The following is a 58,114-nucleotide window of genomic DNA, read 5'->3' as shown; positions in this document are numbered from 1 at the left end:
TTTTCAATTTTTTCAACATGCTATACTATGACCGTTTTTCACTTTTTTCCACTGGCTACACTATGACTGTTTTCGACAGGCTATACTATGACCGTTTTTCAATTTTTTCGACAGGTTACACTATGACTGTTTTCGACATGCTATACCATTACCATTTTTCACTTTTTTCGACATGCTATACTATTACCTTTTTTCAATTTTTTCGACAGGCTATACTATGACTATTTTTGACAGGCTATACTATGACTGTTTTTGACATAATATACTTTGACTGTTTTTTGACTGTTTTTGACATGCGACACTATGACCGTTTTTCACTTTTTTCGAAAGGCTATACTATGACTGTTTTTGACAGGCTATACTGTGACATTTTTTGACATAATATACTATGACTGTTTTTTGACTTTTTTCGACATGCTATACTATGACCGTTTTTCACTTTTTTCGACAAGCTATACTATGACCTTTTTTCACTTTTTTCGACAGGCTATACTATGACCGTTTTTGACTTTTTTCGACAGGCTAAACTATGACTGTTTTCGACAGGCTATACTATGACTGTTTTTGACATAATATACTATGACTGTTTTTTTTTCGACAAAAAACTGAAAAACGGTCATAGTATACTATGACCGTTTTTCACTTTTTTCGACAGGCGATACTATGACTGTTTTCAACAGGCTATACTGTGACTGTTTTCAACATAATATAATATGACTTTTTTTTTACTTTTTTGGACAAGCTATACTACGACCTTTTTTCAATTTTTTCAACATGCTATACTATGACCGTTTTTCACTTTTTTCCACTGGCTACACTATGACTGTTTTCGACAGGCTATACTTTGACTGTTTTTGACATAATATAATATGACTTTTTTTTTACTTTTTTCGACATGCTCTACTATGACCTTTTTTCACTTTTTTCGACAGGCTACACTATGACTGTTTTCGACAGGCTATACTATGACTGTTTTTGACATAATATACTATGACTGTTTTTTGACTTTTTTCGACATGCAATACTATGACCGTTTTTCACTTTTTTCGACAGGCTATACTATGACCGTTTTTGACTTTTTTCGACAGGCTAAACTATGACTGTTTTCGACAGGCTATACTATGACTGTTTTCAACATAATATACTATGACTGTTTTTTGACTTTTTTCGACATGCTATACTATGACCGTTTTTCACTTTTTTCGACAGGCTATACTATGACTCTTTTCGACAGGCTATACTATGACCGTTTTTCAATTTTTTCGACAGGTTACACTATGACTGTTTTCGACATGCTATACCATTACCATTTTTCACTTTTTTCGACATGCTATACTATTACCTTTTTTCAATTTTTTCGACAGACTATACTATGACTATTTTTGACAGGCTATACTATGACTGTTTTTGACATGCGACACTATGACCGTTTTTCACTTTTTTCGAAAGGCTATACTATGACTGTTTTCGACAGGCTATACTGTGACATTTTTTGACATAATATACTATGACTGTTTTTTGACTTTTTTCGACATGCTATACTATGACCGTTTTTCACTTTTTTCGACAAGCTATACTATGACCTTTTTTCACTTTTTTCGACAGGCTATACTATGACCGTTTTTGACTTTTTTCGACAGGCTAAACTATGACTGTTTTCGACAGGCTATACTATGACTGTTTTTAACATAATATACTATGACTGTTTATTGACTTTTTTCGACATGCTATACTATGACCGTTTTTCACTTTTTTCGACAGGCTACACTATGACTGTTTTTGACATAATATACTATGACTGTTTTTTGACTTTTTTCGACATGCTATACTATGACCTTTTTTCACTTTTTTCGACAGGCTACACTATGACTGTTTTCGACAGGCTATACTATGACCGTTTTTCAATTTTTCCGACAGGCTACACTATGACTGTTTTCGACATGCTATACTATTACCATTTTTCACTTTTTTCGACATGCTATACTATTACCGTTTTTCAATTTTTTCGATAGGCTATACTATGACTATTTTGACAGGCTATACTATGACTGTTTTTGACATAATATACTTTGACTGTTTTTTGACTTTTTTCGACAGGCTATACTATGACCGTTTTTGACTTTTTTCGACAGGCTAAACTATGACTGTTTTCGACAGGCTACACTATGACTGTTTTCGACATGCTATACTATTACCATTTTTCACTTTTTTCGACATGCTATACTATTACCGTTTTTCACTTTTTTCGAAAGGCTATACTATGACTGTTTTCGACAGGCTATACTATGACATTTTTTGACATAATATACTATGACTGTTTTTTGACTTTTTTCGACATGCTATACTATGACCGTTTTTCACTTTTTTCGACATGCTATACTATTACCGTTTTTCAATTTTTTCGACAGGCTATACTATTACCGTTTTTCAATTTTTTCGACAGGCTACACTATGACTGTTTTCGACAGGCTATACTATGACTGTTTTCGACATAATATACGATGACTGTTTTTTCACTTTTTTCGACAGGCTATACTATGACTGTTTTCGACAGGCTATACTATGACTGTTTTTGACATAATATACTATGACTGTTTTTGACTTTTTTCGACATGCTACACTATGACCGTTTTTCACTTTTTTTGACATGCTATACTATGACCGTTTTTCACTTTTTTCGACAGGCTATACTATGACCTTTTTTCACTTTTTTCTACAGGCTATACTATGACCGTTTTTCACTTTTTTCGACAGGCGATACTATGACTGTTTTTGACAGGCTATACTGTGACTGTTTTCAACATAATATAATATTACTTTTTTTTGACTTTTTTCGACATGCTATACTATGACCGTTTTTCAATTTTTTCGACAGGCTATACTATGACCGTTTTTGACAGGCTATACTATGACTGTTTTTGACATAATATACTGTGACTGTTTTTTGACTCTTTTCGACATGCTATACTGTGACCGTTTCTCATTTTTTTCGACATGCTATACTATGACCGTTTTTCAATTCTTTCGACATGCTATACTATGACTGTTTTTCACTTTTTTCGACAGGCTACACTATGACTGTTTTCGACAGGCTATACTATGACTGTTTTCGACATAATATACTATGACTGTTTTTTGACTTTTTTCGACATGCTATACTATGACCGTTTTTCACTTTTTTCGACAGGCTATACTATGACTGTTTTTGACAGGCTATACTATGACTGTTTTTGACATAATATACTATGACTGTTTTTTTTTCGACAAAAAACTGAAAAACGGTCATAGTATACTATGACCGTTTTTCACTTTTTTCGACAGGCGATACTATGACTGTTTTCGACAGGCTATACTGTGACTGTTTTCAACATAATATAATATGACTTTTTTTTTACTTTTTTGGACAAGCTATACTACGACCTTTTTTCAATTTTTTCAACATGCTATACTATGACCGTTTTTCACTTTTTTCCACTGGCTACACTATGACTGTTTTCGACAGGCTATACTTTGACTGTTTTTGACATAATATAATATGACTTTTTTTTTACTTTTTTCGACATGCTCTACTATGACCTTTTTTCACTTTTTTCGACAGGCTACACTATGACTGTTTTTGACATAATATACTATGACTGTTTTTTGACTTTTTTCGACATGCAATACTATGACCGTTTTTCACCTTTTTTCGACAGGCTAAACTATGACTGTTTTCGACAGGCTATACTATGACTGTTTTCGACATGCTATACTATTACCATTTTTCACTTTTTTCGACATGCTATACTATTACCGTTTTTCAATTTTTTCGATAGGCTATACTATGACTATTTTGACAGGCTATACTATGACTGTTTTTGACATAATATACTTTGACTGTCTTTTGACTTTTTTCGACATGCTATACTATGACCGTTTTTCACTTTTTTCGAAAGGCTATACTATGACTGTTTTCGACAGGCTATACTATGACATTTTTTGACATAATATACTATGACTGTTTTTTGACTTTTTTTGACATGCTACACTATGACCGTTTTTCACTTTTTTCGACAGGCTATACTATGACCTTTTTTCACTTTTTTCTACAGGCTATACTATGACCGTTTTTCACTTTTTTCGACAGGCGATACTATGACTGTTTTTGACAGGCTATACTGTGACTGTTTTCAACATAATATAATATTACTTTTTTTTAACTTTTTTCGACATGCTATACTACGATCGTTTTTCAATTTTTTCAACGTGCTATACTATGACCGTTTTTCACTTTTTTCCACTGGCTACAGTATGACTGTTTTCGACAGGCTATACTTTTACTGTTTTTGACATAATATAATATGACTGTTTTTTGACTTTTTTCGACATGCTATACTATGACCGTTTTTCACTTTTTCGACAGGCTATACTATGACCGTTTTTGACAGGTTATACTATGACTGTTTTTGACATAATATACTGTGACTGTTTTTTGACTTTTTCCGACAGGCTACACTATGACTGTTTTCGACATGCTATACTATTACCATTTTTCACTTTTTTCGACAGGCTACACTATGACTGTTTTCGACATGCTATACTATGACTGTTTTCGACATAATATACTATGACTGTTTTTTGACTCTTTTCGACATGCTATACTGTGACCGTTTCTCATTTTTTTCGACATGCTATACTATGACCGTTTTTCAATTCTTTCGACATGCTATACTATGACCGTTTTTCACTTTTTTCGACAGGCTACACTATGACTGTTTTCGACAGGCTATACTATGACTGTTTTCGACATAATATACTATGACTGTTTTTTGACTTTTTTCGACATGCTATACTATGACCGTTTTTCACTTTTTTCGACAGGCTATACTATGACTGTTTTTGACAGGCTATACTATGACTGTTTTTGACATAATATACTATGACTGTTTTTTTTTCGACAAAAAACTGAAAAACGGTCATAGTATACTATGACCGTTTTTCACTTTTTTCGACAGGCGATACTATGACTGTTTTCAACAGGCTATACTGTGACTGTTTTCAACATAATATAATATGACTTTTTTTTTACTTTTTTGGACAAGCTATACTACGACCTTTTTTCAATTTTTTCAACATGCTATACTATGACCGTTTTTCACTTTTTTCCACTGGCTACACTATGACTGTTTTCGACAGGCTATACTATGACCGTTTTTCAATTTTTTCGACAGGTTACACTATGACTGTTTTCGACATGCTATACCATTACCATTTTTCACTTTTTTCGACATGCTATACTATTACCTTTTTTCAATTTTTTCGACAGGCTATACTATGACTATTTTTGACAGGCTATACTATGACTGTTTTTGACATAATATACTTTGACTGTTTTTTGACTGTTTTTGACATGCGACACTATGACCGTTTTTCACTTTTTTCGAAAGGCTATACTATGACTGTTTTCGACAGGCTATACTGTGACATTTTTTGACATAATATACTATGACTGTTTTTTGACTTTTTTCGACATGCTATACTATGACCGTTTTTCACTTTTTTCGACAAGCTATACTATGACCTTTTTTCACTTTTTTCGACAGGCTATACTATGACCGTTTTTGACTTTTTTCGACAGGCTAAACTATGACTGTTTTCGACAGGCTATACTATGACTGTTTTTGACATAATATACTATGACTGTTTTTTTTTCGACAAAAAACTGAAAAACGGTCATAGTATACTATGACCGTTTTTCACTTTTTTCGACAGGCGATACTATGACTGTTTTCAACAGGCTATACTGTGACTGTTTTCAACATAATATAATATGACTTTTTTTTTACTTTTTTGGACAAGCTATACTACGACCTTTTTTCAATTTTTTCAACATGCTATACTATGACCGTTTTTCACTTTTTTCCACTGGCTACACTATGACTGTTTTCGACAGGCTATACTTTGACTGTTTTTGACATAATATAATATGACTTTTTTTTTACTTTTTTCGACATGCTCTACTATGACCTTTTTTCACTTTTTTCGACAGGCTACACTATGACTGTTTTCGACAGGCTATACTATGACTGTTTTTGACATAATATACTATGACTGTTTTTTGACTTTTTTCGACATGCAATACTATGACCGTTTTTCACTTTTTTCGACAGGCTATACTATGACCGTTTTTGACTTTTTTCGACAGGCTAAACTATGACTGTTTTCGACAGGCTATACTATGACTGTTTTCAACATAATATACTATGACTGTTTTTTGACTTTTTTCGACATGCTATACTATGACCGTTTTTCACTTTTTTCGACAGGCTATACTATGACTCTTTTCGACAGGCTATACTATGACCGTTTTTCAATTTTTTCGACAGGTTACACTATGACTGTTTTCGACATGCTATACCATTACCATTTTTCACTTTTTTCGACATGCTATACTATTACCTTTTTTCAATTTTTTCGACAGACTATACTATGACTATTTTTGACAGGCTATACTATGACTGTTTTTGACATGCGACACTATGACCGTTTTTCACTTTTTTCGAAAGGCTATACTATGACTGTTTTCGACAGGCTATACTGTGACATTTTTTGACATAATATACTATGACTGTTTTTTGACTTTTTTCGACATGCTATACTATGACCGTTTTTCACTTTTTTCGACAAGCTATACTATGACCTTTTTTCACTTTTTTCGACAGGCTATACTATGACCGTTTTTGACTTTTTTCGACAGGCTAAACTATGACTGTTTTTGACAGGCTATACTATGACTGTTTTTAACATAATATACTATGACTGTTTTTTGACTTTTTTCGACATGCTATACTATGACCGTTTTTCACTTTTTTCGACAGGCTACACTATGACTGTTTTTGACATAATATACTATGACTGTTTTTTGACTTTTTTCGACATGCTATACTATGACCTTTTTTCACTTTTTTCGACAGGCTACACTATGACTGTTTTCGACAGGCTATACTATGACCGTTTTTCAATTTTTCCGACAGGCTACACTATGACTGTTTTCGACATGCTATACTATTACCATTTTTCACTTTTTTCGACATGCTATACTATTACCGTTTTCCAATTTTTTCGATAGGCTATACTATGACTATTTTGACAGGCTATACTATGACTGTTTTTGACATAATATACTTTGACTGTTTTTTGACTTTTTTCGACAGGCTATACTATGACCGTTTTTGACTTTTTTCGACAGGCTAAACTATGACTGTTTTCGACAGGCTACACTATGACTGTTTTCGACATGCTATACTATTACCATTTTTCACTTTTTTCGACATGCTATACTATTACCGTTTTTCACTTTTTTCGAAAGGCTATACTATGACTGTTTTCGACAGGCTATACTATGACATTTTTTGACATAATATACTATGACTGTTTTTTGACTTTTTTCGACATGCTATACTATGACCGTTTTTCACTTTTTTCGACATGCTATACTATTACCGTTTTTCAATTTTTTCGACAGGCTATACTATTACCGTTTTTCAATTTTTTCGACAGGCTACACTATGACTGTTTTCGACAGGCTATACTATGACTGTTTTCGACATAATATACGATGACTGTTTTTTCACTTTTTTCGACAGGCTATACTATGACTGTTTTCGACAGGCTATACTATGACTGTTTTTGACATAATATACTATGACTGTTTTTGACTTTTTTCGACATGCTACACTATGACCGTTTTTCACTTTTTTTGACATGCTATACTATGACCGTTTTTCACTTTTTTCGACAGGCTATACTATGACCTTTTTTCACTTTTTTCTACAGGCTATACTATGACCGTTTTTCACTTTTTTCGACAGGCGATACTATGACTGTTTTTGACAGGCTATACTGTGACTGTTTTCAACATAATATAATATTACTTTTTTTTGACTTTTTTCGACATGCTATACTATGACCGTTTTTCAATTTTTTCGACAGGCTATACTATGACCGTTTTTGACAGGCTATACTATGACTGTTTTTGATATAATATACTGTGACTGTTTTTTGACTCTTTTCGACATGCTATACTGTGACCGTTTCTCATTTTTTTCGACATGCTATACTATGACCGTTTTTCAATTCTTTCGACATGCTATACTATGACTGTTTTTCACTTTTTTCGACAGGCTACACTATGACTGTTTTCGACAGGCTATACTATGACTGTTTTCGACATAATATACTATGACTGTTTTTTGACTTTTTTCGACATGCTATACTATGACCGTTTTTCACTTTTTTCGACAGGCTATACTATGACTGTTTTTGACAGGCTATACTATGACTGTTTTTGACATAATATACTATGACTGTTTTTTTTTCGACAAAAAACTGAAAAACGGTCATAGTATACTATGACCGTTTTTCACTTTTTTCGACAGGCGATACTATGACTGTTTTCGACAGGCTATACTGTGACTGTTTTCAACATAATATAATATGACTTTTTTTTTACTTTTTTGGACAAGCTATACTACGACCTTTTTTCAATTTTTTCAACATGCTATACTATGACCGTTTTTCACTTTTTTCCACTGGCTACACTATGACTGTTTTCGACAGGCTATACTTTGACTGTTTTTGACATAATATAATATGACTTTTTTTTTACTTTTTTCGACATGCTCTACTATGACCTTTTTTCACTTTTTTCGACAGGCTACACTATGACTGTTTTTGACATAATATACTATGACTTTTTTTTGACTTTTTTCAACATGCAATACTATGACCGTTTTTCACCTTTTTTCGACAGGCTAAACTATGACTGTTTTCGACAGGCTATACTATGACTGTTTTCAACATAATATACTATGACTGTTTTTTGACTTTTTTCGACATGCTATACTATGACCGTTTTTCACTTTTTTCGACAGGCTATACTATGACTGTTTTCGACAGGCTATACTATGACCGTTTTTCAATTTTTTCGACAGGTTACACTATGACTGTTTTCGACATGCTATACCATCACCATTTTTCACTTTTTTCGACATGCTATACTATTACCGTTTTTCAATTTTTTCGACAGGCTATACTATGACTATTTTTGACAGGCTATACTATGACTGTTTTTGACATAATATACTTTGACTGTTTTTTGACTGTTTTTGACATGCGACACTATGACCGTTTTTCACTTTTTTCGAAAGGCTATACTATGACTGTTTTCGACAGGCTATACTGTGACATTTTTTGACATAATATACTATGACTGTTTTTTGACTTTTTTCGACATGCTATACTATGACCGTTTTTCACTTTTTTCGACAAGCTATACTATGACCTTTTTTCACTTTTTTCGACAGGCTATACTATGACTGTTTTCGACAAGCTATACTATGACAGTTTTCGACATAATATACTATTACCATTTTTCACTTTTTTCGACATGCTATACTATTACCGTTTTTGACAGGCTATACTGTGACTGTTTTCAACATAATATAATATGACTGTTTTTTGACTTTTTTCGACATGCTATACTATGACCGTTTTTCAATTTTTTCGACATGCTACACTATGACCGTTTTTTCACTTTTTTCGACAGGCTACACTATGACTGTTTTCGACAGGCTATACTATGACTGTTTTCGACATAATATACTATGACTGTTTTTTCACTCTTTTCGACATGCTATACTATGACCGTTTTTCACTTTTTTCGACAGGCTACACTATGACTGTTTTCGACAGGCTATACTATGACTGTTTTCGACATAGTATACGATGACTGTTTTTTCACTTTTTTCGACATGCTATACTATGACCGTTTTTCACTTTTTTCGACAGGCTATACTATGACTGTTTTCGACAAGCTATACTATGACTGTTTTTGACATAATATACTGTGACTGTTTTTGACTTTTTTCGACATGCTATACTATGACCGTTTTTCACTTTTTTCACATGCTATACTATGACCGTTTTTCACTTTTTTTGACAGGCTATACTATGACCGTTTTTCACTTTTTTCTACAGGCTATACTATGACCGTTTTTCACTTTTTTCGACAGGCGATACTATGACTGTTTTCGGCAGGCTATACTATGACTGTTTTCATCATAATATAATATTACTTTTTTTTTACATTTTTCGACATGCTATACTACGACCGTTTTTCAATTTTTTCAACATGCTATACTATGACCGTTTTTCACTTTTTTCCACTGGCTACACTATGACTGTTTTTCACTTTTTTCCCCTGGCTACACTATGACTGTTTTCGACAGGCTACACTATGACTGTTTTCGACAGGCTATACTATGACTGTTTTCGACATAGTATACGATGACTGTTTTTTCACTTTTTTCGACATGCTATACTATGACCGTTTTTCACTTTTTTCGACAGGCTATACTATGACCGTTTTTGACTTTTTTCGACAGGCTAAACTATGACTGTTTTCGACAGGCTATACTATGACTGTTTTTAACATAATATACTATGACTGTTTTTTGACTTTTTTCGACATGCTATACTATGACCGTTTTTCACTTTTTTCCACTGGCTACACTATGACTGTTTTCGACAGGCTATACTTTGACTGTTTTTGACATAATATAATATGACTTTTTTTTTACTTTTTTCGACATGCTCTACTATGACCTTTTTTCACTTTTTTCGACAGGCTACACTATGACTGTTTTCGACAGGCTATACTATGACTGTTTTTGACATAATATACTATGACTGTTTTTTGACTTTTTTCGACATGCAATACTATGACCGTTTTTCACTTTTTTCGACAGGCTATACTATGACCGTTTTTGACTTTTTTCGACAGGCTAAACTATGACTGTTTTCGACAGGCTATACTATGACTGTTTTCAACATAATATACTATGACTGTTTTTTGACTTTTTTCGACATGCTATACTATGACCGTTTTTCACTTTTTTCGACAGGCTATACTATGACTCTTTTCGACAGGCTATACTATGACCGTTTTTCAATTTTTTCGACAGGTTACACTATGACTGTTTTCGACATGCTATACCATTACCATTTTTCACTTTTTTCGACATGCTATACTATTACCTTTTTTCAATTTTTTCGACAGACTATACTATGACTATTTTTGACAGGCTATACTATGACTGTTTTTGACATGCGACACTATGACCGTTTTTCACTTTTTTCGAAAGGCTATACTATGACTGTTTTCGACAGGCTATACTGTGACATTTTTTGACATAATATACTATGACTGTTTTTTGACTTTTTTCGACATGCTATACTATGACCGTTTTTCACTTTTTTCGACAAGCTATACTATGACCTTTTTTCACTTTTTTCGACAGGCTATACTATGACCGTTTTTGACTTTTTTCGACAGGCTAAACTATGACTGTTTTCGACAGGCTATACTATGACTGTTTTTAACATAATATACTATGACTGTTTTTTGACTTTTTTCGACATGCTATACTATGACCGTTTTTCACTTTTTTCGACAGGCTACACTATGACTGTTTTTGACATAATATACTATGACTGTTTTTTGACTTTTTTCGACATGCTATACTATGACCTTTTTTCACTTTTTTCGACAGGCTACACTATGACTGTTTTCGACAGGCTATACTATGACCGTTTTTCAATTTTTCCGACAGGCTACACTATGACTGTTTTCGACATGCTATACTATTACCATTTTTCACTTTTTTCGACATGCTATACTATTACCGTTTTCCAATTTTTTCGATAGGCTATACTATGACTATTTTGACAGGCTATACTATGACTGTTTTTGACATAATATACTTTGACTGTTTTTTGACTTTTTTCGACAGGCTATACTATGACCGTTTTTGACTTTTTTCGACAGGCTAAACTATGACTGTTTTCGACAGGCTACACTATGACTGTTTTCGACATGCTATACTATTACCATTTTTCACTTTTTTCGACATGCTATACTATTACCGTTTTTCACTTTTTTCGAAAGGCTATACTATGACTGTTTTCGACAGGCTATACTATGACATTTTTTGACATAATATACTATGACTGTTTTTTGACTTTTTTCGACATGCTATACTATGACCGTTTTTCACTTTTTTCGACATGCTATACTATTACCGTTTTTCAATTTTTTCGACAGGCTATACTATTACCGTTTTTCAATTTTTTCGACAGGCTACACTATGACTGTTTTCGACAGGCTATACTATGACTGTTTTCGACATAATATACGATGACTGTTTTTTCACTTTTTTCGACAGGCTATACTATGACTGTTTTCGACAGGCTATACTATGACTGTTTTTGACATAATATACTATGACTGTTTTTGACTTTTTTCGACATGCTACACTATGACCGTTTTTCACTTTTTTTGACATGCTATACTATGACCGTTTTTCACTTTTTTCGACAGGCTATACTATGACCTTTTTTCACTTTTTTCTACAGGCTATACTATGACCGTTTTTCACTTTTTTCGACAGGCGATACTATGACTGTTTTTGACAGGCTATACTGTGACTGTTTTCAACATAATATAATATTACTTTTTTTTGACTTTTTTCGACATGCTATACTATGACCGTTTTTCAATTTTTTCGACAGGCTATACTATGACCGTTTTTGACAGGCTATACTATGACTGTTTTTGATATAATATACTGTGACTGTTTTTTGACTCTTTTCGACATGCTATACTGTGACCGTTTCTCATTTTTTTCGACATGCTATACTATGACCGTTTTTCAATTCTTTCGACATGCTATACTATGACTGTTTTTCACTTTTTTCGACAGGCTACACTATGACTGTTTTCGACAGGCTATACTATGACTGTTTTCGACATAATATACTATGACTGTTTTTTGACTTTTTTCGACATGCTATACTATGACCGTTTTTCACTTTTTTCGACAGGCTATACTATGACTGTTTTTGACAGGCTATACTATGACTGTTTTTGACATAATATACTATGACTGTTTTTTTTTCGACAAAAAACTGAAAAACGGTCATAGTATACTATGACCGTTTTTCACTTTTTTCGACAGGCGATACTATGACTGTTTTCGACAGGCTATACTGTGACTGTTTTCAACATAATATAATATGACTTTTTTTTTACTTTTTTGGACAAGCTATACTACGACCTTTTTTCAATTTTTTCAACATGCTATACTATGACCGTTTTTCACTTTTTTCCACTGGCTACACTATGACTGTTTTCGACAGGCTATACTTTGACTGTTTTTGACATAATATAATATGACTTTTTTTTTACTTTTTTCGACATGCTCTACTATGACCTTTTTTCACTTTTTTCGACAGGCTACACTATGACTGTTTTTGACATAATATACTATGACTTTTTTTTGACTTTTTTCAACATGCAATACTATGACCGTTTTTCACCTTTTTTCGACAGGCTAAACTATGACTGTTTTCGACAGGCTATACTATGACTGTTTTCAACATAATATACTATGACTGTTTTTTGACTTTTTTCGACATGCTATACTATGACCGTTTTTCACTTTTTTCGACAGGCTATACTATGACTGTTTTCGACAGGCTATACTATGACCGTTTTTCAATTTTTTCGACAGGTTACACTATGACTGTTTTCGACATGCTATACCATCACCATTTTTCACTTTTTTCGACATGCTATACTATTACCGTTTTTCAATTTTTTCGACAGGCTATACTATGACTATTTTTGACAGGCTATACTATGACTGTTTTTGACATAATATACTTTGACTGTTTTTTGACTGTTTTTGACATGCGACACTATGACCGTTTTTCACTTTTTTCGAAAGGCTATACTATGACTGTTTTCGACAGGCTATACTGTGACATTTTTTGACATAATATACTATGACTGTTTTTTGACTTTTTTCGACATGCTATACTATGACCGTTTTTCACTTTTTTCGACAAGCTATACTATGACCTTTTTTCACTTTTTTCGACAGGCTATACTATGACTGTTTTCGACAAGCTATACTATGACAGTTTTCGACATAATATACTATTACCATTTTTCACTTTTTTCGACATGCTATACTATTACCGTTTTTGACAGGCTATACTGTGACTGTTTTCAACATAATATAATATGACTGTTTTTTGACTTTTTTCGACATGCTATACTATGACCGTTTTTCAATTTTTTCGACATGCTACACTATGACCGTTTTTTCACTTTTTTCGACAGGCTACACTATGACTGTTTTCGACAGGCTATACTATGACTGTTTTCGACATAATATACTATGACTGTTTTTTCACTCTTTTCGACATGCTATACTATGACCGTTTTTCACTTTTTTCGACAGGCTACACTATGACTGTTTTCGACAGGCTATACTATGACTGTTTTCGACATAGTATACGATGACTGTTTTTTCACTTTTTTCGACATGCTATACTATGACCGTTTTTCACTTTTTTCGACAGGCTATACTATGACTGTTTTCGACAAGCTATACTATGACTGTTTTTGACATAATATACTGTGACTGTTTTTGACTTTTTTCGACATGCTATACTATGACCGTTTTTCACTTTTTTCACATGCTATACTATGACCGTTTTTCACTTTTTTCGACAGGCGATACTATGACTGTTTTCGGCAGGCTATACTATGACTGTTTTCATCATAATATAATATTACTTTTTTTTTACATTTTTCGACATGCTATACTACGACCGTTTTTCAATTTTTTCAACATGCTATACTATGACCGTTTTTCACTTTTTTCCACTGGCTACACTATGACTGTTTTTCACTTTTTTCCCCTGGCTACACTATGACTGTTTTCGACAGGCTACACTATGACTGTTTTCGACAGGCTATACTATGACTGTTTTCGACATAGTATACGATGACTGTTTTTTCACTTTTTTCGACATGCTATACTATGACCGTTTTTCACTTTTTTCGACAGGCTATACTATGACCGTTTTTGACTTTTTTCGACAGGCTAAACTATGACTGTTTTCGACAGGCTATACTATGACTGTTTTTAACATAATATACTATGACTGTTTTTTGACTTTTTTCGACATGCTATACTATGACCGTTTTTCACTTTTTTCGACAGGCTATACTATGACTGTTTTCGACAGGCTATACTATGACCGTTTTTCACTTTTTTCGACATGCTATACTATTACCGTTTTTCAATTTTTTCGACAGGCTATACTATGACTGTTTTTGACATAATATACTTTGACTGTTTTTTGACTGTTTTTGACATGCGACACTATGACCGTTTTTCACTTTTTTCGAAAGGCTATACTATGACTGTTTTCGACAGGCTATACTGTGACATTTTTTGACATAATATACTATGACTGTTTTTTGACTTTTTTCGACATGCTATACTATGACCGTTTTTCACTTTTTTCGACAAGCTATACTATGACAGTTTTCGACATAATATACTATTACCATTTTTCACTTTTTTCGACATGCTATACTATTACCGTTTTTGACAGGCTATACTGTGACTGTTTTCAACATAATATAATATGACTGTTTTTTGACTTTTTTCGACATGCTATACTATGACCGTTTTTCAATTTTTTCGACATGCTACACTATGACCGTTTTTTCACTTTTTTCGACAGGCTACACTATGACTGTTTTCGACAGGCTATACTATGACTGTTTTCGACATAATATACTATGACTGTTTTTTCACTTTTTTTGACATGCTATACTATGACCGTTTTTCACTTTTTTCGACAGGCTACACTATGACTGTTTTCGACAGGCTATACTATGACTGTTTTCGACATAGTATACGATGACTGTTTTTTCACTTTTTTCGACATGCTATACTATGACCGTTTTCGACAAGCTATACTATGACTGTTTTTGACATAATATACTGTGACTGTTTTTGACTTTTTTCGACATGCTATACTATGACCGTTTTTCACTTTTTTGACATGCTATACTATGACAGTTTTTCACTTTTTTTGACAGGCTATACTATGACCGTTTTTCACTTTTTTCGACAGGCTACACTATGACTGTTTTCGACAGGCTATACTATGACTGTTTTCGACATAGTATACGATGACTGTTTTTTCACTTTTTTCGACATGCTATACTATGACCGTTTTTCACTTTTTTCGAGAGGCTATACTATGACTGTTTTCGACAAGCTATACTATGACTGTTTTTGACATAATATACTGTGACTGTTTTTGACTTTTTTCGACATGCTATACTATGACCGTTTTTCACTTTTTTCACATGCTATACTATGACCGTTTTTCACTTTTTTTGACAGGCTATACTATGACCTTTTTTCACTTTTTTCTACAGGCTATACTATGACCGTTTTTCACTTTTTTCGACAGGCGATACTATGACTGTTTTCGGCAGGCTATACTATGACTGTTTTCATCATAATATAATATTACTTTTTTTTTACATTTTTCGACATGCTATACTACGATCGTTTTTCAATTTTTTCAACATGCTATACTATGACCGTTTTTCACTTTTTTCCACTGGCTACACTATGACTGTTTTTCACTTTTTTCCCCTGGCTACACTATGACTGTTTTCGACAGGCTACACTATGACTGTTTTCGACAGGCTATACTATGACTGTTTTCGACATAGTATACGATGACTGTTTTTTCACTTTTTTCGACATGCTATACTATGACCGTTTTTCACTTTTTTCGACAGGCTATACTATGACCGTTTTTGACTTTTTTCGACAGGCTAAACTATGACTGTTTTCGACAGGCTATACTATGACTGTTTTTAACATAATATACTATGACTGTTTTTTGACTTTTTTCGACATGCTATACTATGACCGTTTTTCACTTTTTTCGACAGGCTATACTATGACTGTTTTCGACAGGCTATACTATGACCGTTTTTCACTTTTTTCGACATGCTATACTATTACCGTTTTTCAATTTTTTCGACAGGCTATACTATGACTGTTTTTGACATAATATACTTTGACTGTTTTTTGACTGTTTTTGACATGCGACACTATGACCGTTTTTCACTTTTTTCGAAAGGCTATACTATGACTGTTTTCGACAGGCTATACTGTGACATTTTTTGACATAATATACTATGACTGTTTTTTGACTTTTTTCGACATGCTATACTATGACCGTTTTTCACTTTTTTCGACAAGCTATACTATGACCTTTTTTCACTTTTTTCGACAGGCTATACTATGACTGTTTTCGACAAGCTATACTATGACAGTTTTCGACATAATATACTATTACCATTTTTCACTTTTTTCGACATGCTATACTATTACCGTTTTTGACAGGCTATACTGTGACTGTTTTCAACATAATATAATATGACTGTTTTTTGACTTTTTTCGACATGCTATACTATGACCGTTTTTCAATTTTTTCGACATGCTACACTATGACCGTTTTTTCACTTTTTTCGACAGGCTACACTATGACTGTTTTCGACAGGCTATACTATGACTGTTTTCGACATAATATACTATGACTGTTTTTTCACTTTTTTCGACATGCTATACTATGACCGTTTTTCACTTTTTTCGACAGGCTACACTATGACTGTTTTCGACAGGCTATACTATGACTGTTTTCGACATAGTATACGATGACTGTTTTTTCACTTTTTTCGACATGCTATACTATGACCGTTTTTCACTTTTTTCGACAGGCTATACTATGACTGTTTTCGACAAGCTATACTATGACTGTTTTTGACATAATATACTGTGACTGTTTTTGACTTTTTTCGACATGCTATACTATGACCGTTTTTCACTTTTTTGACATGCTATACTATGACAGTTTTTCACTTTTTTTGACAGGCTATACTATGACCGTTTTTCACTTTTTTCTACAAGCTATACTATGACCGTTTTTCACTTTTTTCGACAGGCGATACTATGACTGTTTTCGGCAGGCTATACTATGACTGTTTTCATCATAATATAATATTACTTTTTTTTTACATTTTTCGACATGCTACACTACGACCGTTTTTCAATTTTTTCAACATGCTATACTATGACCGTTTTTCACTTTTTTCCACTGGCTACACTATGACTGTTTTTCACTTTTTTCCACTGGCTACACTATGACTGTTTTCGACAGGCTACACTATGACTGTTTTCGACAGGCTATACTATGACTGTTTTCGACATAGTATACGATGACTGTTTTTTCACTTTTTTCGACATGCTATACTATGACCGTTTTTCACTTTTTTCGACATGCTATACTATGACCGTTTTTCACTTTTTTCGACAGGCTATACTATGACCGTTTTTGACTTTTTTCGACAGGCTAAACTATGACTGTTTTCGACAGGCTATACTATGACTGTTTTTAACATAATATACTATGACTGTTTTTTGACTTTTTTCGACATGCTATACTATGACCGTTTTTCACTTTTTTCGACAGGCTATACTATGACTGTTTTCGACAGGCTATACTATGACCGTTTTTCCCTTTTTTCGACAGGCTATACTATGTCTGTTTTCGACAGGCTATACTATGACCGTTTTTCAATATTTTCGACATGCTATACTATGACCGTTTTTCACTTTTTCGACAGGCTACACTATGACTGTTTTTGACAGGCTATACTATGACTGTTTTCGACATAATATACTATGACTGTTTTTTGACTTTTTTCGACATGCTATACTATGAACCTTTTTCACTTTTTTCAACAGGCTATACTATGACTGTTTTTGACATAATATACTATGACTGTTTTTTGACTTTTTTCAACATGCTCTACTATGACCGTTTTTCACTTTTTCGACAGGCTATACTATGACTGTTTTTGACATAATATATTATTATTATTTTTTGACTTTTTTTGACATGCTATACAATGACCGTTTTTCATTTTTTTCGACATCTTTACTATGACTGTTTTAGACATGCTATACTATGACTGTTTTCAACATAATATACTATGACTGTTTTTGACATTTGTAGACATGCTATACTATGACCGTTTTTCACTTTTTTCGACGGGCTAAACTATGACTGTTTTAGTCAGGCTATACTATGACTGTTTTTGACATAATATACTATGACTGTTTTTTGACTTTTTTCGACATGCTATACTATGACCGTTTTTCAATTTTTTCGACATGCTACACTATGACCGTTTTTCACTTTTTTTGACTGGCTATACTATGACTGTTTTAGACAGGCTATACTATGACTGTTTTCGACATAATATACTATGACTGTTTTTTGACTTTTTTCGACATGCTATACTATGACCTTTTTTTTACTTTTTTGACAGGCTATACTATGACTGTTTTAGACAGGCTATACTGACTGTTTTCGAGATAATATACTATGACTGTTTTTTGACTTTTTTTTACATGCTATACTATGACCGTTTTTAAATTTTTTCGACATGCTATACTATGACTGTTTTTCACTTTTTTCGACAGGCTATACTATGACTCTTTTAGACAGGCTATACTATGACCGTTATTCACTTTTTTTTACATGCTATACTATGATCGTTTTTCAATTTTTTTGACAGGCTATACTATGACTGTTTACAACATAATATACTATGACCTTTTTTCACTTTTTTCGACAGACTATACTATGACTGTTTACAACATAATATACTATGACCGTTTTTCACTTTTTTCGACAGGCTATACTATGACTGTTTTAGACATACTATACTATGACTGTTTTCTACATGCTATACTATAACTTTTTATAGACATACTATGCCAGTGGTTTTAAACTGGTTTCCGTGGCTAAGTGGAGAGCAGGCCTGCCTTTCAATCAGATGGTCATCGCTTCAATCCCCATCTCCTCCTCTTTTTGTCTAATGTCAATGTGTCCTTCATCAAGACACTTAACCCCAAAATACTATAACTATGACTCTTTATAGACATATCATAGTATGACTGTTTTTTTAATTTTTCGACATGCTATACTATGATTGTTTTTCACTTTTTTCGACAGGCTATACTATGACTGCTTTTGACAGGCTATACTATAAATGTTTTTGACATGCTATATTATGACTGTTTTTTTACTTTTTTCGACATGCTTTACTATGACCATTTTTCACTTTTTTTCGACAGGCTATACTTTGAATGTTTTCGACATTCTATACTATGACTGTTTTTTCCTTTTTTGACATGCTATACCATGACTGTTTTTTCCTTTTTTTTGACATGCTATAAAGTGTGATAGTATAGCGTGTCAAAAAAAGTTGTTGTACAGTATGTCGAAAAAAGTCATTAAAAAGTAATTGTATAGCATGTCGAAAAGTCATTAAAAAGTCTTATTATAGCATGTCAAAAAAAGTAATTAAAGTCATAGTTTTGTATTAAATAGTCATAGTATAACATGTCTAAAAAAGTCATAGTATAGCATGTTGAAAAAAGTCATTAAAAAGTCATTGTATAACATGTCAAAAAAAGTCATAGTATAACATGTTAAAAAAATTCATAGTATAGCATGTCGAAAAATGTCATTGAAGTCATAGTAAAGCATGTCGAAAAAAGTCATAGTACATTATGTCAAAAAAAGTCATTAAAAAGTCATAGTATAGCTTGTCAAAAAAACTCATAGTTAAGCATTTCAAAAAAAGTCATGGTATAGCGTGTCGAAAAAAGTCATGAAAAAGTCATAGTATAGCATGTCGAAAAAAGTCATTAAAAAGTCATAGTATAGCATGTCGAAAAAAGTCATTAAAAAGTCATAGTATTGTATGTCAAAAAAGTCATTAAAAAGTCATTGTTTAGTATGTCCAAAAAAGTCATTAAAAAGTCATAGTATAGTATGTCCAAAAAACTAATAGTATAGCATGTCCAAAAAAGTCATAGTATAGCATGTCGAAAAAAAGTCATAGTATAGCATGTCGAAAAAAGTCATAGTATAGCATGTCCAAAAAAGTCATAGTATAGTATGTCCAAAAAAGTCATTAAAAAGTCATAGTATAGTATGTCAAAAAAGTCATAGTATAGTATGTTGAAAGTCATTAAAAAGTCATAGTATAGTATTTCAAAAAAAGTCATACTATAGTATGTTGAAAAAAGCCATAGTATAGCTTGTCGAAAAATGTCATAGTATAGCATGTCGAAAAAAGTCATAGTATAGCATGTCCAAAAAAGTCATAGTATAGTATGTCCAAAAAAGTCATTAAAAAGTCATAGTATAGTATGTCAAAAAAGTCATAGTATAGTATGTTCAAAAAAGTCATTAAAAAGTCATAGTATAGTATGTCAAAAAAAGTCATACTATAGTATGTCGAAAAAAGCCATAGTATAGCTTGTCGATAAATGTCATAGTTTTGCATGTCGAAAAAAGTCATAGTATAGCATGTCGAAAAGTCATAGTACAGTATGTCGTAAAAAGTCATTAAAAAGTCATAGTATAGTATTTCAAAAAAAGTCATAGTATAGTCTGTCGAAAAAAGCCATAGTATAGCATGTCGAAAAGTCATAGTACAGTATGTCAAAAAAAGTCATTAAAAAGTCATAGTACAGTATGTCAAAAAAAGTCATTAAAAAGTCATAGTATAGTATGTCAAAAAAGTCATACTATAGTATGTTGAAAAAAGTCATTAAAAAGTCATAGTATAGCATGTCGAAAAAAGTCATAGTATGGCCTGTCGAAAACAATCATAGTATAGCGTGTCAAAAAAAGTAAAAAAAACAGTCATAGTATAGCATGTCGAAAAAATTGAAAAACGGTCATAACATAGCATGTCAAAAAAAGTCAAAAAACAGTCATAGTATATTATGTCAAAAACAGTCAGAGTATAGCCTGTCGAAAAAAGTGAAAAACAGTCATAGTATAGCATGTCGAAAAAAGTGAAAAACGGTCATAGTATTGCCTCTCGAAAAAAATGAAAAACAGTCATAGTATATTATGTCTAAAACAGTCATAGTATAGCTTATCAAAAAGTCATAGTATAGCATGTTGAAAAAAGTAATTAAAAAGTCATAGTATAGTGTGTCCCAAATTGTGACTCAGCCAGAAAACAGATCATGGGATTTTCTTTTGAAAGCACGTATGCTTGACGTGGAACGAGATATTTCCTCATAACGATAGATTTTTTGTTTTACCAATACCCTTTCATAAAGGCAGCTGATGTTTGTTTGTTTTTCAGCTAACTGCCACGGTTTACGTCATGATTTACGTCATGAAAGTTGGTCAAGATTTCATCGATATAGGAAGTGGCTTTGAAAGCAGGCCAGGCAGGATCGTCTACATTCTTTCTGACCTTCATGCATCAGTGAGTCACACTCTGAGCACAAGGTGGTCATGCCTCACCCAGACCTGACTCCTGTTGTTTTTTTAAAAAAAAAAAATCCTCCCTCTACTACTACTATTAGGGGTTGAGCTCTTACCTGTCACAACTGAGCCAAGTAAGGTGATAAAAAAGAGCTAGACAAATAAGCAGGAAACCATTTTTATTGCAAAGAAAGTGACATTAATTCAACATGGCACAAACGCAATGTACATACTCATAATTTAATTACTACTAATATAAATATGTATAATATATACTATTTTTAAGAAAGTTACATTAATAATTGAGTGTTTATTTTCTAACCACTGTACTTTTATTATTCAAACTCAACAAGTTTTTTCAGCTCAGACTTCAACAGCTCTTCGTCCTCTTCCCCCTCGTCTACCTCCACCTCTATCCCGTCTATGGTTTTCTGCAGCTGTTCCTTGATGCGGTTCAGTTCCAGCAGCCCGTCCTGCAGGTCTTTGCAAACTTCTCGAATCTTGGCCGCAAACTCCGTCTTGGCTCCCTTTTTGAGCTCCTTGGCATCTTTTGCCAGGAAGAAGACATCGAGAGCCAGGAAGAGACCGGACATCACTCCGGTGGTGAGGCTCATCACCTGGACGGCTCTAGCAGCGTCCCCCGCAACACTGAGGACCTGAACGGTGCTGATCAGGCTCTCCGTGTTGATCACCAAAGCCTTGCCGGCCCGGCCGCCCTCCTTCATTACATGTTTGACGTTCTGGTTGAGGTGCTTCTTGGAGATGTTCTCAACGTACGCTTCAAAGTTCCACTCATCAAGCATCTCCATCCCTTCCTGTCGGGTAGATAAGAGATTTTCCATCAAATTTAAACCCCATGTGTTCAATCCAGTCCTATATATTTGTTTGTTTATAAAAAACTGCAGAATGACGGTATTTGTTCACCAACCAAACCACTTAATGGCATGGTGGAAAAAGTAGGCGCCCAAATTAAATTACTGACTCCAAAAATAGACCTTTTATTTCCCGATGTTATTGTAACTCTGTCATAGTTATCTATGCACGATTTTCACACTGAAAGCAAAAAGAACATGGGTAAAATGATCAAGAAGTTATGTTTTAACAGTATATTTGCAGCATGTAACTTCTCACCTGCAAAAACTCCAGGCACTCCTTGATGTCCTTCATCTCCTCCTCGTAGTCTTGGATGATCTTCTCCACCTTCTTGCGGTCCGTCTTCGAATGGACCATGTCGGTGATGTTGGCTGAGGCGGAAGCCACCCCGCCTGCAGTTGCTACACCAATGCCTACAGCTGTGACGATGAGCGACGCTCCCGCAGTGAAGGGCGCCAAAATGAGACCGGTGATGGTAGTGATGGACCCCGCAACACTGGCAACCCCGCCGCCGACGCTGCCCTTGACGGTTTTCTTATGGAAAATGTCCGCTGCATCGGCCAAATCCATCAGCTCCAGGATTCGCTGCTGGAGTAAGGCGCCACGCTGGTTGAAAAAGCGAACAAAAAGACGCGCTGCCATATAGACACGATCGGCTGCTTGTTCCACCACTCTGAGACAAGGAAACAGGGTTACAGGAGAAACAGATTGTTTTCTGTTAATATTGACCAGTGCTACTCTTAAGCCTAACAAATAATACATTCTGCAAGTAAATTGGTAACTTTAATAAATGCGGTACTTACTCTTCAGGTTCATCGTTCTGCCTGTCCTCATTCCACTCATCCCAGCCTAACACACAGGAAAGAAATAATTATAGTGTGTATAAATGTAATTAATAAGCAGTATCACCAAAAAATAAACAAAACATTGTCAATATCAAGCATACCGTCTACTGTTCTCCACCACCCTATGAGGCCTTCCTCATCCTGGAAGTAAACAATTTGAAACTCATTGGAATAATTCAGTATGTGGAAAGCATGTGATGTAATATTATAAGACACAAAAAATTAGCTTACGTCTAGAGGGTCCAGGACCGTTCCTTCACTGGACACCGGCACTTCAGCCATCTCTAGTGTCTGAACTTCCACCATTTCCTAAAACAGGAAAGTACAGCACACGGATTGCGTTGAGAGCTGTTAAATAGTGATTACACACAATCGTAAACTCCTGTCTTGCTGCTACACAGTGGTTGGAATTTCTCAAAAAGCTGAAAACAATGGTCCCAATGAGGATATGCCAAGATGTATAAAGTAGCATCTCTTTTACAAGAGACTCTCTTCGCTCGGCAGGCTCTTAGTATGCACTCTCTGCAGAGACAACTTACACACCACACAGAGGCACATAGCATAAACCTACGGGACATGAATCAAAGCCTACGGGACATTATAGTACACTCATAAGCCTATGGGACATGAATCTAAACGTACGGGACATGACAAATACACTTGCTTGCTTACTTTGCTTGATTGTTGAATAAACCTGTAAAAGAAATCTTACTTGCTTGATAAACCTCTAAAGGAAATAAAAGCACTCCGATATACCCACACAAGGGATATAGAGAAATCAACCTGTCTCTGAGTACATCTTTGTGAACCCCCGGTTGACACAGCGTTAAGACGAGGCACCTTCCTGTGACGTGAAGGTGAGTGTGTATTATTCCTCCCTCAGGAAAGTCCTTTCTGCTACCGGCATGACAGAGTTCCTCCTTTATGTTTGAGTTCTGTTTTCTCGTACACACTGATACACATCCAAATATACACAACTGATAACTGATACCTACATGTTGCATTGTTTTACTCATGTTTGTTGAATAAAGAAATTGCTCGTTTGTCTTCCTGTTTTGTTTTAGCCACTGAGCCTTTCTGTGACATATGACATATAAAATAGCCAAGGTATAATGTGTCAAAAAAAGTCATTAATAAGTCATAGTATAGCATGTCAAAATAAGTCATAGTATAGCATGTTGAAAAAAGTCATAGTATAGTATGATGAAAAAGTCATAGTATAGTGCGTCAAAAAAAGTCATAGTACAGTATGTCGTAAAAAGTCATTAAAAAGTCACAGTATAGCATGTCGAAAAAAGTCATAGTATAGTATGTTGAAAAAATTCATAGTATAGTATGTTGAAAAAAAGTCATAAAAAAGTCATAGTATAGTATGTCGAAAAAAGTCATTAAAAAGTCATAGTATAGTATGTCGAAAAAAGTCTTATGTCAAAATCACAAAAAACGTGACATTTGTTTGCATGGTCTTTGGATTATTGTTTTCCTCTTTGAAGTCAGTTGGGTTTTCTTTTCTACTTTAAAGAGCCGCATTGGGTGAAGCTCTGATACTACACAGTACAAATAAATTGATTTGCATCCCATTCATATACACAAAATTGTGTTTGAGCCACTAGTATATTTAATAATGTCAGTAAAGTTTTAAGTGAAAAACAAAAATATTGTGGCACAGTAAAACTACACTATCGACTGCAACAGATATAGCAGGAAGGCTACAGTAAGCCTACACAGAACGATACAGCAGATGTGCCGTGTGTCTTCTTCCTTAAATTGTATTATGGCAAGCTGCCTACATTCCTTTATGTCTTGGCATCATTGAAGCTCAGCGTTGCTGGAGGCATTGAGCGCTTCTATGTTCTTGCCAACAGAAAACATTGTTCCCCTGAGAAAGGTGCAATGTCATGGTGGGGTTAAAATCGGCCAAATATAATTCTGAAAGAAATTTTAAGATAGAATTTTAAAGACTTTTTAATCCAAATAAAAGGGACAATGCATATTACATTTATCAAAAATATTTAACCTATCCATTGGTCCTTTTTGTGACAGCACTGAAGCTGTATTGTGTCTACTTTTGTGGTTTTATCTCATTTTATTTGCTTTCGTACCTTATGTAAAGGAGTGAATTGTGCGTTTGAAAGGTGCGTTACACATGAAGCTGCCTCGCGTACTCACCTGGGGCGGTGCTTGAGTGTCAGATGATGAGTCCTGTGGAGCAAAAAAAAAAAAAAAAAAAATCACTAAAAAGATTGGAGGCAAAAACAAAAAAAACTGCGCTATCACTCCATCACACTATGATGGAGAAAACATTCCATCAACAGCTAAATGTATCTTTAGAAAATATCTTTGAAAATGTGGAATGGACCAGTTCATTTGGCAGCGTAATGTGTTTACTAGTACCTTTGTTCCAGACCCAAACAGTGCCGTGGGAAGAATCCTCCTTATTCTGAAAGTCTAGAGAAGAAAGAGTACAACAAAAAGAAGAATCGTGAAACTTTACAGCCCGCTACAGCAAAGTGCACAAACTACATGAGCCATAATTCCCCCTGACCTAAATCCCGGTTTAACATACCATAGTTCTTTTCTTCGGGGCCTGCGTCGGCTGGCTTTTCACCTCGCAGCCGTCGTCGGCGTCCGTATACCAAATAGTCTGCGGAGAAGTTGAGAAAACAGTTCTTTAACTGAGGAGGCTAAAGACACATGATGGTGCCTCGCATTGAATACAGCACATGAATAAGATCATAATTAAGCTCTTATGTAGCTGCAAACTGACGCGTTAAGCACGGAGCCCGTGATGACCTCTTTGCTAACAGCTGGATTGTGTCGTTTTTTTCACGCTTACAGGGCTTTAAGATTCATTCGCTGTTGCGATGATTTTGTAGGGACTCAAAGATCACCACAGTTATAGTCAAACGTCTTCATCATTCCAGAAATGATGAGATTTGATGCGTTTAGGTTTGTCTTTCTAAAGATCTTGTCTGGCTCATGTCTGACACTGATAAACAACCTCCATAAAAACCAAGCCAGTGTTGTTTTCTCGTGGTTAGTTTGCACGTCACCCTGCATCTCCTTTGGCAGGTGCTTTAGGTTTTTCTGGCTAGACTGCAAGTTTTCACTATTGCTTCCTTGTAAAACCACAAAACATTTTAAAAATGAGTTCAAGACCGTGAGCTGAACTTAATGCCTTACGTGTCTTTCTATGGCGCTGTCATCCGCACTGTCGGAGCCGGAGGACTGCTCACTGTGAATCAATCGGTTTTCCTGATAAAAAAATAAATACATATTTGATTGACATGTATTGTTGCTGGTATCTTATAGCTATGATACACTGGGCAATTATGAACACTATATAGAGGAGTGAAAGTGAAACATCAAAAATGGATTCGAGAATCTTCATCAACATGGTCTGTGACTAATGCACAAGTAATCTGGGTCACCTCTGACCTCTGAAAAACACTTGAGTTGCAATTTACCTGGCTCACGAATGAGGAAGCTGTGATGGGAACCGCCGAGTCTGTCTGGCATTCCTCGCCTGGTTTCTGTGGGTAAAACAAAACCAACCAGCTGGTGTTCGTCTACGGGAAATGAGTCTGGTACGGACTACTTGGAATGCTGCAGGAAAGATTTTTGTACTTCCTGTTTCTTCGTCTTTAAATCATTTTTAAAAATCTTTTTAATGAGTGTTTGGTTAGATATCTGGAATAAGGTCTGTGGTTAACGCAGGCTTACGAGGCCTCCAAAAAGACGACGTCTCTGCAGCAGCCAATGAAAAACAACCTCACAAAGCTGGTAGTCAGCTGTCTCACTTAACTCAGGTTGTTCAAAGAAAACTTAACATGCGATTACAAAATGTATAAATGAGCTTAATCTCTTGTACAGTACCTGGGTGTGAGACCTAAAGGGGTTTACTTTCTGCATCATCTCTTTGAACTTCCCAGGGTTCTGAAAAGAATACAAAGATTAGTTAATCTTAGTCTCCATTGATTGATTGTTATTCTATATGCACAAGCTATAAAAAACAAAGTCACATTCAGGAGGTATAACAGTAAAGAATACACAAAAAAATGTAATAAATTTCAAGATACAGGATTTGTATGAGCCGTTGTTTGATAATGGACACGTTTAACAATGGCTGTTTGTCCTTTGCTTTATGTTTACACAATACTGAAGAAGAAGCAGAAACAAAAACTCATTAAATATTAAAAGAGTCAGGATCACTTTGAACACTCAAATTCTTAAGTTTGGCGCCACCTTGTGGCACTGAACTGGCAGACAGCGGAGCACACTGCTGCTGCTGCTGCTTTCTACATGACAGAGGACTTCTGAGAAATCACGCATTTCATCGATCACTATTTTCTCTACGCATGTTATAAAATGCGATTGATTATTTCTAGAAACAGGCACAGATAAATTGAACACACTGTTGCTCTAAAGACTCCATATGAGGCAGCTGACATGCATCAAATCAAATGGTAACACTTTTATTGTTGCAGAACACCTACATGATCAGCTAAAATACAAAAAAAGAGACTTTATGGGATCTGCTCATAGAGTATAGAGTAAATACCGCTCGAGTGAATTTTGAAGCTTTTACGCGTCTTTAAAAAAAGCCCGTTATTCAAAAGTGTCTAAATGAGACTAAACATTAGGTGACAGTGGTGTAGTTTGTTTATAGTTTGTTAAAAATCCCCTCGTCTTTTGGTCGTGTGAACCAGTGTGAAGCTAACTTCCGGGGTCATCCCCCCCCCCCCGCAGCACTCTATTGGACCGCCGAATTTCCCAGATCTACCTGCTTCTCTGGCGCGTCTTTAGCGTCTGTCAAGCTTCCGCTGCTGGAGGAGAGGTCATCGTGTAGAGCCTTGTTATCCTGGATGAAACCAGAACACAAGAAAACAAACTGAGAATGTGAAGGAGTGAGTATAAAAGCAAAGCGCGGCCAATCGGAACCCAAACGTCCCTTTGGTGTCATCGTCAGCATCACAGCCGGTACTTTGGGATTTGAATGGGTTGACTTTGTGCATCACTCCTGCAACCATCCCTGGATTCTTAACGACAAATACACTAAAATGGACAACCGAAGTACAAGCGCGTGAACCAGCTCGGTCAGTGTGCCTGTTAGATCCGTGGACTGTACGGTCTTACCCGTTTGCCCGGACGGTCCGTCCCCGTCTCCGGTGGATCAGCGGGATCGTTTTGAGGATCGCTCGGTGGCACCTGCAGACCGAGAGGGGACAGTCGGGTGACGCAAACACACCGCGCTCACAATCAAAACTAATTCTAACTTAAACTCCTTAATGTCAGTTTGCATCTTGATTTGTTGGAGAAGATACCTTTGAGGAAGACTTGAATGGGATGAATTTCTGCATCGCCCCTTTCACCTTACCAGGGTTCTGAAACACGACCATGAAAGGACATCCTGTTGCTCCATCAAGTTAAACACATTTGCATATAAAGACTGAACATTGAAAGAGCTCATAACTGGGGAAATTACTACTTTACATTGACATTATGTGGAGAAGTTAAATATGACTTTTTTTTCCTGGTACTTGAATTCTCTCCAATTACAGAAATAACGTAATTAAACCTATTACATTTTAATTAAAACCTGATTAATTGGCTATGTTTACCAGGCTCTATATTTAAAGCCTTTGTATCAGTGAGTTCAAGTACATGAAGATGACTCTGGGTAAGGGAAACCTATTGATTTATTTTATTTATTTACCAGTGACGGTGCACATTAATCAACATTTCAGTTCCCAACTCAATGTAAATGTGTTAGAGTTAGCTAAAGACACTGTTCACTGTACAGCACAATAAAGTATATTAATACAATACTAATACAAAAGCAGCAGGAGGATGTAACGGCAGTGCCAGAGGCCATTGCTCTCTTAAACCAACAGGAAGGCTGTTCCAGTAGTTGGTGGTTCTGTTTGCCACACTGTCGTCTGTCACCCACCTGATTAGTGTCTGAGACCCGCCCCTGTTCCAGTGACTCTGAAGATGCAGCTTTAGAGACCTGCGTGAGGAACAAAAATAAAAAACCCAGCTTAGTGGACGCCCTCATCGTCTGACACAAAGCATCCGCTACCATCGTGACCCAGTACACCACGCTACCTGGGAGGAAGACTTGAACGGGTTGACCTTCTGCAGGACCCCTCTCAGCGCACCAGGGCTCTGAAACACAGGTTTCAGAAAAGTAATTTCACACCCTGTAGTCCTGTTCAGTTCCCATGAAGCTGTGTTAAAGGAAGTTACAGCCGACAGTTGATCACCTAGTGTGATAATAATAAAAATAGCATGTGGCTCAAAGCTGCGGTGGGTATTTTAGACACAGTTGTTGAAATTCTCTTTACATCCCGACAGCTCAGATAACTAGATCAAATGCTCTCATAAGAAAAATAAAAAGTCTGGTGTCTGTGGCTGTTGCAGGAGGCCATGTTTGTTGTTCACGTTCATCATAATCATTTTGGGGGCTTTAGAGGGATTAGTGGACGACCTGCTCTACCTCTGATATAAATAAGGTATATTTTGAGTTCTTCTCACCTGTGTGGAGTCGGCTCCCTGTTCTAGTGACTCGGAGGAAGCTGCTTTGCTAACTGTGGAGGAGGCCTGAATACGGAACAAAAAGTGTATTCATATTTTACATTACGTTGTCAAAACTGTATCAGTTACAGTTTCATGTTGACATCTTTTACCTGTGAGGAAGACTTGAATGGGTTGACTTTGTGCATGACCCCTCTCAGCATACCCGGGTTCTGAAACACAAGTTTTAAATACTCCATTAAGTAGTGCACTCAACTCACGGTAACCTTGTTGACGTCTGACGTCTCACCTTTAACAATTTAGCTAAAGTAAGCTAAACGCAAACATGAACGGTGCATTCATGAACGAGGAGGCTAAGAAAAATGAAAATGTAATTTATCTTTCGTGGCTAAATGACAAAAACACAACTAAACACACAATCCTAACACTTTATCACAAATGAGCCTGGCTTACTTCCTAAACTACAATTAGAGCCTCGCTGTTGTTCGCCGCTGACAACCAGTCATGTTTTACACCCACAGCTGTGGAAAAAAATGTCACCTCTTCTTAATTTCGTCCTATTACACATCTGTGTTAAATTGCCATAATCAGCATATGAATTCTTGTATTACGGCCCAAAACGTGTCTTGCGAGGGGATGTTTGTGCCGAGTTCGTCGCATCAGTTATACGGTGAGCTCTTCTCACCTGTGTGGAATCTTCTCTCTGTTCTAGTGACTCAGAGGAAGCAGCTTTGCTGACTGTGGAGGGGGCCTGAATAATAAAAAGGGGGAAAGTTTAATCCTATCATTTTACATGAACTCATCATAACACTTACAGCTCGATGTCTTCAGGTTTTTTTTACCTGCGAGGTAGACTTGAACGGGTTGACCATGTGCATGACTCCCATCACCCCCGTTCTCTGATGTTCACACGGATTAATTATGACAAAATAAACATCAACGAACCAGGAGGGCAAACAAATGGGTGAGGTCTCGTGGCGTCGAATCGGTAGAGATGATGTTACAGAATGTGAGACTCACCTTGGTCTTCGGGTCGAGCTCACACGTCACCTCGCTGCTGGTGGGCGTCCCCCCGTCCCGTCTGTGCTCGATGGGGTTGTCTAGCTCCTGGCGGTGGATTTGAGGTCTCAATCAATAGAACGAACACATGCGACCAAAGAACCCCCCCCCCCAATCACCTCCACGTACCTCCTTGCTGGGTCTAGGAGGAACCACTGGGGTTGGGGCCGTTGATCCTTTCTCTCTTCTGAACATATTCATGCTGGGACACATTGTGTTTTGAATATTAGGAGGTGATGAGGCAAAATAAAAGCATGGCAGCCAACTTAATACAAACTCTGACAGCCACACATGCCATGTTTTTTTTTTTTTAGCACAATAGTACTGTTGTGTTACTAAAAAAAAAAAAAAAAAGGAGAACAGCATGTCACCTGCTGCCAAGGTCGAAACTGTCCTTTTTTTCTGGCAACCAAATTACATTCAAATATGTATCAATATATGGTACTATGCTTATCTGATGAACTTGCAAAACTCGTTAAGTAGGAGTGAAGTGCTTTTGTGAAAACGTAGGTTTTATTGATGAATTCATACCATGCATAGAGCGCATTTCTTTAGTGTTATTTCCACTTTATTTAGGTCCCCGTGCGTGAAATCAGAGCAGACTAATTAGAAAAAGTTACGTTGTTACTGATACAAGTGCTGCTTTTGGCAAACAGGACAACGCCAAATGGAGTGTTGTCCTGTATGCGGTGACAACACTGGATGTCGCTTTCTACAACAACAACAAAAAGGAGGACAACCTTCAAATTGCCGGAACTGTGAACGTAGCTTGGCTCGTGGCGCTCTCTCACGCGCAGCAGCGTTCAACGCAGTTCCAAACTGTAACGTACAGCGGAATGTTTAACAACACACAAACCACCGGCAACGACACAATGAAACGAGCATGGTGCCTACCTTACTTGTTGCCACAGGGGAAAAACAAAACAAAACAGTTTTAAATGGTGTCGTCTGCAACACAGTCCTTCACTTCCCCGTTCAACACGTACGGGACGTCAAACCGGTTTGGCCTCAAACAGAGGCGGGACACAGACGCGTTAGGTTACCGAGGGTAACTTTACCGGCCTGCTTTCATGGAGAGTTTTGGTTTAAAAAGGGCGAACAAAAGGATCGCTTGGCTACGGGCCAACGCTCCACACAGGACTTTGTGGATAGTTTGAGGGAGGAGGGCAGCACGCCCATCACAGGCACCTGTGCTACCTGTACGAGGGGGGCGTGGCCTCTTTCCTCCGGAACCTCAAGGTTCAAAAATTAAGTTTAAAGAAAATTGAACCAAAGAGAGAAATCAAAACCACATAAGCAGATGTATGGCGTTCAAAGTAAAATACATAGTTATGAATTCAGTTGTATTTACGTTTCAATGTCATGTATTCAGTAATAATTAAAATACACAATCAAATATTCAGAAGCTTATATGATTAACATTACAGCAGCTTTCATAACAGCTTTTAAAACACCTGAATATACACCGTGGAGTAGTTTATATTGCAAGCTGAACAATACAATAGAAGGATGTAAACAAGTCTTTTCCTCTCTTTATTCAAAGATTCAATGTATTATAGTAAAATATTAATAGATTTTACAGATGTATTCCATTTAGGTAAAAAATATTGCAGGTAGATTCCAAAATAAAGGCAGGAGCATTATCCAGTAAGAACAATTAAAACACACAGCAATAAATAAGTTGGACAGTTACATAGATTATAAAGAGTTAAATCATTCAGATAGGAATATCATAACAGTATCTACACATGTGCACAAACACATTTACACAAATTAAAATATACATTTGAACAATAAGTTTACATTGTAATAATTGTGGATGTAAATTAAGAAAAAAATAAATTCTGTGAACATGTGACTAACGATATATCTTCATAAGACGTGAGTAGAAAGTTATTTACAAAGTCTGGTCGATTAACTAAAATTGACCTTAATTCAACGAATGAAAAGTATCAACATGACAGGTTTAACATTCAAATCTTAAACTCCAAAAAAAAAATGTAAGTCACTTTTTTTCTGTTTTTGGGCGTCATTGTATATTCTCAACTACTAACATTGTTTTGGTTACACCGATATCTGACGGTGACTGGACAAACTAATAGGATCTGCTGAAAATATAGAACACTTATAATACAATAAAGTTTTAATTTATGAATCTATGTACAATTGATTTGTTGAAACAGTGTCAGAGGTGCCACAGACATATACATTGTACAGTTAGGTGCTCCCATTTAGAATGTGTCCACAGTAGGTGGGGAAATTACACCGGGGAAAAAAAAGAAGAAGAAAAAAAGAAATATGTGCAAATGTTGAAATTAAGCCATCTGTAATCACAAAGCTATATTTTGAAACACCTTATATTTGAACCTTTAAACCGAAAACATAGTGCTCAAAGCAGTGTGCCTGCTTTCCTGTTATTTTGACCAGTCCCTGTGTGCACAGTAAACATCTCACAGCATAACCTAAAAGTAATCTATAGCCTTAAAACAACACCAAAACCACATCAAAATAAAGACCATGATAAGCTTCACAACAGTTCCCTCTTTTAGCCAGGAGAGGGCGCTGGGTGTGCTTGGAGAAACTAAGATGTTGGATGGATGTTGCTCAACTGTTCCCAGTGGCATCCTGAAGCTCCTCTCTGATGGCATTCAGCTCCACTATGCCGTCATTGAGCACGTTTGCCACCGCCTTTATTTGCTCCACCACCTCCCTCTTGCAGCCTTTCTTCAGCTCTCTGGAGTCCTTGAGGAAGTACTTGTCCATCCCTCTGAAGAGTCCTTGGACCGAGGCGATCGTGGCGTCCGTCACCTCCGTCGCCCGCATCACGGGCGAGTCGACTAAGCTGATCATCTGCACGGACCTGCGGATCTCCCAGTCCTCGGAGTAGTGCTGGGTGCCGGATCTGAGGAAGGGATGGCCGCGGAGTTTGTACACGCCCTGATTGACAAAGTGGAGGATCTTCCCAATGGCCTGCAGGTGACCTTCATACTCCCCCAGCACTATCTCCACCTTGGGGAGATTGAGGTAAAGACCACCGTTTGTGGTTAAACATTAAAAGAAAACAAAAAGGTATAAGCTCAAGCATGAGGTCATGCATTTATTCCAGGGCAGTTTGTAGCCAAAGAATGCACAGCGCCATAGGAGACACTGCATGCATTGTGAACTTCTAGCTTACCTTCTTCCGGTCCTGCGTGTTGTTGACGTTATCCGAGATGGCCGCGGAGGCCGAGGCGATTCCACCCGCAGTTGCCACGCCAACACCGACGGCGGTGATCACGAGAGAGATGCCGAACGTAAAGGGTGCCAGAGCCAAACCGGCGATGGCGGTCACGCCACCCACGGCCGTGGTGGTGCCGCCGGTGATGCCGGCGATCTTGGCCTTTTGGTGGAACTCGTTGAGGTTGTCCGCGATGCCGTGGAGCGAGATGACGGACTGCCACAGGACCTCGGCTCGCTCCGTGAAGACTTTGTTGAAGACGCGCAGGCCGTGATGGACCTTGTCCGCCAAGATGGTGAACGACCTGGGATTTATTTAAGCAAAAGTGTGCTCGGTAAGATCAGCGAGGAGCGAGGAAGCAGCACCTCAAAATGGTTTGTGATACAAAAGGCCGAACAAGAAAATAAAACAAATGCTGGAGGCCGAGGTCAAATCACTTTGTTATGCGAACAGTGGTCCAAACGTAAAATATATTCAGTTCAGTATCACCTATGACAAAGAAAACATCAAACACTCACATTTGAGAAACTAGAACCAGCAATTTTGGGGCATTTATGCTTGAAAAATTACTGAAACGATTACCAATAGATCGACCAACTGTTTCAGCTGGAAGACTTTGAAAGTAGCTTGGACCAGATCACTACACTTTTACCAAATTCATATAAAGAGACGTACTTGGACACATCCTCTTTCATGACTTTGTCCTCATCGTCTGAAGGCACCTCATCCCATTCTGAAACGCAATCAAACAAACAATGTTGACGAAGTTTTAAAAAAGACGGATTCTTCAGTCTGTTACCTAAAGCTACTATGTAGCTGCTATGCCGGAGTCTGAGCTAAAAGGAAGTTTCTGGTGAAGCAGTAATATTTCAGCAGAGTTTGCCATAATCGGACCCGGTGGCCCTGATGACAAGCATTAAGAAGAACTATACAGACGGTCTCAATTGCTTATGAAGGTTTTTGTCTTTGTTAAGGATATGTGTGTTCATGCTGGGACAACAGTACAAGAAGATCTTGCTTAATTTGACCATATGTTTGACCGATTCATAACCAGTTGTGACTCACGTTCCACTGTGTTCCACCACTCCATCAAACTGTCAGTGTCCTGGGACAAAAAAAATAAATAGAAAGAACAATGGTTTCAAACCTGAGCTACGCTACTAGAAAAGGTTATTCACCTGCATTAAAAAGGAAATGAATGGTGTTGAAGTGGAATATTTCTGTTTAGCCAGAATAAAGAGACACTAACCCCGTCCTCGTCCTCATCCTCCATACCTTCTTTGGCACGCTCATCTATCTGAGCCGCCAGCCACTCCGCCTGAATGACGGGGGTTGGACGAGACAAAAAGAAGCCAGTGAATACGTCAATAGGTCGTATATATTCACATGGATTAGCCATGAAAACGTGGAATTATCTAAGACTACGCTCTGGTTGGTGTGTAATGTTGCTAAACCGGCGCAGTCACATGTCAAAGGAATGCGCCCCATCAGGAACATTCACAGTTTCACAACTGTCAGTTGATATCAACAAAGTGCACCTTGCATGAACAATGCAAAAGGTTGTTTTGTGCACAAGAATTGTTCGGACAAAATACGCATCCATGTACAATATTAATATTCATTTGGTTTTCTTAAAAAGGTGCATGTAGAAGCTTCAGGACACGGCCACACAGAGCTCACGTTTATTTAAAAACACCAACATTAATATACAGGCATCAGTGCTGGACAGGCAGATGTAATGATAACACATGTGGTGTGGAACGCTCCCCAAGTAGTGAATGAAGCATAGGGTGTAGGGTTGTGAATGCAGCCCTCAGGCTGGCTCCTCCCCTCCCCCTTGTTCAACACAGAACAGCATCCTGCCGTAAATCTGATCCTAGACGTATTTTTTTCCCATACAGCCAGCCAGGTCTGACTCACTGACAGAAACAAAAACGTGTTATGAGAGTCAACAGTGTCAGGTGATCAGCTGAAGCGGTGTGTTGCTACATCACGAGTCACCTGACGGTTTAGGCCTTTGATGAGGAAGTTTATCTAAAAATGATACTAATCACTGCCAAAAGACTCCAAGTTAGACGCCAAACACTGGCTAATTAAGCCACGCGTTGATCGTTTCCACACGTACCTTAGCGGCCTCTGACATGAAGTCACCCGACGTTGCTCCTGGTGGATCTTCCCACTCGGGTTTCGTTGCTTTGCTCTGGAATCAAGAGACAATGAAGAGTGAGCACGTCGTCATCTTGTTTTTAAACTATCTGGCATCAAACAAGAGCGAAGTCCTTCACTCCACTTGATTCAATGATTCACCTTAGTCTTGCGTTTCATGAAGCCTTTAAGTTTAGACGTCTTCTTCTGTTAAGAAAAAAAAATACGTTTGAGAATTATTTATTAAATAATATCAAAGAAAAAAAGAAGTGAATGTGAACACGAGAGTGACAAATATACCGGTTTGCAGGTTTCCACGTCATCTTCTTCGTCGTCATACATCTGTTTTCCTGTTTCGGTAAAGCCGTCCTCGGCAAAGTGATCCTGCAAAAGAATATTTCAGAAATAATTCAAACTGAAGTATTAGATTTATAATAATGTTGTGCATTAAACATACATTGGATGCCTGCTGAGGTATCTGGTGGCTGAATCCTATCGGTTCACTCTGTCCGTTGGCCTTCTTAGATTTGCGTGGGATGGGAGTGAGGCCTTTGTGCTTGGATGGTTTCTAACACAAGAAACAAACAACATTGCATCCGTTAGGTAAAACTAAAGAACCCCATGAGCTATGAGGACATCTTCTCTCCTGCATAAAATCTGGAGTTCCTCACAATCAATCCTCAACGGGAAATTAACTGGAACACAACGACCCATCTGACAGCACAAGCCCTCCATTTTCTCCATTGTTGCTGATCTAGTCTGTCAAACTGATTGATGCCCTGGTTGCTCTGTTCATTGCTGAGCAGTTACACTGTGCTATTATTAGTCATCAGCTTGTTACGGGCACCATTGTTATAGATATTCTGGTCTCATACCGGTTTGCAGTCCTCCACCCAGTCTTCATCGTAGGGCTCGTCTGTTGAGAAGCTGCTCTTCTGTTTCTGATTGTTGAAATCCAGCATGTCGTCCTAATTAAAAACATTCAAATGAAGTAAAAACTTTTTTTTTTTACATCTCCGATTGGCTTGCGATCAAACGTTTGTTAATGTTTACCTTAGAGCTTCGCTGACCCATGTGTAGCAGTTTCTTCTTTGTTGGTTTCTTCTATTGACGAAGGGAAAGAAAAAAAAAAAAAATACAATTTAGTGAAAATAGATGACAAAATAATCAATGAAAAAGCTGAGTATTAAAAGAAAAAGTGTGTTACAGGTTTGCAGTCTTCCATTTCATATGGATCTTCATTTCCGTTCAATCCTCCAGACATACGGTGCGCTTCCTGGAGGTCCTCATCGTCCATGTAAGCAGCCTAAGAGACGGATTCAACAACCACCGTTATGCTTAGCAAGTGAGGAACGTCGATGAAAGAAAATATATAAATAAAACATAAAATGTTTCTACAGTATGCATCAAGTCAAGCAAATAACTATTTTTGCATGGCTACAGATAAAGATTAGGCTACACTAATATGGTTAATATTATACTATTCTAAGAATTAGATTCCAGTTTGGGCTGTTTCCAAATGTTCATTCAAAAACCTCAGTAGAAGATGACATTTGATACAGCCCTAAACTACAGTATATTATAATAATAATAATAATAATAAAACAGTACCTTGCTAGTTGACTGAAGACTGGGGTCTCTCTCCTCTACATCCCCAACAACATCATCCTAAAAGAGAATTAAGTGTTATATGTGGATTGTTTCTGAATACAACACATGGAGTGCTTTCATGTTCTGGAAGTGGATTTTCTTCAACATGACAAAACAAATCAATCAATGGCGGTCATATGCAAGCTAGAAATTCCAAATCTATTCCAAAAAAATAGGAATTAATCAGACTATTCACCCTCATTAGACAGCGACTCATTGCCCTGTGAGGTCTAGATCGCTCATGTTTAAATGTTAACTGAGCCAAAGGTTACCTGGGACTTCTTGCGAGGTGTGTAGCCATGTTCACCAAATTCCTCTAGCTTGTCCTGAAGGGAGGAAAAAAACAACAACAAAAAAATATGTTCCACAGCTTAAACATCCCCATACCTCAAATACAATGAACGAGCACACTGTACAAAGCCGCCGTATTCAAATGTATAGTCGTACCTTTGAGCTTTTACGAGGCGTGTATCCATGTGCTCCCTTCTGTTCGGAGACAGAGTTACACGTTCATTGAGGTACAAACACATATACAGTGAAACAGTGAAACATTAAGTCCAGTAGACATACGATACCTTTTCTAGACTGATGCTGAATCCTCTCTGTGGCACAAACCTGATTTTCATCTTCTTTTTCTTCTTCTGGAGACAAAACATTAGGTAACCAAAAATCATTGCATGCCAGAATATTCATAGATCTCTCTTTAAATGCTCAAAATGTCAATAACTCCAAAAAGGTTAACTCATAACATGTGCTTATTGCTATGCATCATTATTCTAAGTATAAGAAAAGCTTACAGATCCATGGCTGTCCATCTCTCCGTGCAGAGATTCCCCTTCCTCCTCCTCCTCCTCCTCCTCCTCTTCCACCTCCTCCTCCTCCTCCTCGTCTTCCTCACCAGTGCGGTCATCCAAAACTTTCCCCTGTAGACAACGAAACACATGTTTACTGTTTGAGAAGACTAAGATATGAAATGCATCTAAAACTATTTCTTCCAAAACTATACTTCTTGTCAAAGCATGAATTAATGCACCAGGTGCTTTGTGCATTTCTTGCAGAGCTCTTTGAAACCTCGTCTGCAGCAGACTGCAGGTACTTTACCTCCGACCATCGGCGTATGATGGAGTCTTTCTTCCCGATACTTTTCTTATTGACATCATCTCCCTGTTGAGGCATTACAAAGACATCAAAACTGCTTTTCAAACACACCATAGGAATGGATGAAACGTCCACGGCAGATTCAGAGGAAGATTTGAAGGAAATCAATGTCCGTCTGCAAAATGACACGCTTGTACTTCAGATAACTCGCCTTTGATTCTTGAGGTAAATGTCCGTTCATGTGCTTCCCCATTGCCGCTGAGGAAGTAAAGGACGCTCTTCTGAGCTTACTGACTCTCATCTTCAAAGATTTCTTCTGTTGACAAAGGAAAGCGTTATTAATAAAGAGCCGCCGGTTTATTAACACCGTTCGTTAAATACAGAAACAATATAACGTACTTTGTAGTCCATCTCATTCGGCTCCCCTTCTTCATCCTCCTCTCCAGGCACTTCTGAAAAAATCTCCTGAAAAAAACAGAAGCTGTCACGTTTAAACACACGTATGTGTTTAGATCTAATGCAACAACCGTTTTTTTGTCTTGAATCAACTTTTTCAATGAATCAATTGACGGTGATTTGTTGTTAAATGTCAACTTCTTTGACTGACACACAACAGTTTTAATACTCTTCTAATCACATATATGAATACATGTTGGGGATTAAGTTAAGACCAGGCTTAACCAATTCATATTTGACTCCAGACACCCTGATCGTTACCTTTGATGATTTACGAGAGTTGGGTAGTGACCTGCTCCTCCCTTCCTTGGCGTCGTCAGAAAACTTCTCCTACAAAACAGAAAAGTCTTACCATCATCAAGACGTCCAATCAGATCAATGAAACTGTGGTTTTGTTTTGCTTGCCTTACCTTTGACCCTCTTCTGGAAAGCATGGACAATCTGAACTTTCTGTCCTTTTTCTGTGAAATAAAAAATTATTGATCTATACACTTGACAACAACTACAGCATGTCCAACAGTGAGTGCTGAGACGGTCAGATAGTACCTTCGCAGAGCCATCTTGATCGTCGCCACTTCCTTCCTCAGTGACCGCCTTGATCTATGAGAAAGGTTAGCTTTTTTTTTTTTAAGTGTCTTCTTTCTGCTTACAAACAAATCTAAGTAGAAAAATAACTTGTTTCTTACTTTCATAGATTCTCGTCGTAGTCTTAATGTTCCAGTCTTTTAGAAAAAGAGAAAAACAGAAATGTCTTTCACGGAGCATAGAGAAGGTTGCTGAACGTTTCGAGGTAGTGTGCCAACATTTAGGGAGAATGTGATGAAAATGTGTTCTTACTGGTTTGAAGTCGGGGTTAAGCTCAGGGCTGTCTTCAGGCCAGTCTTCCACACACCTTTCCTGTTTTGGGATTTCAGTAAAGCAAACATTTGTATTAGACAAAGGTGGTGATGATAGTTTAACGAAATGTCCATCCATCCAAAGGTTTTTCCAAAGGAGATAGATTTACATTTAATCTAGATTTTTTGTTCTAATACCACCATCAAGCTTCCACTTAAAAATCACCTGTCCAGTCAGCAGGACGTTCTCAAAGAGGTCAGAGTTCTCAGCATCCATTGATTTATATTCCTGGAAAAAATTAAATAAAATATTTGAAACATGCCCCCAGAAACTACCCACACATGACATTTTACATTGATCCTCATTGGACATTTGGACCAATATCCAAGGACAAGGCAGACTATGTCAAATGTCAACAGCATGCATACCGGAGTTTTGGGTTTGGGTTGAATCAGTGGTTTTGGGGCCGGTCTGAAGGCTGGTTTAGGAGAGGTTTTTGGTACAGTTGCTTCAGGTTCAATCTAAAAACACAAAAGAAGCAAAGAAGGTAATTAACAGCACAACAGTTAGGGAGAACAGTAATAGCAACATTATGCTAAACTGTGTTCTTTGCATACAGGGTTTGCTGGTTTTGGCGATTTTTCTGTCCTTGGTGGTCGACTTCGAGGAAGTGGCTTTGGCGGACGTTTGAAAGTCGACACCTGCAAGTTTGATTATAAAAGAAAGTATGAAGTGCATGTCATATAATCTGATTTGTCCAAATATCTAATTGTTACATACATGAGTCATTTCAGCTGGAGACTGGCTGCGTAGCATGGACAGATTCCTAGTCCGACTGAAGGGATTCGGCTGAAGAATATCATGTTCGGTTCCCTGAGGAGTCGTCAGGACAATATCGCGTGGCCTGTCGGAAGGCTTTGCTTGGATGGCTGGATGAGATGCTAGATTCGCCTTGAAGAGATCTAGTGGTGATGGCACGTCCGGCTTCATATCCGACGGGCTGCCGATTGAAGGTGTAGAGTAGGCGGCCTTAGGGGCAGTATTGCTGGAGGTTATCCCGAATACATCCCTACTGTCGGTGTTGGCGGGAAGTGGTTTGAAGATGTCTGGAGTCCCAGATGACACATCTTGGAAAGGGTCGTATGGTCTTGAGGGTGTAGTACCGAACGGGTCGTCCAAACTGGAAACGTCTTGGAATAAATCCCTCGTGATCGGGCTTGGGAATGGATCGACTGTATTCGTGGATGAAGATGAAAACACATCCTTAAAAGAAGACATGCCAAAAATGCCCTCTTTCATAAAGGGATCTTGTTCGTTTTCTCCACTTGGAACTGCTCGAGACACATCTGCTTCTTTGGGCCAGGCGGCGTAGAATGGGTTTGTCGTCTCTGGCTGTGGAGGCTGGAACAGTTCATTCTCCTTGTTTGATAAAATACTGGGGGATTTGTCAAACAGGTTTACCTCCCTGGTGCGTTCGGCATGGAGCACATCCTCTCCTTTAGTGGCCAGGGAAAGATCGACCCCTTCATCGTATATCATAAACGGGTCAGAGCTTTTTGACGGGTTCCGTCTTTGAGCGGGGATTGGCTTAAACAAGTCTGGTGAGTCCAGGGTAACGTCATGAAAATAGCCATAGGTAGATGTGTTTTGGGCCAATGCCAGTGTCTGGGAGGGGTCTTGCATAAGGTTGGGGGTAAGGGTCTCGAATGGGTCCTTTGGAAGTTCAGAAAATTCAGCTCCATTTTCCAGAGCCTTAATTTCAGGTTGAAGATCCAGAGGGGAACTCTGAAAATCCGGTGGAGGGACAAAGATGGCATCATGGTTTACTTCCTCTGAAGTTCTCCTCCCATCGTCCTCCATTGCACGACCCGCGCTTCCAGATTCCTGAAAACAGAACACAGAACACTGGTTTTGAAAACAGGAGTCCTTGTATGTACCGAATAGTTCGTATGAAAAGGGATCAGTCTGGCCAAGCCCCCGTTGACTCCATTCTGATAAGTAAAGAAAGGGAAAAGGAACAGAAGAGATGTTAGATGTCACTTGAACTGTTGACAAGAGAACTCAAAACAGAGTTAACAACATACCTGAGGACTCAAATGGAGCGCTTCATGCCCTCATGAATCATGTTGAATGATCGTTGGGAGGAGGGCACAAGCAAAATGTGAAAGAACTTTTTGTAGGACTGCTCAAGACAAAATGGTATACCTTTCAAAATAAGGGTCGGCACAAACCAAAGATTTTTTAAAAGTTACCAGCTTTTGTGGAAGATAACACTGCGTCTATTGCCGTATTTGTTAATATCAGAATGATTCACATGAGAACACATGTTGAAGTCACTCCACCTGTTTTAATGGACCGACTTATAATTAGAAAAGTCTAGTCAGACAATCTTCCACATAAACACACCTATCTGAAGACATCACAGTAAGAGTTTGTCAGATTGTACTTCAAAAGAAACAGAACAAGAAGACAGGGTGTGGACTTAACCTGCGCCGCAGCAGGAAAAATGTCCTCCGTCTTTAAGCCATTTACAAAAATATGAACTGCAGTTTCAACCGTGGCGTTGAGAATGCAAACAAAACATTTTAAAATGATCAATTTCATGTGGCAAATTTGAGGCATTTTCAGCTGATTCTAGGGTGGAATTTCTCCGAGTTGAACCATACATCATTGCGTATGCTCTGCAGCAGATGAGTCTCACCTGTCCTATGTGTGGCTGCTGGTTGTCTGTCACACCTGAGGGATCACCAAGGCGCTCACCCTCCTGTGGAACAGACAAAATGAACAACAACACATTTATGAAGGAAAGCGTGGGACGTCACGCATCATGCTTTTCATGCATTTCTGATTTGCCGTGATATGAAAGTCATGTGTCACAGAAATGTAAACAAAAGTTTGACAACACTCCTGACTGTTAAAAGGAAACCACAGGCATTTATACACTGGCTGTTTTTGTTTTCCAACAACAAAGATGTTGTTACCTTTGCACTTAAGCAAAGACAATCTTTAAAAAAAATGCAACCTGCACAACAGAGCTGAAAGCGGCCATCATTGGTCTCTAACCTGTTTGTTTTGAGACTCGTTCACAGATGATCCGCTGGAATCAGAGACTGATGAAACAAGATTCTGAGAAGGAAATAAAGAAAGAAAAATGCAATAAGGAAGCTATTTTTTTTATATATTCATCCAGGATTGTAGGAAGGGAGAAAGTCAAACAACTCTATTACTGTATTTAGGCTGAGTGTGTGTGTGTGTGTGTGTGTGTGTGTGTGTGTGTGTGTGTGTGTGTGTGTGTCCACTCACTTGGTACTGATTCTGGAAAGGGCTTTGGGAGACCTTCTTTAGCATATTTTGCAGCGCTACAACACTCTGTAAGGAAAAAAAGACGGACACAAAATCAACTGCCCGCTTTTCTTTGTCATCGGTGAGCTTACCGGGCCTGAACAAAAATATCTGTATTGTTAAAGTCATACTTCAGTTAAAAAAATACATCAAACTGCAGGTTTTAGTCCCCAAAACCTAAATAGACACCTGAAATATCAACAAGATGGCTTTATAATAACTTCAATTAGACATAAATGACTTTAAACAGCTAGTGAACTTATTGCCTAATGCTGCAGAAGGTACCTGTTGTACGTTTTATTACACCGTGTTACCCTAAAGGTTGAAGTTTTTAGCAGGTTAACGGATTATAGTATAGATACAGCATCATGGACACTGAACAGCACGCTTCTTCAGAGCGAGTTTTGACTTTTTGGTAGACTTGTAAGAAAGCACAGAAAAAGCCACGCAGAGAAGTCAAATCCCTGCGTGACACAGCAGATTCTTGCTGTTCTGCGCAATGACAGTCATCAGTCACAGGAGGACAGTGCTAAAGACTTGTGACACACTGGGTTTGGCCAGCGTGTCAAAAACGCACGCCATGCCAACAAACTAGTGCGCCAACAAATCAGTGAAACGCTCTGTCGCACTCTGGTTAGGTTGTTTACATGTTTGAGGACGAAACGTCAAATATGAAACACAAACAGAGTGGAAACACCGTTTCAAATACATCATCTTTCCCACCGCAGGTCCAATTTAAAAAGTACTCACAGGTCGTCTTTCCCCAGATGCGCGTTCTGTGGCTGCTGCAGTCCCTCCCTGGTCCGCCTCCAGCTCGTTCTCCTAATAACAATAACAATAATAATAATAATAATAATAATAATAATAATAATAATAAAATAAAAATAACCGAAAAAGACACGTTTCAAACTATCTAAATCAATTATGTTTCTCCTCAAACATAACAAAATGAGCTTGCATCAATCGCACACTGTTAATTGGAGGTTTAACGTGACCAACACAAGACTTACCGTATTTGTTTCTCCCTTCATGATCAGTTCAGTTTGCTGAATATTCAATAAAATCAGATTATTTTCTCCACGGGTGAGATTTACGGAAGATAAGGCAGTTTTTCTTGCATCAAAACACGTCTAGCGTGTCCTCGGTATACACAGAGCTCAGGTAATTATCTCCCAGTTTAACTCACCTGTGTCAGCCTCGAGGAACACCTCCACATCCGGGTTTTTAATTTTCAAAATAAAAGGCGTTACCTGAGGAGACTCAGTAGAGCGTTGACCATATTCCTGGTTTAATTAAGAGGATTTACAGCCGCCATAAACCCAAATTTGGAAACTGGAATGGAGAAGATGTAATTTTATTTTTACCCGAAACTTCATATAGTCCATGCTATATTATTTTGAAGGCGGATTCACATTACTTTTGGTGTATTTCTACGTGGGCTTGACACAAGTCACTATCTTTCCAACTTTATGAATCCATCTCAATGCAAACCGACCGGTTGTCCTCGCCCAGCTCAACCGGGCGGTGTGGTCCAGGTGTTGTTGACGTCCACGAGCTCTGTGTTGACAGATGAGGGAAACTCTGTACAAAGTTTTAATTACTGACCGACTTACTTCAGACATACAACGGCTTCTTAAAGTGTACCAAATAACATGAAAGCAAACACAAGCAGGACCTAACATTAACGTTTTATTCCTTAATCTATTCCAACAACGCTGTCTTAAAACATGTTGTATTTATAAATGGAAGCAACAAAGCCATGGCTCCATTTACCACATCATCAGCACAAACGTTTCCTCTTCGTCTCTGCATGTTTTCCTGTTAGGCCTGACATTCAATATGCATTTGTATCTTTTATCAGTGTGACTTCTGATCTTATTAAACTGATATATAATCAGCCTGGGCAACTTTGCAGGCCAGCCTGAACTTTTCTTAATGTCTTCACCCTGCAGGAATTTGAAAAAAATCAATAATTAATCAACTGAGCCTAGTTTTTAGAAATGAAAACAACATGATTCATGTTCAAGTGGAGATATGATCAGGTATTGCAAAACAACAGCGTAGGAAAGTTTCCATTGAAACTTGTGGACCCAGAGTTGTGGCCCCAAAGCTGCGATATATCTCCTATAGGCATGATGGCAAACTTGAATGAAAAACAAATTTGCATATTGTAGCATAACACATACAGCTGGATAGTCAGTGAGGGAAACTGGGGGGATTTTTCAAGATTCCTTGTCGTGGTGATAACCCGATTCCATAGTTAGTCAGTCCATTTATAAACAGTGTTGTAACAGTATTTGTCCAACAGATGGCAGAAGACTGTAAACCTGTTTCTGGATCAGGAGCAGCTTTGGTAGTAACATTTAAAATATGTTCTATTACAGTAACAATACATTAAAACTGTTAAAATCATTCAAGACAAAGAAAAAGAAGGACATCTCTTAAATTCAAACAAGACAGAGGAATGTTGACTTGTATCACATACTACACTATAGCTCTTGTAAATTAAGACTGAACCCAAATTAATTTAAAAAGCATTATAAAGTAAATATCAAATGTATGATGATCTGTTGTGATAATAGTGCTGAATTATTTCATTAGAATACCATGTTGTAGGTGTCTCTGGTGTTCTTAAACACATTATGATACGCAACCAAGAAGTCATGTGATTGTCAGGAAAGTGAAAGAAAAACCATATTGGGGAATTTAAGGGAGTTTCTGTCTACGTACAATAAAGACGTCAATCAAAACATGGTGTGACTTTCGCACGGCATTTCTTTAGTTTTCTTCATTGTGCCAGTCCCACCCTCAGAAGTGGGCCTAGAACATGTTAAGGTTGTAAAGCTTTGATTGTAAAATTCTTTTAGGCAACATTTTTTACCCACAAAACTTAAAAGCATGTATTATACTGATTTTGGACTATCTTCAAAGAATACCAAAAGTTAACGCTGTACGAACACATGATTTTTGTAATCCTAACTAGTTTGTTTTAAGGACATAAACTTTATTTTAATCATGATTTGAGGGGAGCTTAACAGGACCAAATTGGATAAATTCTCCATCTGCAAAGCCTGGTGTTGCTGTTACAGGTAATTTACAAGGTGATAATATGTATTGATAACCCTAATTGACAGCATTTTACATAAAAACGTAAATAGACCTTTTGTCGTGGCTGTGTAAAAATTGGTTAACTCGAAGGGGAATTTAAGTGGGAAATATAACTTTTTGATTGATGTCTGCAAATACAGTAAATCACTCATTTATAGTAAGTCAGACACACAAAATCGAAAGGATGGAAAATTCCTCAGGGCGGTACCCAGAATAGCTTGGCAAAACAAAAACAAACACAAGACATAAAGGTAAGAACAGATGAACAGGTGAACAGATCAGTTCTGGTGGCTTAATTAAAGACACACTTCTCAACCTTTTCATCGTGTTAACAGGTGAGTAGACTACTTCCACAATACATTGAATTCATTAATAACAGAGACAATGAAGACTGATAATACCTGTGTTTTGATGCATATTTGATCATAGTTGGTTGTCAGTGTAATAATACTGTGCAGTGTAGAAAATTAAAACTGCTAAATATAAATTGTGATTATGTAAAATTTCTGGATTACTGGATAACAGCTATCAAACAGTGTGTGGAATTTGTGTATTTTTTTATAGATTGACTCTCAAAATGTTATGTTATTCCCCCCCCCTCCAATCCTTTTTTTCTGTACAGATTTTCGTTTTTTCCACAAAATGGCTGATTCTGACACGGACAGCAGTGTCGATGAACTTTATTACAGATTCAGAACTTTACTCTTTGATCCGAGGTGTTTGTCTTCAGAAGAACTTCTTAGCAAGCTGCAGGGACTGGTAACAAATATCAAATGGAGCCCAGAGGATGCCACTGACTTGTTCGATGCTCTTCTGAAGCGATTTGAGTCAATGGCAAATGACAGATCAGATCTCCTCTTATGGATGATGAAAAAGTTGCACTGTATAGAGATTAATTACATCACTCCCAGTTGGAAATGTCAAAATGGAAGAACTGTTATCGAGCTGGTCAAAGACGAGACTGTAACTGATGAGCTTCTCGAGAAATGTTTAGCCCATGACACAGAAAAAACACTGGACGAAATTCTTGAGGAAATCCGTCAAGAACAGTTAAACCAAATTGATGACAAGCTTTTAGCTGACGTGAAGGACATTGTGTCATCAGTTGATAAGGATCTTACTTCACACAATGACGGATCACAGCGGAGTGGCTTGAAACAAGTCCTGCTGAAACTCTGTCAGGCAGTGGAAGAAACTATGAAGTTGCGCCCACGACTGACACAGATGGTGAGCTGGTGTATTATGGCCCTTTCGGAAACGGGGCGGTTGATTCAGGTCGGCACCGGAGAGGGAAAGTCATGTACTGTGGCAATGTTTGCAGCTTTTCGAGCTATGAGAGGAGAAAAAGTAGAGATCTTCACTAGTTCTTCAGTTCTTGCAGAAAGAGATTTGAAGGACTGGCACGCCTTTTATAAAATTTTGAAAATCAGTGTAAACTGCAACACCAACAAACATGACGAAGACCTCAGACGGTGCTACGAGTGTCAGGTTGTTTATTGTACTGTGGATGCGTTCGCTGGACACTGGCTTGGCCAGCGCTTTGAAAGAATGAACATATTTGGGAAAAGAACATTCCAGTGTGCAATTGTGGATGAAGTGGATTCCTTGAAGCTGGATAAGGGTCATCAATTTGTCTATATAAGTGCCAATATGCCTGCTTTGCAACATCTCAATCCACTCTTGGCATTCATATGGGCCACTGCTAATCAGTACGAAAAGATTGGCACAGAGACGATGGTGGGGCAAAAATACCCCTTCCATCAAGTCGTGCTTGAAAACATAACAAAGGGCAAAGATGTTGACGAGTTCACCATCCTTCAAATGGCTGAGGACACAGGTACACTGGTAAAAGGTTCAGTAAAGGACCTTAGAAAGAACCCAAGCCTGTTAACTGAAAAGACTGCAGGTGTTACTGCGAACCAGTTGGCAACGTTCTTTGAGGCAGTAGAGAGGAAATTCCCATCTTGCCAGTTTGCTCTGCACTGCAAGAACAGCGATGGCTCAATAGATAACCTGAACAAAGGACCGCAAGAAGCAATGGCTGATAGACAGAGAGTGTCACTGCTTCTAATCAATGGAGGGTTCTGTCAGTACATGTATTCTGATAGAGAGAGTATGCTGAGAGCTGCACAAGCAGAAATAAAACGTGCTGTGCATTTTACACCTTGTGAACTCAGCAAAGATGGAGTAACCTGCTACGTCCCGGGCTTCTTTGCAGATCTGGTCAATTCCAGACTAAATGTTTGGGTTGAAAATGCATTCAAAGCACAAATCATGACTAGGGATCATCAATACATCGTCGAGAAACATGGGGTAGTGCCTGTTGACTACAGCTCCACGGGTGTTGTTGAAAACCTCCGGACATTGTCGGACGGACTACAGCAGTTTCTTGAAATGAAACATCACTCCAAGCTGAGTGACATGACAGCCATCACAAACTATATGTCCAATGTTGGCGTGTTTCTTAAGTATGGACGTCAGATATTTGGAATCACTGGGACTCTTGGCCAACAAGCAGAGACTGAGACTTTGCAGAAAATCTATGAAGGTATCAAGACCTGCCAGATCCCTTTATTCAAACGCAGAAAACTGTTTGAGGTTGAAGGAGTGATTGCAAGTGATGAAAATGAATGGATTGAGGAAACCTGCAATGCTGTCACTGCACAAACCAACTCTACTCCATACAGGGATCAACGAGCTGTGTTGATCATCTGTGAGACCATCCATCCAGCAAAGGTTCTCTACCAAGCTCTAGAAGATAAAGTCCCAAACAAAAAGCTTTACATCAGCAACAACATGGACAATTCCGAAGTCTTAAAAGAGCTTCCGGCTGGAGACGTCATTGTAGCAACAAACCTTGCAGGTCGTGGGACGGACCTTAAGGTTTCTAAGGAGGTAAATACAGCTGGAGGTTTGTTCGTTGTGCAGACCTTCCTGCCTGAGAATGCTCGTGTGGAGGCACAGGCATTTGGCCGCACTGCCAGACAAGGATCTCCTGGATCTGCTCAACTCATTGTCTGCTCCAGCCATCTGTCAGAACCACTCAAATTGCTAGCTTTAATGGGCAAGCTTCAATCTTTATGGGAGAATATGACTAATGTCCTACCCCATCTTTTTGCTATGCAACTGATGTCTTATCAAGACAGTCGCAGCCATGAACAATCTAACGATATGTCTTCAACACTGTTACATATTTTGACAGAAAACTCCAATTCAGGGGTACAAAGAGTTAAAAAGGTCAGGGATGACGTTGCGGCAAACAGACTAGCGAGCTACTTAGAGTGTGAAATCCCAAACTTAAAGAAGAAGGAAGAGCTCTTCAGTCAGTATCTGGACACACTAGATGAAGTGTACAAAAGCAGCAATGACAAGCCAGCCGATTCAGATTTGTCTGCGCTGAATGAGTTTTGGGGTATGTGGCTACTCACAAACTTCAATGAGAAGGATTCTATTATGGACTTGAAAATCAAACTATCCGAGGACCTGAAAAAAGCCAGGCAAAAACTCAGAGAGAGAAAATCGCCCTCATCAAACCTGCACCACTACACTGCATTTGGCAATGATCTGCGCAAAAAGGGACATCTTGCAGAGAGTATCGAGATGTACACTAAGGCCATCCAGGAGGACCCTTGCTGGGCAGCAATTGCATATTACAACCGTGCGTTAACATCTTTGACTCAGCAAGACAGGCATCAGGATCCAAACTGCATCGATCAAGCCCTGGAAGATTTACAAAATGCACTCAGGTCTGTTGAGCTCTACAGCGAACAAATTGAGTTCACTTGTAGATACTCCACACAAGTCAAGGACCTCTGCAGTGATCCAGTGACCCGCTTTGACAGACACATAAAGGCCAGAAAGGATGTGTTGCTGTGTTTCAAAGAGAAGATTAATGAGGCCTTGAGAAAGGTAAAAAGAGCCCGAGGCTTAGGTAGGAATGTAAAAGTAGAGGAGAGCTTAGTCTACTCCCTAGTTCCAGCGGCCTGTTTTCTTCCCTTGGCAGTCTTTTTAACCAAATCGCTGAATCTTATCGTCTCCAGAGAGCCTCTGAAGTTGCTCCAGTTCATCAATGATCCCTGCTGTGACATTCTCAATGAACTCCAGTGTCTTGAATCTCTTGGTCTGACTCATGTCTATACCGTAGACACACTGTCCACTCTGGGTGGCTTGTTCTCAAAGATACATAGGACCATAAGTCAAGCTTTTTATTAGAAGGCAGGTGTCATCACTTGAGCAAAACAATCAAGCAAGCAATGGAGCAGGCAGTGGTGTTAGTAAGGAAATATTGTCAGCCGCAAACTTTCAGGAACTAAGAAACACAGCCTAGTTCCATCTCTTTGGTTTTTGAAGTACTTTCATCACTGCAGGTTTTGAGACAGTTTCCCATCAGTGTAAATCATATGATCCTAACCATAGACTGTATATAAGAAGAGGATGTAGTCACCGTGACGTCACCCATTGGTTTGTGGACTGTGGAAGTTCTGCATTTTGTCCGTCGCCATCTTAATTTTTGCCACCAGAAGGAACAAGAGAGTGGAGCGAAGTATAACTGAACGTTGAATAAGACATTGTAGGTGATTCAATTGAACAATTGCTAATCAATGTATTGATTTTATTTTACTTTTACATATATATTGTGCAATTTTAAAGGTTCATACATAACAATTTGACATACATATAACTGCACTATATTTACGAATGTACGTTGGAACAATAATAATCAAATTGTAATAAACAACTCATATGACTACAACATGACTATTTTCACAGTATTTGTGGTGTAATTGTTGTTCTTCAGAACTGAAGCTTGAAATAACCACTGCAGCATAAAGGCTGAACAGGGAATAAATATAATCAGTTCATTACCACCACTGTGTGGTATAATAGGGTACTGAAGTCTACCTCCATTGAAGACGAGTCATGCAGGCTAGTTACATTCATTTGTTTTGGACAGTGTCTTAACATTTTGTGAGATGCATAAATATTAGATAACAGTATTTGACACAATGTTAATTTCAGGCAGGTAAAGTTTTTGTCTGTTTGAGTTAATACACTGATTAATTTACAGAGGAAATTGTGTGACAAAATGAAAGTTTGTGGATAAAACAGCAGTATTTTTTTCAGCATAATATAATTAGCAACCCAGTTTGTTTTGTAGCCCTACATTATTGTAGCATCCAGTAGCTAGCTCTGTAAAGGTTTGCTCACCAAGTGAACTCACCTGTTTCAACAAACAAAATTATTTTGTAACTATGCACCATTTCCTCTACAATATATGAATTCCTCTAGAATGTGATTTGAAATTAGCTCATACATGCGATTTTGAAGGGCTTTAATTTTGAAATGCTACATCAGAATGTCCTGTTTCTCTCTGAGTCAAACCTTGAGATGGTCTGCTATCAACCTACGTCCTCACAGTGTGCACTTTTGGCACATTTGGTAAATACAAGCCTATCAGGTGTAATATAGGCTACATGAATATACAGTATATATTTACCTCAAAGCAGCAGGTGCTTTCCATGATGTACAACAGACGTAAAATCCAAGATGGCGCAAACCTACTTTCTGGGTGCTCAGTGTTGCCACTAAAGGTAAGAAGCTGTATTACAACTCCCTGTGATTTGTACAAACATGGAATCCAATGCTAAATGTAAAGCCTACAAGAGGCTACATTTACACATATATGTAGGCTAATGCTGATATGTAATAATATTCTCACTCATTTTACAATTTTTGTACTATGATGTACTTATGCATTATAATGTGCAGATCTTTATTGTGTTTTTTTTACCTGACAGAGATCTACAGCCGACCAGCAAATACAAATTATGAATCTTGCCTACTTTACATCAACCCATATTGAAAATGCAAGACAGGAGACAGGATATTTCTCTTAAGCTTTTATTAATATTTAAGTTTGCTTTTTTTTAGGATGTTCATTGTGTTACACAGAGAAATTAGCCAGACAAGTAAAATTGATTGTATTCTCTTTACCTTTAATCTTTTTTTAATTGTTTATTATATTATTTTCCCTTATCAGCTCTAATGCTAAAAAAAGTTACACAAGAACTATCACACACACGGTTAACTAACTTGTGAGCACATCGGGACGGTAAACTAACACTTCACAGAGATAAAAAAAAAATGATAATAATAATCCCAAAACATAGAGGGGAAAGAAAAATATGATCGAAGTAAAAATTAAGAGACAAAATGGACAAGCATTTACAATCACACAGCCCTGCTCAACTCTCCACAAATAAGTACCCATCCTATTCCTTATTTGGCAATTTCATTTTCTCAGTTCCACCCGTTGTCCCTTATTTGGTAGACGCTCCCATGCCTGGTTGCGTGAGTTTTAAATTTAAGTTTGGGAGGAGCATTTACATTCTACACTTCAGCACTTCGGACAGCAACAAAAGTGTCTAAAACATGGCGGCATTCCCGGTTCACATTTGGCATTTACACCCTATAGCACAAATCCAAACAGCAATTTGTGTTTGCCACATGCGAAGTGACATAAAACAGATCATTGTTGTCATTGCCGAAATCTGAGGCCCTCCGCTGACTTTCTTGTCACTGTCGTCATTGCCCATCTCTACTTCATCAACCGGGTTCGGAAAGGAGCGATAGACGGCCTGAGAAAGAAACAAGCAACCTCCAACTGGCTCGTAAAAATCATACTGCTTATTAAAAAATAGAAATCAGATGCCACGCTGCATCAGAACAGAAATATGTGCACATAACCGGCACGCTTACAAATGCACAAACGCTCCAAGGATTGGGTCATTTTGAAAGCAAGGTCAGTCCAATGGTTCCATGTCGTAGGGCAGTGGTCAGCTTTGTGTTGAATTTAGATCAACTATAAATGCTCACGGCATTTCTGATGGCAGAATGTCGCCCTCGTCTTGGTTTTGGCAGTAAGAATGTGCTGCACTTCCAGATTAGTTGTTTCAAGGAGTGTGTTGGCAGTGAAGGGGCTGGTACATTGTCATCGATAAGTCACAGGGGTTTTTTGTTGGTCTCAAATTTTAATTACTAAACTTTTCCATGGGACCCTGGCCCACTTTGCTGCATCCATCCGTTGTGCTTTCACGATACGAGCGCTTCAAACACGCCTTACATTTACTTCCTCGGACACACACACACACATACACATCGCAACCATCGCAACACAATTCTCTTGTTAGCTTGTAGCTAGGGAGGAGCTTGTGTTCGTTTTAACCTCACATCGCACAGGAACTCAAGTAATGCTAGCTGGGTTTGTTTGGAGGTATCCATGCACGGGCAAGGCTAAGAGATTACAACCCAGATGATAGACACAGTGATCCCTTCTGGCCGCGCCCAACACCGACATGCAATATCCATACTAGCGTGCTACTTAGCGATGCGACGCTCCCTGTTTGTACGCGAGCGCGGATATATTCGGACACGCGGCGCCGGACTGCCAGCAATATTGGAAGCACTATTTAGCGTGCGACTAGCGTTAGCGATAAAGCTAAAGCTAACACCCTCAGTCTGTCATGTGCTTACCGCCAAGTTCACTAAACACTCCAAGGAAACAAAAACAGCAAACATACACTCGCGCGCGCGCGCGCACACACACAAATCCACGCAACTCATTAGCGGAATATAAAATAAAAATATTATCCAGTCAATATTCATATGGGCTGATTCCACGCATGCAACTTCCAAGTCTTTGAAAGCAAAATAAGAAGAAGAAAAAAAAAGCTTCCTGCCCACTTCAAAATCAACAAATCCGATGGGAAAACAAAAACGTATAGACGGGGCAAATGGAAGACATAAACAACCTGGCAACATCAAGGAGGAAGTGGTCACTACAATGGCTCTCATTGGCTGTCAAGCCAATCAGCAGCTTCAACCATTCGCCGAGGCAGGTTACAAATGAGTAAATAAAATCAGATTAAAAGAAATTAAAATATAAAACTAGTTTAAAAGTAGTAGACACACATTGTTATAAGTATCTCTGCTATAGTCTTTTTTTTTGTTGTTTTATCTATGTATTTTTAAGCTCATCGTGTAATAAAGAGAAAAGGTGTTACTGTGTTTTTTTTCTATTCCATCATCATCGGCTTCAATATCATCATCATTAACGTCATCATCAGCGTCGACAACAATACCGTTTTCGGAGTTATTACTATTGGTTAATGCAAGGCGTGTGGTCTCTATAGGCCTCCTTGTCTAAATTAAAGGGCTCTATTGGCTGACAGAGGCTCCAACAGAAGGAGGGAGAGAGGGCCGCTGGCCGTTCTTTCCCCGCCTATTAATCTCTTCTTGTCTACACTTCTTGTATTCACTGTACAGCACAATCCACTTTGTTTTCAGCTGGAAGGGTGATGTGAGGAGAAGGACTGGTGCGAGCTGTGTTCTTCCTCTGAAATCTTCCTCTTCCTCCCTCCCTCTCCCTCTCTCTAGTCCTATTCTGCCTCTTGTGGGAAATGGTGGGAGTTGATTAGTAACAAATAAGTAACCCATTCCTCTTTTTCCTACATTATCGGCGCGCCTCGTCTTTTCCCCTTTCCCTTCGCCCTCCTCACTCGCTCTCACTCACACTCTCTCGCTATCGTTTTTTTTTTTTTTTTCTTCAGCAGGACACCTCCATCGTTTGGGAGGGGCTCGGCGGCATCTGGCCGCCCTGCGAGCCCTGGGACAGGGTGCGGGAGCGAGAGCGGGACCCATCCATGGAGTAGGAGGAGGAGAGGGAGGTGGTGCGGGAGCGGGACAGGCGGGTCATGCAAGACGAAGCCACTGTGGAGAGATGGGCGGAGAGAAATAGATTGGAAATCGATGGAAACAAATGTGCAACATGTAAAAAGGATAAAGATGGCGTTATTGTTATTGTTGACGAACCCTAAAAAATGAAGACCGAGTGAACTTACTGTAGCCCATTCCTTGGATGAAATACTTGAAAGCCTCAGTCAGTTTAGCAGGCTGCAAACACAAAGAAAAGAAATGGTTCAATCAGTACAATCACCAGTTATTTCCTGAACTAGGAAAGTGCAATTTGGCGACCCAACACGGCAGCCATTTTAAAGGACTACAACATTCAGCACTTCTGTTTTTCCAGAGTGGTTTGTTTTCTTCTTTATGTTGATTTTTGGAGAAATGGAACTTCTAATACCAGGTAACAATTTGATTCTCGGTGCGCTGCTTCTCTTATTTTTCAATGCATCAATTCATGTGCACGAAGAAGAATTGATGCATTCATTTGGGCAAACGTTGGTTCATAACTTAAGAGTGGTAGCAAGTGTTTCTCTGCTGAAGGCCAACCACCTGGTGGTGGCTGATTTAAACAGGTACGTTTGAACGCTATAACCTTTGCAGCTTTAACGTCCACGATTTTTGAGTATCAGAAAGAGTTGTTGTTGTTACCTGGGTCAGCTGAGGGAGACCACCAGCATCAGCCATCTGTGGAGGACGGAGAGAAGGAGTGTGTGAGAATCAAGGACACTATAAAGTGTACGGAATTAGAGAGGAAGGAATGAAATCAGATCAAAAAAAGAAAGAATTCAGGTTTTGTTACCTTTAGGAATGAAGTTGTTGTTGGATCCATTTTGCTGTTGCACTCCACCTAGTGGCCACAGAAGGGAGACAACAGTAAACCTCTGGTATCTTTGTGTCGATATGAATCTGATAATATAAGGAACACTTCAAGTTGTTCAGGTTCCCACTGGGAAACATTTTAGACACTTACGGCAGCTTCCTCGTACGGAGCCTGATCGCCCACCACCAACATCACTGGACACCTGAGGAGAACAGACAGAGAGATTGGAACGGTGGAATTTAGAGATTTAGATTTAAAAAGTATATATATATAAGAAATGAAGTATAAACTTTGGAGGGTATTTACTTGAAGGAGTTGTTGCGGTCAATGTTCAAGTCTCTGCGGCTGGAGGGAAAGGAAAAGAGACGATTACGCTGGCTGTTGATTTGGTGCGGAGCTCATTAGCGCTTGTGATGTCTTTACCTGTTGTACGTCTTCCAGAAGAGCTCCATGTTGACCAGATTAGACGCTTTGGCGATGCGCTCTCTGTGAGACTGCACTAGATCTGTGTTCGATGACATCTCCTCCTGCAAGAAGAAATAAGACCGTTTGTTCGACTGCAACCCCAAAGACAATCAGAAAACGATGCAAAATGTGCATTTTAATGAGACGTTAATGTCTTTGTACCTGACTGAAGAGGTGGGACAGGATCTGCTCTGTGAGGGAGGACGTCACGGAGCTGAGCTACAGAGGCAGAGGAGGAGGAATCATTGGGATCGCTCGTCACTTCGTACATTTAATGTGATAAACTATGACATAATCAATACTACCCTGGGACGCAGAGCATGCACAGAGTCACGTAATCTCATATCCACAGATATGCAGAGAAGTCGCATCGGGGCTAACCAGATTAAAAAATGAGAGAGCACAGTCGTGAAAGAGAGAAAGAGAAAGATATAACGTACCTTCTGAGCGGCCCAGTCTATCCATCCTCGGGCGTTAGGGTCGATGTTGACCAGAACCAGGCCTTCCACCGAATCTGGGTTTGCAATCTGACGAGAGGAAGGAAGCAGCAGAGAGACGGACGGTAAGGTTGACAAGAATAAGCGTCGCAATTTCATGTTCACGGAGAAGTGTAGAAACGATGTC

General features: G+C 38.1%; 3 protein-coding genes across 7 annotated transcripts in view; all 3 read right to left on the bottom strand.

Moving 5' to 3' along the window:
* Positions 1-22,457: 22,457 nt before the first annotated feature.
* LOC137886008 (uncharacterized) lies at positions 22,458-32,791 on the bottom strand. 5 transcript variants are annotated; one of them, XM_068728384.1, is made up of 24 exons: positions 32,502-32,791; positions 32,348-32,426; positions 31,737-31,809; positions 31,569-31,655; positions 31,391-31,447; positions 31,234-31,299; positions 30,701-30,760; positions 30,549-30,614; positions 30,120-30,179; positions 29,962-30,021; positions 29,336-29,395; positions 29,148-29,219; positions 28,795-28,872; positions 27,888-27,947; positions 27,479-27,544; positions 27,195-27,266; positions 26,578-26,655; positions 26,406-26,459; positions 26,181-26,213; positions 24,243-24,320; positions 24,113-24,152; positions 23,970-24,015; positions 23,425-23,839; positions 22,458-23,108 (listed from the first exon to the last, which is right to left on the bottom strand). In XM_068728384.1, exons 3-24 carry the CDS (start codon positions 31,806-31,808, stop codon positions 22,629-22,631), a joined length of 2,160 nt encoding a protein of 719 aa, XP_068584485.1. In that variant the 5' UTR covers position 31,809; positions 32,348-32,426; positions 32,502-32,791; the 3' UTR covers positions 22,458-22,628. The 5 variants fall into 5 exon arrangements, with proteins under 5 accessions (XP_068584485.1, XP_068584486.1, XP_068584487.1 ...); XM_068728385.1 differs by having other exon boundaries at positions 32,507-32,791; XM_068728386.1 differs by lacking the exon at positions 32,348-32,426.
* Positions 32,792-33,119: 328 nt separating this feature from the next.
* LOC137885844 (uncharacterized) lies at positions 33,120-45,475 on the bottom strand. The gene is made up of 34 exons (XM_068728148.1): positions 45,363-45,475; positions 45,103-45,174; positions 44,314-44,379; positions 44,074-44,136; positions 43,712-43,774; positions 41,791-42,894; positions 41,628-41,711; positions 41,439-41,531; positions 41,236-41,298; positions 41,011-41,070; positions 40,860-40,895; positions 40,720-40,773; positions 40,584-40,634; positions 40,435-40,503; positions 40,117-40,182; positions 39,929-40,033; positions 39,721-39,783; positions 39,417-39,542; positions 39,195-39,260; positions 39,067-39,105; positions 38,892-38,945; positions 38,581-38,637; positions 38,177-38,275; positions 38,023-38,073; positions 37,845-37,937; positions 37,427-37,537; positions 37,270-37,353; positions 37,132-37,176; positions 36,950-37,024; positions 36,074-36,142; positions 35,890-35,929; positions 35,500-35,557; positions 34,783-35,128; positions 33,120-34,616 (listed from the first exon to the last, which is right to left on the bottom strand). The coding sequence occupies exons 1-34, from the start codon at positions 45,381-45,383 to the stop codon at positions 34,212-34,214; spliced, it is 3,951 nt and encodes a 1,316-aa protein (XP_068584249.1). The 5' UTR covers positions 45,384-45,475; the 3' UTR covers positions 33,120-34,211.
* Positions 45,476-53,347: 7,872 nt separating this feature from the next.
* The window catches only part of ndrg2 (NDRG family member 2), an 8,819-nt gene continuing 4,052 nt past the window's right edge, over positions 53,348-58,114 (bottom strand). The window contains exons 7-15 of the mRNA XM_068728187.1: positions 57,931-58,017; positions 57,653-57,709; positions 57,449-57,552; positions 57,332-57,370; positions 57,176-57,227; positions 57,005-57,052; positions 56,854-56,889; positions 56,361-56,412; positions 53,348-56,229 (exon numbers count right to left, since the gene is read on the bottom strand). Coding sequence (XP_068584288.1) covers positions 56,066-56,229; positions 56,361-56,412; positions 56,854-56,889; positions 57,005-57,052; positions 57,176-57,227; positions 57,332-57,370; positions 57,449-57,552; positions 57,653-57,709; positions 57,931-58,017 — 639 coding nt within the window. The 3' untranslated portion in view covers positions 53,348-56,065. The remainder of the gene's footprint in view (positions 56,230-56,360; positions 56,413-56,853; positions 56,890-57,004; positions 57,053-57,175; positions 57,228-57,331; positions 57,371-57,448; positions 57,553-57,652; positions 57,710-57,930; positions 58,018-58,114) is intronic.

The sequence above is a fragment of the Cebidichthys violaceus genome, unplaced genomic scaffold (genome assembly GCF_023349555.1).
Source record: "Cebidichthys violaceus isolate CVI_PGR_0920_01 unplaced genomic scaffold, fCebVio1.0.p SCAF_41, whole genome shotgun sequence".
NCBI classification, from domain to species: Eukaryota; Metazoa; Chordata; class Actinopteri; order Perciformes; family Stichaeidae; genus Cebidichthys; species Cebidichthys violaceus.
The sequence above is the reverse complement of the archived record's forward strand: the minus strand, read 5'-3'. Positions and strand labels throughout refer to the sequence as shown.

Bases quoted from the DNA above. Each gene is read 5' to 3' on its own strand.
- LOC137885844 (XM_068728148.1), bottom strand. From the start codon at position 45,383: ATGAAGGGAGAAACAAATACG. The intron at 41,299-41,438 runs GTATGCATGCTG...AATTTTTTCCAG, and splicing joins AACCCAAACCCAAAACTCCG to GAATATAAATCAATGGATGC. The intron at 40,774-40,859 runs GTAAGAAACAAG...CCTTTCTCATAG, and splicing joins TACGACGAGAATCTATGAAA to ATCAAGGCGGTCACTGAGGA.
- LOC137886008 (XM_068728383.1), bottom strand. From the start codon at position 31,973: ATGCTGTTCTCCTTTTTTTTTTTTTTTTTAGTAACACAACAGTACTAT. The intron at 26,214-26,405 runs GTACTAGTAAAC...TTTGCTCCACAG, and splicing joins TGTTTGGGTCTGGAACAAAG to GACTCATCATCTGACACTCA. The intron at 23,109-23,424 runs GTGAGAAGTTAC...TCTACCCGACAG, and splicing joins AGTGCCTGGAGTTTTTGCAG to GAAGGGATGGAGATGCTTGA.